Source organism: Equus quagga, chromosome 3, assembly GCF_021613505.1.
Source record: "Equus quagga isolate Etosha38 chromosome 3, UCLA_HA_Equagga_1.0, whole genome shotgun sequence".
In the NCBI taxonomy this organism is placed as follows: domain Eukaryota; kingdom Metazoa; phylum Chordata; class Mammalia; order Perissodactyla; family Equidae; genus Equus; species Equus quagga.
The window spans coordinates 33,389,524-33,461,612 of NC_060269.1; the positions used below are offsets into that span (position 1 = coordinate 33,389,524).

General features: G+C 39.1%; 1 protein-coding gene across 4 annotated transcripts; it reads right to left on the minus strand.

Moving 5' to 3' along the window:
* Positions 1-838: 838 nt before the first annotated feature.
* OTUD4 (OTU deubiquitinase 4) lies at positions 839-47,351 on the minus strand. 4 transcript variants are annotated; one of them, XM_046656943.1, is made up of 21 exons: positions 47,184-47,351; positions 42,944-43,027; positions 40,379-40,429; positions 33,911-33,957; positions 33,161-33,233; positions 31,231-31,312; positions 29,210-29,342; positions 26,377-26,434; positions 26,066-26,183; positions 25,913-25,977; positions 22,768-22,862; positions 21,620-21,723; positions 21,326-21,512; positions 17,025-17,187; positions 15,102-15,225; positions 14,750-14,805; positions 14,143-14,223; positions 13,084-13,219; positions 11,960-12,220; positions 10,870-10,910; positions 839-9,460 (listed from the first exon to the last, which is right to left on the minus strand). In XM_046656943.1, the coding sequence occupies exons 1-21, from the start codon at positions 47,340-47,342 to the stop codon at positions 8,249-8,251; spliced, it is 3,330 nt and encodes a 1,109-aa protein (XP_046512899.1). In that variant the 5' UTR covers positions 47,343-47,351; the 3' UTR covers positions 839-8,248. The 4 variants fall into 4 exon arrangements, with proteins under 4 accessions (XP_046512899.1, XP_046512897.1, XP_046512901.1 ...); XM_046656941.1 differs by having other exon boundaries at positions 13,084-13,222; XM_046656945.1 differs by lacking the exon at positions 47,184-47,351 and adding an exon at positions 46,969-47,128 and having other exon boundaries at positions 13,084-13,222.
* Positions 47,352-72,089: the final 24,738 nt, after the last annotated feature.

Sequence of the window (72,089 nt, forward strand, 5' to 3'; positions counted from 1 at the left end):
GTGTTTGCTGTTAATATATATCCTTTCATGCTTTGCACTTACTAAGTGTGAATATGTAAAGGGTTTATTTTGTACATAAATGGGATTATACTAAAATAAGTAGTGCCTACTTTAAGGATAGGTTAAATTTGTGAATGCTTATTTCATATATCGAATAAAATAAGACAAAAGCTATTTTTATTTAATGATCCATATTCTGTCCAAAGAAAATACTTGTGATATAAGAGCACAGTTCTTTCTACTTGTTGCTAATGACAGAATATGTTAGTTTTTCATGTAAATTAAATTTTAAAAATACGTATTTAGATTTTACTGAAATTTTATATAGCAATAGAAAAGAAAGGTCTTAGAGTTGCTAACAGAAGAAAAAAGTTTTTCTATAAAACCAGTTATACCAACTCAAATAGACCTTCAATGCAGATGTTAGCTATTAAAAAGAATGAGACTGCTCAATATGTCCTGATTGGGAAAAAATCTCTAAGCAAAAAAGGTGGTGCAACACAGTTTATATAATATACACCATTTACATGAAACTATACAAAATACTAAAATACACAAAAGGATAGTCTAGAAACTTACTATTGCTTTTTGGGAAGGCTAACTTGATGGTTAAAGAATAGGAGACATAATACACATATACCCATTATCTTTCGAATTTTGTACATATCAACTGTAGAAATCATGTAAGTTTTCAAATCTTCAATAAAGAGATAATCCACTTTTTTTTTTTTAAGATTGGCATGTGAGCTAACATCTGTTGCAGATTTTTTTCCTTTTTTCTTCTTCCCAAAGCCCCCAAGCACACAATTGTGTATTCCAGCTGCAGGTCCTTCTAGTTGTGCTGTGAAGGACGCTGCCCCAGCGTGGCCTGATGAGCGGTGCCATGTCCGTGCCTAGGATCTGGACTGGCAAAACCTTGGGCCGCTGCAGCAGAGCACGCAAACTTAACCACTCGGCCATGGCGCTGGCCCCAAGATAATCCACATTTATGATGCTCAACTAGTGTACAGCGGTCTTGACAAAAGCAGTTTAAGTTAACCTAAGTTTGGACCATGGCGTCTTCAAGTCCAGTCCAGTATCTCTTGCTTATAACTCAGTGTAGAGTTTGGTGTCTGGCGTGTACTTTGCCTACTGTGTTGAAGGAATGAATCTACTTGCCAGAGAGAAAGTAGGAAGACTGGACAACTACTCAGTAGGTTCTATAATTTCATATTCATTAACATTTAGATAGTGTATGTCAAGCTCTTAGTCCAGTGCCTGGTGTATTATGAGCGCTCAGAAGAGAAATAGTTCTGGGTTGGAGAGTCAGAAAGCGTGAAGGAAGTAGCTCCCAGGAAAAACAGCACCTCTAAGGATAAATAATAAGGTAATCCATGTAAAGTAGAATACATGTCAGGTCAGGTAGAATCAGCACAGGCATTGAAGAGGTTAGTGAAAGGATGCACACGGGCAGGTTGTAGAGGATTTCCTGTGCCTTCAAGATTTAAGTTCGAGGTTTCTACATGCTCAAAGTAGAGACTGAAGAGACAGCAAAATTAGAGAAGCAACAAGAATTTTCAAGATAGCAGTTCAGAAGCTTATAATTTTTTAATTTTTTTATTCCATTGTCTTAATCTTTTGAAATATTTAGAGCCTGTCCATTTAACTCATGTATTGCTTTGTAATGTGTCTGCTACCTCTTCCTCTTGGGAGGATCGTTTCCTTGTATTATTTTAATTTGTGAGCTGATGTTCAGTGAGGCTTTATCTGTGAAAATTCTAAGGCCAAACAGTCCCCTTTTCCTTCCAACCTCTTACTCACCAGCACCTCCTTCCTTGCCAATTTGATAGGGTAGGCAGTGTGCCCAGCCCCCAAGGGTGGGTCATAATTGGGCTAAGACAACCATGACAATCCTCTTCTATATTTTCCTACTCTCTTGCAGCTAGGCATGGCCATGTTGACCAGTTCTAGCCAGTAAGTTGAAAGTAAAAATCTTCTGGGGTGTTTCTGGAAGTCCTCTAGCTTTCCTAATAAAAGGAGATACATATCTGGTACTGCTTCTTGTGGATGTGTTGTGCATATAAGGTGACACAAAGGAAATGCCAAGAAAGCCACAAGGATGCTAGTCCTGACATCAAACACTGGACAATTGCTAGCAGCCACTTCTCTCCAGATTTCTTATGAAATGGAAATAAATCCCTATTTGTTTAAGTTACAATAAGTCAAACTGGTTTTCTGTTAAAGTAACCTTGGTTCCTTGGCTGAGGTCTGCCTTTCCAAAGGCTTTCTGTCTGCTTCTGCCAGGTGACCCAAGTGTATGATCAGTTTGGAACCACTTTTCATCTTAGCTTGCAGATTCCTGGACCTCAAACCTAAACAAATGTGATAACATCCTCAGGGTTTTGTTGTGGGTTTTTTTTTCCTGTAAAAATCTAGAACCCAGGCCAGGAGAGGTTTGTCTACAGAAAATGTCTACTATTACTGAGGTGCTCCTGGCTTTAATGCAAATGTTAGTTCCAGCCACCAACCTTGCACGTGCCCAAGTCTGTCTCTTACCTACACAGTTCTCAGCTGAGACTGGCAACCATGTCCATCCATCCTTTCTCATGGAGTGCAGCCTTGGTGTCACTTCATGTCTACTGCTACTGGTTTCTGGTCTCCGTTTCTGGAACTGATGTGTAAACATAGCTTATAAAATTATAAAGGACTTAAATGCTTTTACTAACTCCTAATGTACAAAGTAACTTACAGGAAGCATGCAACAAGTTACACACTAACAGGTATATCCCTAGGTAGGTACATAGCATTACATTGTTTTCTACTCCTGAAGGCAGTTAATCTAAAGCCAGTTTTAATTTAAAAGAAAAAAGTTACATTATACAGAATTTTTGTTGTTGAAATCTGTTAATAATTTGCCAGTTAGGTAGAATATCCAAAAGAATATGAGGCCATAAGAACCACACAGTTCACATCTTTAATCTTTATAAGATTTTTTCTAAATGTGAAAAATAAAATGTAATTACAGGAATGGTATGTATTTATAAAGGGTTGACTTTGAAGCTCCAGCTTCTCTAATAAACTCATAGGATTAATCTAAAAACTAACACGTTTGTACCAATGTCTGTAAGCTTCACTATTCTGGGGAGTGCATGATTCACACTTTTGGATGAGCTTATAAATTTAGTTATGAAGGGAAGCTGTGTTGACTTGTTTTGTAGTTTAGATTCTCATACTATTCCCTAGACATGAACCTAAAAGTCAAGTAAAAGTGTTAACAAATATTCAAAGTGAAAAGCAGGCCCTTCTAATATAGAAAACTTTCAAAGAAACCCTGTATAGGATATTTCTTGTGGAGCACTGGTCACCTGTCTCACCTTTTTATCCCATCCACTTCAAGCAACCAATTCTCCAAGGGCTCACCCAGCACCAACAGACATCCGCGTTGCTATCCTCCCCATCCTCTGGCTTCTGCATTGACTCAGTGGGGAGAGGCACTGGCACTCACCCAGCTGACAGATAAAGGCTTCCCCCTTTTCTCCTTCCTTTCTCCCTGCAATCCCCCCAAGGTTCTATACTGCCCCCCCTCACTCACCTCCCTCAGGCAGTCCCAAACCAGCCTATAGGACTAACCAACTTGTCCTTCCCTGCTTGCTGCCCCTTGTTCCTAGATCACCTTTCTATCAAACACTTGCACTGAATGAAGCTTTTTTTCAGGCTGTGCTTTCTGGGGAAGCTATTCTAAAACAGTCCAAATAGTAAGTAGGTTAAACAAGTATTGACTAGCAATATTCTTAGGTGACTTGATTTAATGTAGAAATACAGCCTTAAGAAACTTGGGTTTTCAAAGTACCTTATGTATACTTGCTACCTTTGTTTTCAAATAAAACTTCGAAAAGATTTGCTTTACTTTTCTTCAGAAGACAAATATTACTGAATACTAACTTTAAAAAAAAGGGCCATTTAAATCCATAAATTCTTAGATATTCCACACATCGCCATTAGCTCTAAAACCACTGAGCTAGGTTCAAATCCACATTCTACCACTTGTTAGATGCATGACCTTACTCAAATTACTTGGCCTGTCAGTTTTATTATACAGTTGTGTGTTGCTTAACGACAGAGACACTTTGAGAAATAACATCATTAGTTAATTTCATCATCGTGTGAACACCAGAGTGTACTTAAACAAACCTACATGACATAACCTACACACCTAGGCTACGTCGACCACTGTCATATATACCAGGCATCGTTGTTCTGCAGTGTGTGGCTATATATATAAAGTAGGGAAAAGAAGAGTTACCTACCCCATGGATTATAAAGCCTATGTGTTTAGTTGCACATACTAGAATTAACTTCTGCCTGGATAAAAACCATGGAAACCATCTCCTACTTTTAGAAGTTTGACTAAAATTCGTCTAAGATTTATATGCTATATTACTTGGTTAACCCTGGAACCAAAGAATCACAAGCAGAATCAAGAGACAAAATTTTATATATATGCACACAGTTTTATATATAATGCAGCATCACACCATGTAGGGCATTTACTCTTATTTTATACATTCAGATATGTTTGAAACACTTCTTAAGGCTACAAAACAGAACATAGAAAAATAAACAGGAATATATTCAACACTTACAAAATGTGATATGATAAAGAATATAAAGTACTATTTTCCTTTCAACACTTCAAAAGATATGTATATATACTTTTTTACAAGTAACATCACAAATGATCACATCTTCACATGCTTTTAAGTATTATTTGTACTCAGTGTAAGGCTATTATTTTTCATACATAAACTTTTTTCTAGCTCTGTAACAATGCAATTTTTAATCCATTCAAGTAAATTCAACCCCAAAATTGCTGTTTCCCAGCATTAAGACATGCACCCACCCTCTTCTAGGATTTTCTAAAACATTTCAGGGGGAAAAGATCCCAATTAGTGGGAGAGTAAATGGCTGACACTAGTAGCAAAACCTTAGTTCTTTGAAAGTGACATACTGGAACTGAGCCATTAAGATTTTAAACAAAAACACAATAGCATTTAGACATTAAATAGGAAGCAAAATACAGTAAACAGAAATAGTGTAGCCAAATATGCATTCTCCTCAGCTACACTAAAATGGACCTTGCTTAGTACCCAGAAGTGAAAGACTAAGGTTACCTCATCTAAAAGTGAAGGTAAAATAAATGAGGCATAAATAAATATTGCTAGTTTCTAGGATGGCTGAATGTTTTCTAAACCAGAAATGGTTAGAAAGGAACTGTATTGCACCAAGTCAATCATAAGCAAGTTTGCAGTTCACAGGCATTTTAATTCAACCTTGAGTCACAAAGGAAACACTGCAAGTATAGTTTGCATCAAATAAGCTGTATCAGCATTGTGGTTTGGGAAAACCCACTCCTACCAGGTCAAGGCAGGGTCTGAGCTTAGGTCAGCCGTGAAAATGAACGCATGGGTTACCAGGAAACGAATGAGGACTACACAGATGCTAACATCCTGCTGCCAACCAGTACATGGAGCAAGAGTTGAAGATTGATCTGAGAGGAAATGAAATTGAAGAGAAATACACACGATACTAAAAGGAAAGGGACAGCAGTCAAGTTTAGCAAAAGCAACTACCTAAAACGAAAAAGAAAGGTGAGCTTTGGTCATTCTAAACATTTGTTCTTCAAAATGTGTAAGATCATAATACAGTCAAGTTCCATAATTTCCAACTCAAAATACAAATGATTCTCACTTCTAAGCTTTTGTTTTTCTCTTATATAGAAACATTATAGTTCATGTCAACATACCTCTGATTCAGTTAAAATGGAGGACGACAAAAGCTTGCTTGGCCCTAGTTTGACCTCAGCATAAGGCAAAATCCCCTGGGCTAATACAAACAAACCTAAAGGAGAAAAACAAAACTGACCTTCATACAAAGACTGATAATTTTAAAACTAATTAACAAAAGTCAGAGTTCTTTTATTCCAGAGGTCACTGAGTAAAGTACCATCTCCTAAACTTCTCTTTCAGCACTGTTTCCATCATGTCCTGGAGGTAAGTTATGGAAAACAGGAAAGAAATCAGTATTTCCTTCAGGAACTATAGAGTATTCTGTTACTCAATTGAGGTAAGACAGAGTGACAGTGAAGAAATGAGCAGTATTCTTTCCTATCCAATTTTTAAACATTTCCAGAAGAAACTGAGACAATCAAATCCCAGTCAATAAAACAAAGGACACTAGAAATAGCAATTTCTTTTGGACTCCTGAGATCACACTATTGAACTCTTAAATCTAGTCATTGTATGTAAATGTGATTTTCATAAAAATTATCAGGTTAGGCTAATTCTACATAATAAAGCATTAGCTGAAAGTGGAGGACCCTCTAATCTTCATTTCATAACAACTGTTGATGTTAACTAAGAAAAAAATGGCTTAAGGAGTACCTTCCTCAATTGTTCTAGCTTTAGAAGGTGACAACAGAAGTTCCTTTCAACAGGTTCTCTCAAGAATTTTTTTCCACACAACCATCCCAGTCTTTACAAATTTTTACCTAGCACCATCATAATAAAATGTTATCTTTCAAAGTGCTGTCTAAAATCCTATGTTACAAAACATCTAAATGCTAATCACTACTCAAATCAGCAGTTACACAGACATTAGGTAATTAAAACCACAGAGGTAAATAACCATTATTACAGTACAGCGGAGATTCACTGAGCCTAGCTGGCATCCCAACATTCCTGCGGGTTATCAGAGAACCCAGAAAACTCATCTGCTTCAGTTTGTCAAATTCAAGTGAATTGTATTTGCTTTTAAAGTAATTTGCTTTAAAAAAAAAAAAAACCTATTTTTGGCTAGGTATATTACACGTGGCATGCAAAGAGAAATTACTACGTTATTTGCATAGCACTCAAACTTCCTGATCAAAAGAGAACATAAAAAAGGGTAGATTTTCACATTGGTATGTACAAATAAGAAATATAAGCTACAGTTATTTTTACACAGTAACACAGATAAATGAATACTGTGTTAATTCAGAGTCAAATCTCCAAATGAGAACAGAGTGCAACATGCAAAGGGAACTTCTAGTGAATACTGCAAAGACTGGAAGGAAGCAGGATCAGAGACATGTTACCAAAGGGTTGACAAGCTATAAAAATGCAAAGCAAAACCATTTTCTAGCAGCATCCTCTAGAAAAGAACTAGAAGTCACAATCATCCTTTTTTGTACAATAGTTCCAGCCGTGACAAATTGAACATGCAAATGTAAAGTGATATACATAACTAATGGTGCAAAGAGAAAAACAAAACACAGTAACTCTATAGAAACCTGTCAAGCTAAAAATTTAACTTTTCTTCTCACAAAATATTTAAATCTGTCAGTGCATTAGTGTTAAAGTGGCATTAAAAAATTTCTGCAGTTTTAACAGATGCAGATTATTTTCAAAATGCATAGCATCTACATTTCTTTCGAGTAGGCACCATGATATTTACACCAGTGCTAAGAATTCTTGGTGGAAACAGCCATTTCATTAGATTTCCTATTATTTCTTAAACATCTGTTCTTGTACGCGATCTCAAGTTCAACAAATACTCACCAAAATTCAAAAATATACCCTATGAATATTAAAAGAACTATATACAACATTTCTAAGACACAGGTTAATAGGCTGCCTTATGTGTAATATTAAAGAGAAGACATTATTCAAGTTTGACAGATACTGAGATGAAAGGCCTTTGGGTTGGAAGCATTTCAAAAGACAACAGTGTTTTAGGCTAAGAATTGTTTGAGCCCAGTTTATGACTAAGGCATTGCATAATAAAATATACATTTCTATTTGGTGCAATGTTATGTTTTGGAATCTATAGTGTGTCAAATGGTATATTTTCTTGTCACTTTAGTAAACACTATAAAGCACACATTTCCAACATTTGAAATTAAACTTATATGAGGAAAAAAACCAAACGCTAAATCTATAATGTTTTATATTAAGCTGTTTATAAAAAATACTTTAACAAACATTTTCTACTTTTTATGGGAGCAGTCACCCAATAAACAGATTTTGAACAAAGAAAAATGGCAATGCCAGGAATTCACCTGCCCCCTTGAATGCATATCCAAAATCTGTTGTCCAAGATGGGAGTGAGGGTAAAGGGGGAGGGGAGGAGAGAGTTCCAATTTGGGTTTTTATTTTAATGTATTTTTTTAAAGCCTTCAGAAACATTCCACCTAAGAAAGGGTTTCTGCTCTAAAATCCCGCAGCAACAACCATCAAGTGTGTTGTCCCCGATGGCCGTCTCCCATCCCTGATCTTCTCCTGTCCCCCCTATACGGCCGTCCTCTGACATTGCGATGGTACTGATAACCTTCGTCTCGGTTTCTGCTTGGCTGCCCTTTCCAGGACTCCTCACCTCTCGCGTGTTGATATCCTCCCCTACCAGAATAGCCCCAATCGCTTTTGTACTTCCTGCCTCCGTAAGTCTGATTATAGAACTGCTTGGATCTACCACTTCTCAGAATATTAGACACTTCACTTTCGTCTTCTGAACTCTCTTCTTTTGGTCTTTGCACTCTGCTATCCACAGAGTTGGCCCCACTGACCACGTCAGCAGCAGTCTTAGGATCTTTCACTTTTTCTGGTTTTTCTTTCAGACTTGGAATGGTCCTTTTAGGCTCAAGTTCGACAGGCACAGTTTCTCTCTCTCTGTTCAGAATCTGAGTGGGAAGAGGAGCCTTTCCCTCTGCTACAGGAGGGACGGAAGCCAATGCCAGATCTGCCTTAGGTGTCTGGGACGACTGCTCCACCCGGCCTTCATGCTTACTCACACTGGCTTCAGGGAGACAATGTGTGCCTTCACCTCTGGCCTCCTGAAACTCCTCTACTGCTGGACCTGAACCACATTCTTTAGACAGATCCAAATTTTCCAGGGGCAGATCCAATTCTCCTTTCTCATCAGAAGGCAAAACAATATTCTGCCTCATTACTGGATTTTCTACAAATCCCTGAAAAGGGTACCCATACCAAACATGAGGAAAGAAAGGAGGTGCAATGGGAACTGGGCCTAAGAATGGATTGGGTCCAAAGGACGGCTGTGGGAACATATTCTTGCCACTTAGTGACTCTTCATATTCAGCATGAAGAAGCTGTCCAGAGTTTTCAGATTCAAGATCAGCCTGGTAAGACAACTGTCCATGACTTTCAGACACCTGAGATGGAGGGATAACCAGAGGTGAAGAAAATGTTGGTGGTCCAATCTCTGCCTGTGGCATCTGACCATTAACACTGGCCTCAGTCTGCATAGGAAAGTGTGCGTCGGTACAGGTACAATCACTTTCATTCTGAGCAGAAGGAGCTTCTTGGAACCAAGGGTTTTGAGGATACACAGGGACAGGGACCTTTGGGTACATCCTGCAGGCTGCCAGATAGGCCTGGTGCAAAGGGTACAGGTAAGAGTGCGGGGCCCACATGGGACAACTATATGCCTAGAAGAGACAAAAAAACAGTTAAGATAAACAAAAAGAGGGGAAAAAGAATAAGTTTCTCATGCCTGCAAAGATCATATAATCTGCAGTCCAAATACTAGATCACTGTGATATGCAACATGAAAAGGAATTACAAAATTAAGTCACTGCTCTAAGACCCCATTCCTTGTTCCTATCCTGAAACCAACCCAAAGTCTTGGTATAGAGGCTGACAGGAGACAATATAATGAACCCATCCACAGATTATCATGATCATTAATTCCATCCTTTGGATATAAATGCATTGACATAATTCTGAGTGGTGCAGATCTCACAAACAACAAACATCAGCATTCGAGCCTCCAGCTTCAAGTATCTCTATCACTGGCTACTTAGCTTGACCTGCATTTGTGTTCTGGCTCTACCACTAACTCGCTGTGTGACCCCAAGCCAACTAGTTAACTGCTCTGGACCTGTTCTACCAGAAAAATGCTGGTACAGGAGCAGAGGATGCACAACATTAGCACTCCACAGGTCTAGGAGCCCCCAGAGCACTCCTCCTCCAAGATGAGAGTTAGACCTCTAGTCAGAGAAGGGTGAGACTGAAAACGAAATACTCCAAATCCTTCTCCTGCAGAGGTTCAGCTAGAGACCAAAACACAAAGAAAAATTTACCAGCTAATTGGCTAATTAACCAATTAGCTAAAGCCAATATTAACTAGATAAGCATAAAACTAGGCAATGAATGCAGTTGATGGTGAAATTAATCAAGTCTCCTTTTATTAGCTGGTCAGGAGGCTATAGTAGACACTTCATTTCATATTTTTAGTCTAGAACCCACAGAAACTAACCCAAGACAGGAGAGAACACAGCACTGACAAGGACGTGGAATTCTCCAGCCTCTTTCTAAGACAAGCTATTTCTAGGCTGACCACTTCCCAAAGGATGCCTCCACTCTGCTAATGAGCACACCACCTTCCATAGGAGTACTTTCACGTTACTTCCTTTGATCCTCTCAACAACCAAAGCAGGTGTAAGAATCCATAAATGAAAACAGCTAGGCTCAGATACACTAAATGACCTGCCCAGTGCTACACAGCTAAAAAGTGACGGAACAGAACTTCAAACCCAGATCTTTCAGTTAATTCCTCAGTAAGGACATTTCCACCAGGCTGCTCACGGACGGGGCTATTTCCTGAATATACTGACAACGTGAAACCGCTGCCAATTAAAAGGAAAAGCAAGCAAATACTGGAGTCTCAATCACCACCAAAACTAAACAATACAGTCCTGAAAATGGTAGTTCTCAATGAGATTTAATGAACCTTAGGTGATTGATTGACAGGCTAAGAGTTAATATTATTTAAATAGTAATAATAGTTAAGCTGTTAACTTAAAAAAATAACTTTAAATGATAAAAATGTGAATACCTTTACACCAAGATTGAAGAAGAATCGAAGAATGTTCTTATCTGAAAAATAACAAATCATCACTAAAATTATACATTCAAAAAGCTTTTTTCCATTGTCCTCAAACAATATATAGTTCTAAAGACAATTTTGCCTACTGGAATTGTTTTCTCTAGCCTGTGATATAAAACATAGATTAAAAACTATAAAATAACCAGACCAGACTCTGCCACTGTAGGGTAATTCTAGGTTCAATATGCTTTCTCTATGCTAAGTCCCAAAATGGCTAAAATTGAGATTTTTTATCTGATTAAAGTCAAATCTGTGTGAAGGAAACTCAGGAGTTCGCTGTATTTCTTTTTTCAACTTCTCTGTGGAGTTTAAAAAATTATGACAAAAATATTGGGGGATAAGGGTAAAATCAACATAAACCTAACTCATTAATAACCTGAGATTTAGTAGGATGGTATTAGCCCAGGTATTCATTTGACATCAGTCAGTTACCTACAGACTCAACCATCAAACCCCTAATAAAACCAAATGACCCATAAAAATCCAGGTGAAGAGCATACAGTCACTGCATTACTCTTCCGGTTTTTCTACAGATAGGAAATTCTGCAAACTAAAATTCCCTTAAAAGGGACGGGGAACAGACAAATTTTAAAAGAATTCTTTAAAAAAATATATTGTTGCTTGTAGTACATTATATGATGACAGCTGTTACCTATTATATTCATTCTTCTCTATAACTTTTTCATGGATGAAATAATATGAGTACTTCCAAAAACCAGACCAGTTATGAGAAAACTCAGAAATATTTAGTTATCTGGTTAGTAACATTATTAAGACTAAATTCAAAATAGTTTTAGTCTGTTTTTTTGAAAAAATGACACAGAGGGAGGGGCAGTTACTAAACACAAAGAAGATATTCCAATCAAACACAAGCTGAAACAGGAGCGTGGCTGACTACCAGCCAAACCTCTGCTGTCCTTCCCCAGGGAGTCCTCTGGCTTACTCGGCAAAAGGACTTCTGACCTCTGCTCACATTTCTCACTGAACCTGTATCAGTATGTGGTAAATAAAACAGACTGAACTCGGAGAAGGACCTCACCTTTAGGCAGGTCCTCCCCAGTGTGACACAGTGAATAAGGTGGTGCAATGGCTCGATCTCCCTTTTCATTATAAGGAAACCCAGGATAGAGTGGGTCTTGGTAAAGGCTCATTGTCTGAGGCAAAGGCATCATGGGCTGGTTAACTGCCTGTATTGACACAGGAACTGGAGAGGGTGTTAAATGAGCTTGGGACACAGCAGAATCGGGTCCAGTGGTCAGAGTCTGTGTCACAGACAAAACGGGAATTTGAGCAGGAACACCTACAAGAGAGGAAAAAAAATCAAAAACTATATAAAGGTGAAAATAATTTTCCTCTACAAATATAAGTTTACACTAAGTTAAAATGTTAAGAATGCTAGAAGACAGCCTGGTGGCATAGTGGTTAGGTTCACACGCTCTACTTCAGTGGCCTGGGGTTCAAAGGTTCAGATCCTGAGCACACATCTACACACCACTCATCAAGTCATGCTGTGGCACTGTCCCACATACAAAATAGGGAATGACTGGAATAGATGTTAGCTCAGTGATAACATTCCTCAAACAAAAAGAGGAAGGTTGGCAACAGATGTTAGCTCAGGGCCAATCTCCCTCACCAAAAGAAAAAAAATAAAGTAAAGAATGATGTACAATTGATATAGCTGGTAAAAAGGTGTGTACTTAAGCAGTCTAAAGTACCTTTTCTATCAACCAAGGACCCTCCTGGACACAAAGGAGGAAACGAGCTCAGGAAACAAGCTGTGGGTCAATGTCTTCTCATAGTAGCTCTTATAAACATATGTAAGACATAGAGCCTGGCAAAGGGTTCAATGGGGGGCCATAAAGAGCTGGTCCATGAGGGATGCCAACAGTGGTGCCAGGGCTGAGAAACCAAAGCAACCAGTGGAGATAACCAGCTCAAACTTCCTACTCCTGGGATTCTGAAGGCTTATCTCAAATAAGTATCATATGAACTTGGCCCTCCCACAGTGGACACACAACAAAGCAGAGGAGCACAAAAAGCTCTGTGAGGCTCCACACACCTAACCCTGCTCTGAGGTCAAGCTCTCACTCAAGAATTTGAAGTTTCTGACTTGGAAAGGCTTTTGTTGGCTGGTTTATTGGATTTTTAAAAATCTTATCTAACCTGTTGGTCCAAAAGTTGTAGGTTCACTTGGCCAGGCTGGCACAGTGGCTGGTAAAGAAGGCACCGCAGGAGTTAGATGTACCTCTGGAGAAACTAGAAGGGGAGCTGGATTTGACAAAGACACGTGTTCTGCTGGCTTCTTCAACAAGAGGGGTGGAAAAAGACAAGAGTTCATTTTGCTTAACACTAATTTTAACGACCAAATATATACCTTGAGTTGCCTACCTTTTACACAACTGCAATTTCTATATAAATGGTCTTTCTGGTCTTAGAAATGAAAGAGAAAAACACAGTAGCTAAAAATTCCACACAAACAAATTTGATCCTAACCAGAGACTGCCTACCAAAAGTCAAAAGTCACTGGCAGAGTTAGAAACAAACTGTAAAGCAACTTGAATGCACTGCTTTTAAGGCAAAATGACCTTGAAATTCATGAGTCTAGAACAGCGCCTCACTCAAAGATATACCATGAAATTATGTGCTTTCTGACACGAAGGATGTAAACAGAAAGGCAAGGACTCAGACCATTCTCTACTCCTGTGTTAGACCAAGAGCCAAAATGTGTGCTAGAACTCGGTGCGTCATCATTAAACTGGTAAATTGGTGCACTGCTTTTTAAATGTCTATTTTTCTAATCACTCCAATCATTACATACCCTCCCTTCTATGAAATAACTTAAGGGTACAGACAACTCTTTTGTAAAGTTTTGAAATAAAATAGAAATTCATAATTTCCCTTCAAAAATCTAATTTTCAAACCAACTCACCGGAAAGGCAACACAAGGTAGCAAGTACAAACTTATTCAAAATCAACTCAGAAGAATGGCTTCAATGTCCAGGAAACGGTGATTAAAAAAATAACACTCCATAAAAACCGAGAACATTCTAGACTAACCAACAACAGAATTAAAGAAAATTCATAACTACACCCAAATTATGATGCTAAAATAAACGTTCCTATTTTCTATACAGATGTTTCCTGTTTTTAAATGATCATATACACACAGCTAAGAAACCCAGAAAATGGAGCGCTCAACGTCAAATGCAACAATATACTTACTTGTTCTGCAGGAGGTGGGCACTCCAATTTCTTTGACTTTGACGGTGATGAAACTCTTGCACATTTATCATCACTAATATTCTTTGGAAGCAAAAAAAAAGGAAAAAGCGTAATTTTGTATTTCAAAGGCCCTCATTCTAGGAGAATCATGGTTGCCTTATAGTTCACCCCACCTGCACCTGACTGAACCCTCTCACGACTGTTTTTTCAATTATATCTGGTTCCCAACAGGTGGCGACTTTGCCTGTGTGTCTTCATGATATCAAAGTACTGGGCCACCATTGTTACTATGGGCATAATTTCAAAACAGCACGTTCTTCCTTTAAAAATCTCAATCTACTACAGAGTAATGGGAAGTACGAGCTACTTTCCACCAGTTTGGACAGGTTGTCATACTGTACCCTTGAAGAAATGGTTATATCTGTGAGTGAATTCTCCTCAAGCACTGTCATCTCTCCCCAATTTTTTTTCTCTGCTTTTCTACTTCCCTAACACTTAAGATATAAAATGATGACATCATCTCCATTTCCTCCTTCTACTTCTTCCTGCTATACTATCACAGTGTTAAGGAAAAAGAAAAGATGCAATGAGCATTTAAAACGTGTACCTCCAATGTGCTTGGCTCGGGTTTTTTATCCAAGTGAACATGCCCATGGATAGAGTCTGCAACAGATCAAGAAAAAAGACAGCATCAGCCACTAGTCAAGTTCGACAACAGAACAACAAAATATGAAGACAGAGAAAGCCAAGGGCTATCTGAAACATGTTTAGTCAGCAAATAATAGTTCTCAGAATGACATTTAACATGCTTTAGCTTGAGCTAACGTTTCTCTGCCACCATGAGATATGTGACAATAAACTGCTCCCTGATTTCAAAAGTAAGGGTTCTCTTCCCAATGTGTAACTTTAAATCAGACACAGATCTCTAGCATCTGCATTCAAATAATGAAGTAACACACCTTTATCTTTTCGTTCTTCGGGATCCCCTCTCCGCCTGCTTCCTTTTCTGTCACCCACATGTGATGATTTTCTCTGGACGCATGGGTTGCTGCTCTGAGAAGCTGACTGACTAACTGATGAGCTCTTAAAATGAACAAAACCCAACACTTTGTGTTAAAGATTGACCCACAAATATATGAACAAAAATCTTATAATCTTACTCTTAAAACATCTGACTAAAAATCTTAAAATTCATAGCCCTATATCATTACACTTCTGAAACTACAAAAAAAAGAATCTAGGCTTCCTATTTAATTATATACACTACAGTAATAGGCTTATTAATAAGTTGAAGTACTAGGCCATCAGACCCTGGGCCTAAATTAGTAGTAAGACTTCAAATCCCCATCTCAGGGAGCCACCCTGACCAAATGTTCACCTTGCAACTTACACTTACATTCTTTGCACAAAGAATAGCACCCTTCACACCAACCTTCAAAAGTAGCTGTTATACAGCATTTGTGGGAAAAAACAGCCAAGTGCAAAGAGAGACAGTGCACTGGATTCTTATCACTGAAGTGCTACTGACGGTCAATAAATCACTTAAGCTCTGCATGAGATCCAACCATCTCATTGTTGAAACAAAGGGACTGGACTAAGTCAGGTTTTTAAGCTGAAGTATCACTGAAGGCCCTTTCTGCTTCCAGCACTCTGAGAGAATGCTGCACAGCTGAGACAGGATCTCAGCCCTCTGTGGCAGGAGTTTTCTAGAAGACAAACCCGAGTCACAATCAAGTCCAAGAAAGAATCAAACTGCCTAGTCTAAGTACGAAGACCCCATTTCAACAATCAAAAAATTTTACAATCTATTCCCACGTGACAGAAGTTGTATTTTTATCATTTCCAAATTGAAAAAAAGGACAAAAAGCTATGAGTACAACCGTAAATGATCTGTAGTTTTTTACTAACTAAATGTTATGGGAAAATAACATATGGCATAAAGATAAATATACTTAGCATACAGACCATGCCCAATTCATATATGGATGTGGGCACTTCTTCCAACCCCTGTGCAAGACTGAACTACTATTCCAGATCCGCTGCTTCCAACTAAGCATCTCACACCTCTAAAGGATTCCACAAAGGCCAGAGAACAGAGAATTGTGGTGTGGGGCCCTAACATTTTATATACATTTGTTTCATCCACTGTTAAGAAAAAGTGTCCAACCACCATTCTGGATCACAAATTATTTGGTACCACTTACCAATATTTAAAAGAACATAGGCTCAGGACTCCCAGTGCCCCCAAACTGAACCAGTTACCCCTCCCCTGTGCTGCCAATGAACCCTCCCCACAGAACCCTCCCCTCAGTAAAGAGCATTTACTTCACTCTACATGAGAACTGTCTTCCCTTCTGACTCCTCCAAAAGAATTAAGAAACCTAAAGGTAGAGAACATTTCTTTCATCAACCCAGTGTCCGACACACAGAGCAAAGGTGAAGCCACAGGTTACATATACTATCACCTCCAAGAGGAGACACTCAGAGTGACAGCTCTCATTAGACAGTCTAGGTTATTAGGTCCTTGTGTGTTTAATAAGGAACAGTGATTTTCTAGACGTATCTTGTTAACTGAATCATGAACTTCTACTGCACATTACTCTAGCTAGCAAAATAAATGTGTTTTGGTTCAAAAGAAAATACTAAACTAGAAGTGAGGTAACCAATTTACTTGCCTCAACTCTGCCACCAACTAGTAATGTCTTTAGACCTAATCTTCCTCATAAAAAATGTGAAAAGGAGGGACAACTACATGATCTTTAAGATACCTTTCAGTTTAAAAAGATTTAGTCTTACCATCATTAGAAACTATGGCTTAATATAAAAACTGTATTAAGGAGAGACTTTTAAGCGATAACTTTTAAAATCTCTATTATACATACGGAAAGGGCTGGGAAAGCCTGTTCATCTCTGTTCTGAATCTCATAGAGTAAACGAGATTCTTCTATAGCTTGCTTCTCTCTGCGCTCTTCTGGGGAGAGGCCAAAATAGTTCGATTCTCGACTCGCGTGATCAGAATCCTCAGCTCTCTCACGATCAGGTTTTCTGTCAAATAAAACATTCTTGTCATGAGAAAAAAAACAAAATGTACTGCGTACCTAAAATAAAATAGCCGTTTTTGGAATACAAATATTTGACTAATTTAGCTATACTGTGATTATTATTCAACTTTTGGCGTCCTGATAATAAATGTTTAGCAAATGAAGTCCCTATAGCATTAGGATATGTTAGCGTTAAGAAGACAAACTTACAATAGGTGGAAAAATTTAAAAAGAAAAAGAAATATATAACTCACTTCCAAGTGATACAGAAATAATTCAGATTTTTTTTTTTTTCCTTTTCATCAGGACAGAAATGTAAAGCACTGTCTATATTCTTTATGCCATATTCCAATACTTTCATAAGAATTCACTTTCAAAAGAAAGGGAAAGTTATTAGTTTAGGTATCAAAAGCACTGCAATTTTTTAAGTAAGGGGAATGCTCAGAGGAGACACTTGGTCCATCCTCCTGCTTTCTGATGACACCACTAAGGGAGATGGAAAGGTGGGATGAAGGAAAATTAGCATGTACCAGGCTAGATACTAACTGCACAGATAAGACTACTGTCATCTCAATATAGTTTTGGTCAATGAAGGATGACAAATTAATGAATAGAGTCCAGTAGCCTATAACATAGTTATCTTAGTGTTAAGGCAATATAAAGACCATTTCTACTACGTTTAACAGTTCCACAACAGTGGGAAATGAAAATCTAAAACCCACAGGAAAAATACGTCATCACAATACAAAGAGATATAATCTTCCTAAAAAGAGTGGGAAGAACACAATGATACCATCTGGCTTTTTTTACCTCCGAAATAAAGAAGAGTCACTTCACGTGCTCAAATAGTCCCACTTAAAATCATACCCTAATTCCAACAGGGAAAATGTCAACCCAAATGATACTAGGGAAAAAAAAAAGTAGGAGAGCAAGTCGGGCCCCTCATAATCTTATACTAGTCCTTCTCAAAACCCAGTGGGAGAAGACTCCAAAGAAGACTGAGCAAGCAACAGGAGTCTTGGGAAAGTTAACAGCACCTTACCACCATGTCGCCTCACCCTAAACTGTCCATCTCATCCCCACCCACCACACAGAGACGCTAACTGGAGGAGAGGCATTGAGCAATGACACTACTATCATTTTCAGCACTTGCATAATGAAAGCATACATGGCAGTCCTGCCTGGTTTTTGTTATATTTCTTTTTGTTTTCTCCAAAGGAAGAGACAGTATCAATGAGAAAGAAATGAAAAAGTCACAGTTCATGAAGGTCTCATGCCCAACATTACAATTCTTTTATTCTGTAACTAGAATTCAAAACTCATGTGTTACACAGTAGAAAGAAAGTCAAGATAAACTCTAATGAGCTTAAATCAATTGGACTATTAGCTATAAAATTCTAAACTTTGCCTAGATTCAAAAAAAATCAAATATTTAATCAGCAGTCACTAAATTTGTCTGAATATACTAGTAAACTTTACTCTGGCAGCCACTGTGAATGCAGACAAACTGCAGATACAACTAGGTTGCTATATAATCTGTCACAATGTCAAAAATAATTCTCTAAAGTTTCATATCTATGTTATTACCCATTGTGTTCTGCCAACTTGTGTTTTTCTATACCAAGTAATACATAGCTAACACATAAAAAAGAAAAGGATCCTAAGAAGACAGACATTTCACATCTGTCTGACCATTCTACCAACTCCCAGCAGATGGGATATGACACCAGAAACACACTGGATACAAATTCAGTTTGTGGTAAACAAAAGCATATTTAAATTAGCTATTTAGTAGTCTGTGTGTACCTTCTTTTTTAATCTTTAAGACACTACAGGGTATCCCTGTGTTCAAGGGGACAAAAATGCTTCTTTTAAGAAATGAGAATTTTATTAAAGAAAAGTCTCATTTCTGCCTATGACCTTCCTACATTTACTTCATATTTTTAGGTTTCCAAAGTCAATATTCAAAATAGGTTAGTCCTCCTAGGTACTTTGCTTGCATTGGGCAGGACGTCACCAGATGCTAATGAGTGGAATCTGGTCAATGTCCAAACAACTGACTTCAGCCTCCAATAGTCGATTAACAGCACAAATTCTGTTTCTTGGGAGAGGTAACCCACCATGGGCCCCGGAGGTCCCTTCACATTGTTGCGGGGTGTGTCAAGAATGCAAAGCCTCGACCATTCTACTCAGGCCAATGTTCAGGGTCGTGTTTGCAGTGACCAACTTCAAGTGATCAGGTAACATCTTTCTTCTGATTTTTCAATCACTTGTTCTCATTAGAACTTTTGGAAAACTGGATTATGAATATGCAAGTACTTTTTACACATGTATAAAGTATCCCTGGGAGGATATGCAGGAGTCTGTTAACACTAGATGCCTCTGCAGAAGGAAACCAGATCACTGGGAAAACAGGGATAGGAAGAAGAATTATCACAATAAAGAAACTTTTGAATATTTTGGATTTTGAACAATATCAATTAATTTCCTATTCTAAATAGTTTGTTAAACTAAAAAGAAAAATGTAATATATTTGAAGTATTGGTATTCATTACAGATGGAACTGTGTCTCCCAAAAAGATATGTTCAAGTCCTAACCCCTGGTACCCGTGCCTGTGACTTTATTTATAAAAAGGGTTGAGTCATCAACTCAAGGTCATACTGGAGAAAGGTGGCCCTAAACCCAATGACTGGTGTCCTTATTAGGAGAGAGACAGACCCACAGGGAGAACACCATGTGATGATGGGAGCAGAAATGGGAGCGATGTATCTACAAGCCAAGGAACACCAAGGGCTGCGGGCAACACCACAGTAGGAGGGGCACAGGGAACAGATTCTCCCCTAGAGCCTTCAGAGAGAGTATGGCCCTAGTGACAACAAGAGCTCACACTTCAAGCCTCCAGAACTGTGAGAGAATACCTTTCTGTTGTTTTAAGCCATGCAGTTTGTGGTACACCTTGCTACCACAACCCCAGGAAACTAACACAGGACTAGTAACATGTCAGCCTAAGAACCTAAAATTCTGTCTTGAAGATGTTACATAAACTATATTTAATGTCAAAATGTTAAGTACATTCCCAAGAAAGGGGAATGCCTAAACGCCAGAAATTAAGGAACTAACGACCAGAGCTTGGCAAGCACACATACTGAAGCTACAGCTGTTCAGACAATTGGGGAGAGGGAGCTTGGGTGGAGAAGGCATTAGTCACAGTAACCAGGAGGGCCCCAGCACGCGCAGGCCAAGTGTGCATGAAGATGACAGCCTCAACTTAAGGCACGCTTTCTTGGGCTGGCCCAGTGGCGCAGCAGTTAAGTTCCCACGTTCTGCTTCTCAGCGGCCCGGGGTTCGCCGGTTCAGATCCTGGGTGTGGGCATGGCACTGCTTGGTAAAAGCCATGCTGTGGTAGGTGTCCCACATATAAAGCAGAGGAAGATGGGCATGGATGTTAGCTCAGGGCCAGTCTTCCTCAGCAAAAAGAGGATTGGCAGTAGTTAGCTCAGGGGTAATCTTCAAAAAAAAAACAAAAAAGCCACGCTTTCTCACATAAAGCTCCTCCAAAGGGCATAAACCCCTCTGCAGAAGAGCAGATTAGAGAAAAAATAAAATTCACAGCACAGGAAACTATGACCCTGAAGTTCATCTGTCTCTGGATACTCAGTGAGAATGCTAATATTCGTGATCACATTAACCTAAAACTGTAGCCCGGTTCAGTATTAGACCCATAACCACCAACAATCCAAACTTATCAGAACAAAGTAAACCAACTATTTTGGTCGATTCAAGTTCATATATAAAGAACACCCTCATCCTCCAATGAATTAGAAATGCAACTTGGAATTCAGTACTTAACACAGTGCAAGCTACCAGAAAACTATTAAGTGCCAGAATAAGATTTGGCTTGGATAAGATCTCCTAAATCATTTGAAAAAAAATATACATGCTTTACCCTACAAAATTACCTTGATTTGTTTAAAGAGAATTATAAAGGACTGAAATCCTCACATGGTATTTTATCAACAATATTTTTAATATTATGCTACAGACAAGTACATGAACACAAAATTGTAACTATTTAAATGTAATGTGGCAAATAAAAGAAATGCCCCTCAATTCTTACTTCTCTTGCATTCAGGAAGGTTACCTTATGATCTGTGAGGGTGTCCTGCTAAGATTTTTGTGCTCACTGGAGGGTTTCTGAGACGGAGATCCTGCAGGATGAGTGGAGAAGCCATGCTGTCTCACTCCTGAGGGCTGCTGCAGCCGAGGAGGTAGTGCTGAGGGGGCTTTTACTGGCTTGCCTGGATTCTTTGGCCCTCTGTAATCCATGTCTGTGACAAGAAGTCAAAAATACCTCATAAACTTTCCTATTATAAACAGCTCCAAGTACCATCCCCACCACTCTCACCCCCACAACTGTAACTCAATGTGCTCCTACCAGGATGGAAGTTTTGTCCGGAAGTAGAAGGTTTTTTCATCTTCTTCCCTGACACTGTGTTCCAGCTTTCTGAGGGAGGTGGTTTGAGATTCTTCGGTGAGTGTCTTCATGAGAAAGAAAAACATTTGTAATAACTTAAAGTATTCCTAGTAAGACTATCTACGTAAGTATTGTGCATAAATATTTTATTTTCAACTTCTGTAGGAATTTCCAGTTTTAGTTGTTATATTAAAAATTAAAATACAAAACATTTAGCAACCCAGATGCAATTCTAATCAAATAAGATGACATACATCAAAAGCATATTCTCTAACCTAACAAAACAGAAGGCTAAAAGGCCTTAATGATAATCTAAGCAAAAGATGAGACAAAGAAGGAATGGCTGTTACTCTGTTAGCTGTGACGATGGTACTGTAGTTGAGGTGGGGAAAGGGAGTCCTCACCGTGCTAGAGACACATATAAAGATCTGTTTCTGTAAGAACTGGTGTGATGTCTGGGATTTGCGTCAAAATATTCCAAGTCCATCCCCATTTAAAAAGGAAAAAAGAGGTTAGGGAGAATAGATAAGATTGCCAAATGCTGTTAGCTGCTGAAACAGGGTGATGGTTATATTGAGGGTCCCTGTACTATCCTCCTTATATCTGAGTGTGAAATTGTCCATTGTGAAGTTTGGGTGTGATTTACCACCTTTTTCTCTAATAAACGCAGCAGCAACTGAAACAAAAGGTGCTCTAAAGTAACAACGTGTAACAGAAAGTCAACCATGATATTTTACTCTCCATCTGACAAACATTGACTGAAAACTAACTACATATGCAACACAGAGCTGAATGAAAGCAGAAGTGAATGTGGGCCCTATCCCCCAAACCTCCCACTTGATAGTGACAATATACTCAATCTCCCAAATTGCCTTTGTGAAGAATGGCACATTTTAAACAAGCAACAAAACAAGTATTTTTATTTAAATATTTCAACGTGCAAAACACTAAATTTGAACTCAAACTTCTTTCTCAAAAGATCTAAATAAATATATTTTCTACACGTAGACAATACCTTTTAATTGACTTCGCAAAAACACAGTGCCATTTAAAAATGCTCATGATTACATTTGGCTAAATGGAAGAGACAGGAGAAGAGTGGTACATACTTCTTTCCAAGTTCTTCGACCAAAACTGGTCCGTTCTCAGAGTGAACGCCTTGAAAGTCTACATTAGAAAATTTTCCATTGTGATCCAACCTAACCTGTTGAACAATTCCAGAAACAAAAATCAGTCACCTGCTCCCTTTGCATTAATGATCAGGTTTTAAATTTTTATTTTGTTTTCAATTAAGGAGAAAATGAATGTATATCGTTAAAAACAAAACAAAGTTCAAAAGGGTGCACAGTAATATGTGCCTCTGACCTCCCAGACCTATGCATCTCTACCCAAAAAACTTTTCTTTGTTTACCCTTCCAAAATTTTTCTAAATTGTTTTTCTAAATAGTTCAGAGGGGCTGGCCCAGTGGCGCAGCAGTTAAGTGCGCACGTTCTGCTTCTGCTGCCCAGGGTTCACTGGTTCGGATCCCAGATGCGGACCTACGTACTGCTTGTCAAGCCATGCTGTGGTAGGCATCCCGTCCCACATATAAAGCAGAGGAAGATGAGCACGGATGTTTAACTCAGGGCCAGTCTTCCTCAGCAAAAAGAGGAGGATTGGCAGCAGACGTTAGCTCAGGGCTGATCTTTCTCAATAAATAAATAAATAAATAGTTCAAAAAGAAGAGCACAATCAAATAAGGCTCCAAATGTTAGCTCAGGGCTGATCTCCCTCAATAAATAAATAAATAAATAGTTCAAAGAGAAGTACGAGCACAATCAATTCAGGCTCCAAACAAGAGAGGTGGCACGTCCTGGTTCTGAACCAGGGCTATGGCACCATACACACTAGGATTCAAGGCCCACTCTTCTACTTACCAGCAATATGACCTTAGGCAAGTTACTTATCTCAATTTCAGTGTCCTCATATGCAAAATCGGGCTAATAATAGTGCCTACATCATAGGACTCGTGGAGATGGAATGAGGTACATATGATATATGTAAAGGACACCAACTTGCACACAGCAACCACTCTAGACGAGAGCAACTATTATTATAACTACTATTATCTTCTCACTTTTCCAATATTTAAAATGTGTTAACTGTGACCTTTTTTCTCCCTAAAAATAGATCCACCATCTGTTCTCTAATAAACAATCGGTTTTAGCCAATAGCAAATCATGACAGAACAGTAAGCCTTTCGATTTCTTTCTGTGGTCAGATGGCCCCCATCGATCAGGGCATCTGCCAATCCTGCACTAGGATCACCACGCTGGGAGCCCAGGGTATGCAGCATGACTTTAAGCAACCTCCTACTTTTATTAGTAGATGAGAGTCCTCAAGCTGAGGTTTCATTCTTCATCAACCACAACAGGACACTTTGCCTTCCTCTCTTCAAAAGTTTAACAATAAAAAAGATTTTTCTAAAGTTAATTTTGATAAAGTTTAAAATACATCTAACATGCTTACTTGAGTAAACAAAAGTCACCTTTGAATCACAGCAGTTTCCATAATAAAATTTCAAAGAAATTTTAGCCAAGTGAAATAGTTAAGTAGTAGAAATCGAAACAAAATACTCTAAAAAGGAAAAAATTAAAACAAGTCTCTGCTTTACCATCTACTTTATCAACAGCATCTACTTTACCAAAACCAACTGAAACCTCAAAGGAAATACGCTTGATTTAAAATAACGACTAAAATGATTTTAGTGATGCAACATAAGATAAGCAACCTTCTCTTCTCTGTTGGGGCTGGGTGGTGAGGGACGGGGAGCCCTAAGCCCTGGGTTCCTTCTTCTAAGTTTTCCAAATCTCTTGTAAAAGATACCACAATTCTGTTCGGCCATCAGAGCACACTTCTGACAAGCCTGTAGGGAAGAACCTAAATGAATCATATTCTCTTCTTCCTCTCCTTTCAAATACCCTCGAATCAGAACAATAGTAAAAGTTCTTAAGGTAAAGTCTGTCACTTTATGCCCAGATATAATCCTGGTCAATCAGATACTTTTCACAAACCACTTCATCATAAAGGAAATGAGTGTTTCCATCATAAGTTAAGAAAAAATGTTTGTCAATAGCTATTTTAAAGTAGTTGGGTTTTTTTTAAGTTACTTTATTTTATTTTATTTTTCTTGCTGGGAAAGATTCGCCCTGGGATAACATCTGTTGCCAATCTTCCTCTTTTTACATAACCTGCCTGTATAGCATGGCTACTGGGCTACTGACAGACAAGTGGTGCAGTTTTCGCCTGGGAACTGAACCCAGGGCTGCTGAAGCGAAGCGTCCTGAACTTTAACCACTACGCCACCAGGGCTGGCCCCAATGTAGTTTTAAAATGGCAAACCATTTAAAATAGAAACCATTTTTGATGAAAATTACCTTTCAAATAGCAATATTTTTGTGCATGTGCGTTGTTTCTGTTTTGGAAACAGTAGTACCTTTTCAAAAACAATGAACAAAAAAGGGACCTTGGAAATTATCTTATTGAGTTTCTCTAGCCTTGGTTTGACTGGACCAGATAATTGGCATTATTGGGAGCAGATAATTCTTTGGGGGCAGGGAAGCGTCCTGTGCACTGTAGGATGGTCGGCAGCATCCCTGGCCTCTACCCACTAGATGTCAGTAGCACCTTCCCAGCTGTGACAACAAAAAATGTCTGCAGACGTTGTTGGGGGGGTGCAAAATCATTCCAAATTAAGAAACACTGACCTAACCCAACCTTCCACTTTAACAATCAACTACTTAAATGCACAGCAGCAGCTCACTCACAGTAAATGGCACTCTCCTTACTATTCACTAGCCTTTCTCAATCCAAGAGAAAAATATTATCTATCCATCAAAATCTTCCAGGATTACTTTCATAAAGAAAACAAATTATAACGTCAAGTTTGAATCACCTTCAGTAAATTATCTGCCAAGTGTAATGAAACTATCCAAAAAGCTCAAATGTTACTGTTCCTTCTCTGAAGCAAGTAATATCAGAGACTGACTCGTTAAAGATCATGTGATGGGATGCGATAGTTTTAGATACATAGAATTTTGGTTATGTATTCAAACGGGGCAAAAAGCTAAACATTTAAAACTATTAAAATGTATACAAGATAAAACATTCCGAAATCTTAAATTAACAACACAAACGTGAGCTGTTTTCTTGGTTCCTATTAGAATAAGTAAGATTTCAAGTAAAATCTTTTCTTCCTCTATATAATCACTTACTTGGCATTTATCTCCAACTTCATACTGTAAGCCAGCAGCAATGGAATAGTCACGTTTCTGTTGAGCTGTAAAACACCAGTATATATCAAGTTGACAATTATTTTCAAGCACCCACAAATAAAATTTATGGAAAATGCAGATTTTTTAACTCACCTTGTTTAGACTTCAGCCAAATTTCATACTCCACATTTCTATAGACTGCTGGATTGAGTGACTTAAGAACCTTTCTAGACAAATGCAGGTTAGGAGAGTTCCCATTGTTTTTCGGGTGCTAAACAAACAAAGTCAGGAAGTCTGATCAACACAGAAACGCTTTTACAACATTTTCGTTTGAGCTATATATGAGTACAATCAAATGAAGCAGAAAACTTCAAAAATTAAGAAGTCAGCCAAAAAATTTCTTACTAGATGATCCTGCCTCTATTGAAAAGGTACCAGAAAAAAAGAAAACTACAAAGAAATACCTGATCACTCGACAAAGCTTTCAACCCATTCACATCATTAGCAGCGGCAGCTTCACTCCTACAAAGGAAGAAACATAACCATAATTAGGAGCACAAAATGCGTCTGCATGCATTTAACTTCTTCCAACATCATAGAAAAATCTCAGAAGTCAGCTATATTACAAAAAGCCAAAGCTGTATTCCAAGAAGCTCCTAAGAGTTTTAGCATAAGTGTGCACGGATGCGTGGGGGTGTTATGTGTATGTGTACATGTATATGTAAGATGTAAGTGAAAGATTTATATCCGTAACTCTTACTGGCTGAATCACCAGAAAAAAATAAAGAGAAATAAACTGTGAAATCCGGGTGGATAGAATAATTGAGTTTATAAAACATTCAATGTAAAAATTTCCTTTCAATGTATAAATGAGGCTCCATTAGACAAAATATTCCACTACAACAAGATGTACAATCTAATGAGATGAGATACAACTATGAAATCAGTAAGTTAAATGCTAATAAGTGCTATGGGGTAGAGGGAGGGAGGAAGAAATGATAGTGTTGAGAAGGAGGCTCAAATAATAAAAAGTGGGATGAGGAAAGAACCTGCTGAGACATCTTTTTGAATACAGAATTAAAGATGATGAGACAGCAAACCATATGGATACTTAGTATTCCAGGCAGAGGGTACAGCAAGTGCAAAGACCCTGGGGTGGCCAAGAGGCTGGAGATGCTGGAACAGAGTGATGGCAGGTCAGATGAGAGATGAAGTGAGAGGCTACCTGTACTCTTCTCTCCTACAATTCCTCCTTAATAAATCAATCTCTAGTCTTCAGAACAATCTCTAAGTCTATACCCTTAAATGCAGCAATGTTTAAGAGACCCCAAGTATCTAGAGTCTAGACTAAAAAAGCACCCATAATTTTCAGTACTTCAGGATTGACCAATATGAATGTGACAAGAATCCAGGCACAAGACTATAGTGACATCATTGTACCTTCCTCCTTATTACCACACTATGCCTATTTATCCTGCCACAATTATGTGACATTCTTCCCTAGCTGAAGCCTTGCCCTCCCTACACCAGACATTACACAAGTAAAAAGAAATCTTAATAATGCAACAAAAAGTTAATTAAAAAGGCTCCCATGTCCAAGGGGCACAACAGTACAGTATAAAAAGAAAAACTGAGCATTACAACGTGCACATCCTCCCTGGTAAACTTCTCCAGGCTGCTAGCCTTTACTCCATATTTCACTGCGACTGCCGTCCCAGACCCAGCAATTGCTAAAACTATTAGCAGCAGCAACCACGAAGCATGTGCTGGAAGGCTGCCTACACCAATCACAGGTGTAAGACAACAAGCTAATCATTCTGTCCCAACTCCCTGTCTGCTCAATTACACATCTGAATCAGACAGGTGCCTGGAGAAAACCATGGAGCAGAATTTCTATCTGTGCAAAATTAATTAGTCTATTCTAGGATTATATTTACAATGGCAGACCCAGATTCTAACCTAAGTGACTCATTTCTTTCTTACAAAGAAATGGTAGTCAATCAAATCTTCAATCAGGATCAGAAAAATTTAATTCAACAAACGCCTGGAATTACAGATAAAAGCAGATATATTTAAGTATTTAATGAAGAATTAGATATCCTAAGGCTTAATTTCATTCCTTTCTCTAGTTTCACAGTATGTGACACTAAGTAGGATACTTTCATATTCTTAGACAAGAGAAATAACGCACTTTTAGCTTCAGTGGGAATGGAATAGGCTTGGTTCTTATATAAACTTATTAATATTACTGATAAAAACTAACATGTTGGACACTATATCTATCAACTAGGCTATGCACTTTACAGGTTATCTCATTTAATTCTTACAAATTCTCCCTTTCGAGGAAATACTAATATATCCTCAGTTTATAGCTACAGAAGTGAGGCTTGTTAGTGAATTTAAGTAACTTCCCCCAAGTCTAGTTAGTAGGCAGGAAGCCAGGTCTAAAACCAGGTTTGGAAGTCCGCAGCCCAAGCTCTTAACCTATGCATCCAGGTTAAGATTATACTTAACCTCTAATCTAAACTACCCCACACAGCCTGTGTGGAAAAGAAAAATAAGACTCAAGAGACTACAAGTTAAAAGGTGCTTATTCACAACCTAAAGAGTGGCATTATCCAAAGCTGTTCACATACCTATATCCCAACTTGGGATTTTTATTATCTAAAAAGAAAAAGAAGGGGGCCGGCCCCATGGCTGAGTGGTTAAGTTCGCACGCTCTGCTTCAGCGGCCCAGGGTATCACCAGTTCAAATCCTGGGCGCAGACTCGGCACCACTCATCAAGCCACGCTGACAAGGCATCCTACATGCCACAACTAGAAGGACCCACAATTAAAAATGCACAACTATCTACCAGGGGGCTTTGGGGAGAAAAAGGAAAAATAAAATCTTTAAAAAAAAAAAAAAGAAAAAGAAGTAGCATTATCTAAGACAAAATTTTAAAAAGTCAAGGAAATCAAAATGGCCATTTTTTCATCACAGGATATGTAAATAATTGACAGGTTAACCTTAAAATTTTACAATACATGCACATATAGGTAAGACCAAATCTATTCTACAGATACTCATCTAGATTACACAGAAATAGATTCTTATCAACCAAAACATCAACTTTCAAAAGAAAAAGTCCTGCAATAGAAATCAGGTAAAATTAGTGACAGGGAAAAAGAATCTTCCACCACAGGCTGCTGTATTTTAGGAATACCATAATATCTCAACAAGGCAACTCTAGGCAGGAACATTTATTGAACATTTACAGCACTATAAAGGTATTTCAGGACCTAATTCATTCTTACTTGCAACTATCATCCTCTGAATCTGATATTTCACTGTTGTTTTCATCAGCTACTTCGGAGGTGTCTAGTCCCATCAAGATTTTACTAACATCAGTTTTAAATACCTTCTCATAGAGCAATTCATAAAGGAGAGCTGCAAGTAACAAGAGAGAGATGTTATGCAATATTAACTAATTTTATATTCTAACATAAAATTGAGATTGTCTATCACTGAGACTTCTAAAATCTTAACTGACACTTGCAACATCTTATGGTCAAAACACAATTTAATCAGAAAGTTACGCAGATAGAGAACAACTAGAATCTCGGTGTGTGCAGTTAATGAGTTCAAAATCATCATAGGAGATACTGCCATTTTTAAAACTAACAAAAACACAAAAAGGGTCACCACTGTGAAACAAGCATGACAGTAAAAGTTAAACATAAAAATTGAGCAATTACTCCATTCTACGCACTGTGCTAAGCCTTTACATATCTTCGTATTTAATCCCAGCACAGTGAAGTATTATTCTTCTAACTGTACAGATGAGAAAACTGAGAATTAGAGATGTCATACAACCAGCCCAACCCTAAGAGCCTTGGATGGAAAACATTAAGATTGCTAGAAAGAGGATAACTTTTCATTAGGGACTAAAAAGAAACTGTTATAAAATGTATTCTCAGCAGCCACTGAAGGAAAGAAGGCTATTTGGACAACTTTTCTGCTTTAAAAAAAAACAACTCCAGAACATGGAAATAAAGATTAGTAAACGGAGTTTAGGAGTCTACACATGGAGTTTAGGACTCTCATTTGGTTTTATTACAGTAATCTTTATGAAAACAAGTACACTAAGAATTCACCCACGATGGGTCCCCAGAGACCTCCTTCTCACAGACCATCTTTCTTCCAACCCTATTATCATCCAAACCACAGGCACTGAGAAAGCACAACAAAGGGAGGCTCCAGGAGCTGAAGCATCCAGATTTTGCCTAGCTGGGAAAGGAGGACGACACAGCCCAGGACACACACAGGTAGACTTTCCTATCTCAAAATACAATCAATCAATTTTAAAAAAATCTGCATTACACATATCTTTCCCGGTCACCACTAGCTTAAGAGGAAAGAGCTGTTACGTGTCCAGCACTGCTGCTTTGTATGCGTGGTGTGCACTCTGTCAGACCAGATGACAAAGGATGTGAAGGGTGGCAGGAAGGAAGGAACTACTAGAGTAGTGATTCTCAGTCTGGGAAGGAGAGGGGATTTCATCCTCCCAGGAAATATTTGACAAGATCTGGAGACATTTTTGATTGCCACGTGGGAGAGAGAAAGCTGCTGGCAACTACTGTGCAGAGGTCAGGGATACTAGCAAACATCCTACGATGCACAGAACAGTCCCCACCACAAAGAAGTTTCTGGCCCAAAATGTCAAACAGTCCCAACGCTAAGAAACGCTGCTCTAGAGCCAAATACAACCAAATGCTTGATTTGCTCATTTACATTTTCAAGTTACACACTAACAACTTTAAAAATACATACAAATCCTTATTACTAAAATTATTTGGCCAGCCTAGCAGTGTAGTGGTTAAGTTTTCATGCTCTGCTTTGGTGGCCCAGGTTTCACAGGTTTGGATCCCAGGTGCAGACCTACACACTGCTCGTCAAGCCATGCTGTGGCAGCATCCCGCACAGAAAATAGAGGAAGATTGGCACAGATGTTAGCTCAGTAACAATCTTCCTCAAGCAAAAAGAGGAAGATTGGCACAGATGTTAGCTCAGGGCACATTTCCTCACAGTCACACACACACACAAATTATTTACGGCAGGAAAGAAATAACTTCGTATTTACAAGTCAAACTCTAGCACCTAACTCCTTTTTTTCTGTTGAAACAAGTTTTTATTATAGTATTAATATTTTGGGTAACCTACGGTTCTTAGAAATATCTTTTTATACAACAGAGTATATTTGCCCTGATTTGTTTCGTATTAAGACTGTATAGCTTGGGAATATAATTTCCTATACAAACAAATGGGTGATACTTACACTGACACATGGCAGAGCTCTCTTTATACTTTATGGGATAGACAATATCATAATGATTTCCATTTGAAAAACACAGTAATACCTGAAAAGGAAAAATAAAAGACACCTTTCAGCCCCTCATATAAAGTGGAGGAAGACTGGCACAGATGTGAGCTCAGTGCCAATCTTCTTCAGCAAAAAAAAAAAAAAAGGAAGGAAAAAAGAGACAAAAGACCAAGAAAATATTCCACAACCTTACTAATGCTTACCTCTAAGAGGCAGAATCAAAAGAAAATTTTTTCTGCTTCTTTACAGTTTTAAGTACTTTCTAAATAGTCAATTACTTACTTACTTAGTTAAGTAGTCAATTACAAAGAGAAATGCATACTGATTTCGTTTAGATTATATCATATTCCAAAAACTGTATTGAAAAGGCTAGAGCTAACCACCTTGGAAACCCCCAAGTCTTTACAAAGAGAGTATTTCACTCAATTCCCCTCCCCCTTACCACCATTAGCATGGTGACAAGATACTTCAACTTGGCCTGGATGATTCTAAAACAGCTAATTAAAACAAAGTTCTCTTAGAATGTACCAGTTGATTTTTCTTTTTCTTTCTAGGCATCACATAATTTTTCAGCTGGTTCTGCTTCATGACAATAACACCTTCACCAGCAAATTATTTTTATAATGAGAAATTACCAAAGTATTTCTGGATGCAGTGGAAGAACCTGTTTTCACAAGTTATTTTACTATTTAATGTTTATATTGACACCAAACAGTAAGAGTCAAGTTAATCACATACACTATTTCCAAAATATATAAAGAACTCATAGAACTGAACACCAAAAAAACGAACAACCCAATCAAAAAACGGGCAGAGGATATGAACAGACATTTTTCCAAAGAAGATATACAGATAGCCAATAGGCACGTGAAAAGATGTTCAACATCACTAATTATTAGGAAAATGTAAGGCAAAACTACAATGAAATATCACCTTATGGCTGTCAGAATGGCTATAATTAACAAGAAATAACAAGCGTTGGAGAGAAGGTAGAGAAAAGGGAACTCTCACAAACTGCTGGTGGGAGTGCAAACTGGTGCAGCCACTATGGAAAACAGTATGGAGATTTCTCAAAAAATTAAAAATAGAAATACCATATGACCCAGCTATCCCACTACTGGATATTTATCCAAAGAACTTGAAAACACTAATTCAAAAAGATATATGCAGCCCTATGTTCACTACAGCCTTATTCACAATATGCAAAACTTGGAAGCAACCCAAGTGCCCATGAAGGGACAAATGGATAAAGATGATGTGGTGTATATATATACAATGGACTACTACTCCATAAAAACTGACGAAATTGTGTCATTTTCGACATCATGGATGGACCTCGAGGGTACTGTATTATGCTAAGCGAAGTAAGTCAGAGAAAGACAAATACTGCATGATTTCACTCATATGGAGAAGATAAACACATACACAGGTACAGAGAACAGACTGGTGGTTACCACAGTGGAAGGGGGTGGAGGAGGGTGAAAGGGCTAAAGGGGCACATATGTATGGTGACAGACGGAAACAAGACTTTTCATGGTGAACATGATGCAGTTTATACAGAAGCTGAAATCATGTACACTTGAAATTTACACTTATAAACCAATGTGACCCCAATGAAAAAAAAATTTTTTGATCATATACAATAACATCTCAATTTTTTTCCTCTGGTGAAATGTTATGATAGGTTCAACACAATGCTCTGTGGGGAAAATCAAATACAAAATAATATGAATCGATGATTAACAGGAACTTAAACTCAGTATCATAACCTTCATACGGAAATTTATTCAAAAAGTCACTTAAAAATTATAGCTCAGAAGGTCAAGGTGGCAAATGAGTAGTTCTTTTACTTAAATCCTTTAGAAACACTCAGAAAAATTCTTACCTTTTCAGGAAAATTATTTTCAGTTACTTGTGAAGGAGAAACATTTGGTTCTCGATAAATTATAAAATCTTTCCTGAAAATAACATTTAGAAATTACTCCTGACAGAATACATTTCATGAATTGAGATTTAATAGTTCATTAATTCATTCATCACAAGTCTGGCATGTGCCAAGCAATGTTCTAGGCAGTGGAGGTAGAGCAACAAACAAAAGATAGTAATGGAACACCTAAGTTGCAAATTACTACATAAAAGTATCTTTTAAAAAAATAAACTTTCAAATGTAACTTCAGATACAATTCTAAAAGGAGACCTCAAGGCACAGAAATTGTAAAGATGAAATTTATTTACATTTCCAAAAGAAAAAATAAAGCATTAGCCTCCTCCTCTCTTGGGCAACAGCAGTAAAATTGATAATACGGTACTTTGCCTCTCTTCCAGTGGCCATTCAATGCTACTGGCCCTGAGAAAGTAGGAAATCATTTCTCTACAAGGTTGATAAGTGATATAGTTTACAAGCCTGGAAAAATTTCTGTACTCCTTTCCAAAAATATTTTGAGACCTACAGCTTCTAAATGTTGACATATCTAAATGTCAAAATCTAAACGATGCAATTAAAAACGCAAAACCTTAGAAAAGATGCTTCACAACCAAGGCATATAATTGCTTTCTACTTTAACAGTTTTAGTACAACAGAATATACTAATTTCCCACTGATTTTATTTTTGTTTCTTATGTTATCACTGTTTACCTGTACATAAGAGAAAGGGCACTTATTTCCACTTGTCCAACCCATTCCTGTATTGAAGAAAAAATAGTTGGCACGTAAGTGTCTCATACTTTTTACAATATACCTCTATACAGTACATTAATACGTACCTTTACACATTATACCCAGTGAACTAGAAAAGCTCAATAATACTATTAGTATTGTGAATACTATAAAAACATTTTATAAAACAGGCTATAATATACACTAAAAAGCTGCCCAGGGGCCGGACCCCATGACCAAGTGGTTAAGTTGCGTGCTCCGCTGCAGCAGCCCAGGGTTTCGCCAGTTCGGATCCAGGGCACAGACATGGCACCGCTCATCAAGCCATGCTGAGGCGGCACCCCACATGCCACAACTAGAAGGACCCACAACTAAAAATATGCAACTATGTACTGAGGGACTTTGGGGAGAAAAAGGAAAAATAAAATCTTTCAAAAAAGAAACACAAAAAGCAAAGCTGCCCAACTCTCTGTTGCAAAAGTCCTCAGTAACAGTGTGGAATGACAGTGCCTACTGGTGGCAAGACCATGGAGTGGTATCTCTAAGTTGACAAAGTGTTGAAGGCAAGGGCTCTGTACTCCAACCTAGCACCCAGGACAGAGCCTGGACATGGTATGTACCCAGAAAATGAGACGTTCAACAGAAGCAGAACTCAGTAATCAGAAAGGATAAAAAAGGGCAGAAGGTCTCTTATCTTCAGGGAGACTGAAGGTATAAAGAGAGCAGAGTCTCAGCAAATGTTTTGAAATGAGGCAGAAATTCTAACAGTCCTAAAGGAGTCACTTTAAGTTTTTTAGAAGGAAATGGCCAGTATATATCAAAATTTAAAATATCCATATAGGGGACAGCCCGGTGGCACAGTGGTTAAGTGTGTACATTCTGCTTCAGTGGCCCAGGGTTCCCTGGTTCGGATCCCGGGTGCGGACATGGCACTGCTTGGCAAGCTGTGATATGGAAGGCATCCCACGTATAAAGTAGAGAAAGATGGGCATGGATGTTAGCTCAGGGCCAGCCTTCCTCACCAAAAAGACGAGGTTTGGCAGCAGATGTTAGCTCAGGACTCATCTTTCTCAAAAAAAATCCATATACCTTTGACCCAGCAATTCAATTTCTATAAATCTATCCTAAAGAAGTATTTCATCTGTCCACAAAAAGGTATATAAACAAGGATGCTCGCTCACTGTAGCTATTTGTAATAGTTAAAAAAAAATTTTTTTTAAAGAAAGCCCCAAGATGGCTGGCCCACTGGCATAGTGATTAAGTTCAAGTGTTCTGCTTCAGCAGCAGTGGGTTTGCAGGTTCGGATCCCCAGCATGGACCTACACACTGCTCATCAAGCCATGCTGAGGTGGTGTCCCATATACAAAGTAGAGGAAGACTGGCACAGATGTTAGCTCAGGGACCATCTTCCTCACCAGAAAAAAAAGAAAGCCCCAAGATCCCACTAATAGGTAAGAAATAGTTAAATAATTTATGGTTCGTCTACACTATGTATGGAATACCATGCAATCATTAAAAAGAACGAGGTATACCCACACAAACTGATCAGATTATTAAGTGTAAAAGGTAAGTCATAGTAAAATAATCGTATTGTATAAAACAAACAGAAAGGTATGTTCAATACGTATGCATATGTACATAGAAAGAGGACTATAAGGACACATCCTAAATTGACAGTGGCGACAGGGAATTCAAGATGAGGGAAAATGAAGGATATTCACTCTTCATTCTGTATTAAATCTTTTTACCATGAGAATATATTCCTATACTACCTGTGAAATTAGTAAAGACAATACCAACAGTCACTAAAAATAATGAGCTATGGTAAATGAATACTGCTGCTTTTTCCTTGAAATTTGAGAATAAAAGATTTTAGACAATGTTTTGATCTCAGACAAGGAAAATCTTTCCCTCAGAGACTTTCCATTTTAATAGTTCTTAAAAGTTGGCTCTGGTTTTCAAAATGAAATGAGTGCCATATATTAAAATAGATTTCTTAAAATAGGCATCTGCCGAACAATCCTAGCTTCCCATGAACTGTTACAAGCGACACCCTCTGCTCTAGAGGAAATCCTTCACTGAACCCGGTCTGCTGAGATCACAAACACAAGCTACATCTACTTTTCTGCAAAATGTGTTACATCACTTTGAAAAATGGAAAATTATTCTACTAGTGTCAACAAAATACTGCCTCTCAAATAATGTACCTTTTTTTTTAACAATTGGCACCTGAGCTAAGATCTGCTGCCAATCTTTTTTATTTTCTTCTCCTTCTCCCCACAGCGCCCCAGTACATAGTTGCATATTCTAGTTGTAGGTCCTTCTGGTTGTGCTATGTGAGACGCTGCCTCAGCATGGCCTGATGAGTGGTGCCATGTCCGTGCCCAGGATCCAAACTGGTGACACCCTGGGCCGCTGAAGCAGGGTGTGCAAACTTAACTACCTGGCCACAGGGCTGGCCCCTAATGTACCATTTAATAAGTATTTAATCTTCAGGATAAATTCTGTAGTAGTCTGGTTAAGAAAACAATGGCTATCATAATTATCTTCTTGCCTTCTCTAACCCCCGTTTTAAATTATAAAAAAAAAAAATCTAAGTTCTACCATTGTTCTACCTTAAGGCTACATTTTTATTCACTCAGCACTTTTTACAGTGTTTGATGTACTTTCTTATTGTGTGTGAGAGTAAAGCATTTTTGCAAAACCTGTTTTAACTGATGAACTACACTATATCAAGAACAATTTAAATGTTCTTAAATAGTCATCAAAAGCAAACTTTTGTTCCTCAAAAGACACTATTAAGAAAATGAAAAGTCAAGACACTAATTGGAAGAAAATATTTGCAAAATATATATCCAATACAGAACTTATATCCAGTATAAAGAACTCTTATAATTCAATAAAACCAACATCATAAAAAATGGGCAAAATCTATCAACAGACGTTTCACCAACAAAGGTATATGGATGGCAAATAAGCACATGAAAAGATGCTCAACAGTATTAGAGAAATGCAAGTTAAAATCACAATGGGATACCACTGCACAACTGCTAAAATAGCTACCATTTAATAAGCTAACAGTATCGAGTGTCAACAAAGATGCAGAGCAATTAGAATTCTCACATATTGCTGAGAAAGCAAAATGGCAGAGCCACTTTGGAAAACAGTTTGGCAGTTTCTCATTAAGTTAAACATACATTTACCATATGACCCAACAATTCCACTCCTAGGTGTTAATCCAAGGGAAAAGAAGACATATGTCCACACAAAGACTGAGAAGCAAATGTTCTTAGCAGCTTGAATCATAGCAGCCCCAAACTGGAAAGAACCCAGATAGCCATCAAATGGTAACTGGATAAACATTGTAGTACATGCATACAATGAGCGACAACTCAGTAATAAAAATGAACTAACTACTGCTACCCACAACAACATGGAAGAATCTCCAAGTGTTTCCGTTACGCTAAGTGAAAGAAGCCAGACACAAAAGACTACAAACTATGTCATTCCGTGAATATGAGTCTAGAAAAGTCAAAACTTAGGAAGCAGATCAGTGGTTGCCAAGAGCTAGGGGGTGGGGGAAGGAGATTAAGTGCAAAAGGGCATGAGGAACTTTTTGGAGAGATGGAAATATCCTATATGGTGTTTGCGGTGGTGGTTACACAACTGTACACACTTGTCAAATCTTATCAAATTACACACTTAAAATTGGTGAATTTTACTGTATGACAATTTTACCTCAGGAAAGCTGACAAAAACATATTCTTGCAAAAGTCTGAGGCACTTTTCAAAATGCTCCACTGATATTTTAAGTAAAAGGATAAAGATGCTTTTTCTTGAGAACTGGATGAAGCAATGGAATTTATCCATCAACCGTATTTCTCTTTCCATTTCATACATCCCATATATCAGAGAGAAGAAACGAATGAAGACAAAAATATTGATGCTAACAATGAAGAATGAAACTGTTCAGAAGGTTTGATCAGACTGGGGAAGGGATTGTCAAAAGAATAAAAAATCTGGCCAGCCAGCATCCTAGGAAGAAGGGACCTGTCCCACGTGCTCAAAATCACAGCACCTCTCCCTCCTTCCTCTCGGCACCTCCCCAGTCAGTCTCAGTTCAGTTCACACCACCTCACTTCCTCCCTGTCCCCTTCTCTCCACTCCCATTATGTCTGCCCTTTCTCAGCCTGAACTGCTGCACAAGATCACCACAAAATAACATCCTGGGGTTTTTTTCTGACTAAAAAATTAATAAATGGTTTTTGTCACTGCCTTTATTTTCCACAAAGGAAGTAAAAATCAGCAGTAACATTACTGTCTAGAGATAACAACTCTGAACATTCCGGTTAACATTCTCTTAACATATAATGCAATGTGGATTTAACATTTACTCAGCACACACAAAGTGATCATCAATTAGGCACCCCAAATTGAAACGTAACGATGGAATTCCAAAAGCAATAAAATATCCAATTCCTGCTTTCAAAGAGGGTTATAAACTGAGAGGAAAAAAACATAAACTTCAGGAAAATGAATTTGTGACCATCATACATGGGCAAAACTCAGTATCAAAATCACTGAAATAAAAATGTAGTCAGGAGCAGATTTAGAGAAAAGGCCTTCAGAGGGTATCTGTCTCTAAAACTGGAGTAATAATATACTATCCCATTTTTTACACTTAATAGTGTGCAAATTTTTCCACGTATAAAACAAATTTTTTTCTTCTTTTTCTTTTTTTTTTGCTGAGGAAGATTTGCCCTGAGCTAACCACCACCATCAATCTTCCTCTTCTTGTATGTGAGCTGCTGCCACAGCATGGTCACTGATAGGCAAGTGGTGTAGGTCTGCACCTGAGAAGTGAACCTGGGCCACCAAAGTGGAACGCACCAAACTTAACCACTAAGTAAATAGGGCTGGCCCTAAACAATTTTTTTTTTACACCATTGCAATTGGTCCTCCTGCCTCTAGTCTCATCTACCTCCAAACCATTTTTACACAATGTTCTTCCACCTACTTATTCGGACTGAACAAAAATGCCAGGCATTATTCTCAGTTCACAGCAGTGAACAAAACACACTCACTTCCTGCCTCAGAAAAATTGAAAGGCATCCCAATGCCAGATTCCCAGGCCCCAGGCACAGAGACTTTGAATTAGGCCTGGAATAGAGGCCAGGGAATCTGCATTTCTACAACCACCTCAGGTGATTCTGATGCAGGTGATGTGTAGCTCAAACTGCGAGAAACGCAGGCCTAAAGTATAAACTCAAAACTACTGAGCCCAGCATGGAGGGCTCTCCCATGATCTGGCCCAGCCTGCCCTGACTTACTTCTCACAACGTCCTACCTTCACATGCTCTATATGAACTGAACTGCTTTCTGAATCTGCCTAGTTCAATTTTCACTACCTGGAAATGCCCTTCACCCCATGCATTTCTTATTCAGAATCTATTCAGACTTCAAATGCCAACTCACCGTCCAACTCCACTTTGCCTCCAGCTAGAAATAAAACTTGGAATGCCTACAGCATCATATCTATAATTCTTATGACATATGCACTTTCTCACTTATGTTAGATATTCTTCCCTACTACAGGGAAGCTCCTGAGAACTGCATCCAAATCCCGGTTCCCTCTGCATGCCCAGGGTGCCTGGCAACTCCTGGCCCACAATACCCACTCAAATTAGCATTAGGGAATCAAACGGAGGCACCGACTGCTGACCAAGAACCCTGTCCCTACGTTGTTATCCCCCTTCCTCTCTACCCGACTCCTCTTCTTACCTTCTCCCTTTGGTAATGTTATTTTAAACTTAACAGTGATTATCTCTGGGGATGATGGGATATTCTACAGAGCATTCTACATGGCATTCCATATTTGAATTTTTACAGGGACAACATAAGTTTTGTAAACAGGAAAAAAAAAGACAGAAAAATTCCTTTAAACTTCTACACGACTGAGAAAGTGTGGCAGTGGGAGTTGGTGGGGAAATGCTGTTCTTTTACTCTCAAGTCTCTTCTTGCTTCTCAAGCTGATTACAGGAAATGGAACCTCCTTAAAGGAACCTGTCTTTCTCAGCTGCCTGAGGAGGCAATCAAATCTTGCCCTGTCTGCTAAGCCCCATATACATACCAACACAGCATCCTGAAAACCACCACCAGTGTTATTTTAGGTCTTTTATGCTACATTCACATGCTATCATGACAAAGATAAAGATAGCACACTCTGTCCTTAGTGAGGCAACATCCCCAGTGCACAGTACACAGCTCCAACTGTCTTCCAACTAAATGTTGCATAAAGTGTGCACCTAAGAAAGGTTTATAAGAAAACAGGGTTCTCATAGTGTATGTAACCCCTCCATACACTGTAATATTAATATTACTTTCTAATGAATTGTGAGTACATTATGTGAATATCTAAAAAATAGAAATGAGAAGATTACTACATACCTGTGGATTTTCCAAACGTTTTAAATACTCTTCAAATGACCCTTCTATAAACTGGGGGAAAAAAGAGTTTATTAGGAATACATCAAAACACCAGTTAACCTCTTCACTGTGAATTACTGAGCTCTCATACAAACCCTGGATACATTAATAATAGTAAAAAATATGTGTATAATCTAATAATGACAATATATACAAATCATTAAGTAAAGATCAGAAAAACACAAGAGTTTAGAGAAGGAAACACTGTCCGGAAAGGCTTCCTGGACAGCATCTGGATGGGTACAGGGACAATGTGGCATGAGGAGGCAGCGAGAGCACTGTGTTGGGAAGACAGGCTCGACAGGACCAGCAGGAACGTGGCAACTTGGTGGGGAGAGCAAAGTGACAGCAATTCGAACTCAGCTGGACAGCTGTTTACGGAGGACCTTGAGTCCAGGTAGGACTTTCAACTGAGGGAAAAGGCAATCCAAGGTCACTGTAAGTGACATTAAGAACAGAACATGATAAAAACAGCACTTTAAGATTAACTTGGTAACAACCAATGCATAGAGGAGAATTAAACAAAGACAGATACACCAGCTGAGAAATATTAGTTTACTAATACAGATATGAATATTCATTGTCTCTTAGATCAGTTATACTAAAGAGATGAGAACCAATAATGCTAAAGATATTTTGAAGAAGAATCAACAGATTTTTCTAATATAGCTTGCTTCTTTGTTACTTTAACATAAAAATAAAATTGAGTTTACTGAATCTACGTGATAACGTTTTTTGCTGTTCTCATAGTGATTGCACTAATTTACTTGACAAAGTTCTAAAAGACATTCATCTGAAATACCAAATTCAATTTTATTTAAATTACAGTCCCAGTTAATTTAGCAAAGTGATAACTTAAAAACATTAAAGTACACTCCCCAATCTATAAAAATATTTTAATTGCCCAAGGTTTTTAAGATTGAGATTAATTCCTTTATCGATTGTATACTGTCAAATTTCCAAAAAGTACCTTACATTTCAACATATATAACACTTACTTCTAGTAAAATAACCATACAGTTTAAATATCCCACCAATCAGAGGCTACTGTTCTGTATTAGGTGATTATTTATAGACTTAAGAAAAAACAAAACCACCCAGAGAACCATTTAAAGTTGGAAGAGAACCATTTAAAGTTGGAAGAGACCCATGTAGTGTTCTGACACAGCAGGCATCCAAACTGAGATCTCCTTTCTAATCAGAAAGTACCATCCAGGCCCTGACTAACATGGTCCTAACAAGGCACAGCCCATCTTCCCAGGACAGCCTCTTCCAATTCTAGCCAATAGAAACTGTTAGAGGTACTTATTATAAGGAAAGTGAAACTTCCCCACTGAACTGTCCACCTTTGATCATCCCTTCTAAGATGGTCAGGGCTCAACATACGCAAAGCACTTCAAACAGCACCCGGCACACAGCTGGCACTCAAGCAATGTGAGCAACTTCCATTACTGTCAACAGGATTTTACCCTCTGGGGCCAATAATAATGATTAATTCACTTGAAATTTCTTCAAATACCTAAAGACCTCTCCACTTCCTCCTCTCTTCACCACCACACCCTAATACTCTCTTATCTAGCCTCCACATTACCACTTTCTTTTTAATTAGACAAGTTTTCGAATCTCCTGCAGGTCACTCTCCTTCCTGGAATATATTACTGTCCATCTTATAACACGGCACCAAGAAAAATGTCACCATAATAGTATTTCGCTTGGACATAGGAACATTAACCCAAGAGCACATCCAAACTAAGAACTATTTACCTATTAAGGCTTAAAATTGAGTCATTTGCAAAGTATCAATGTTCTTTTGGCAGTCAACAGGGAAAACACTACTGAAAGTTGTCAGATGACATAATTCTAATTCATACAACCAATAACTGGTAAATCCTATAAGGCTTTCAAAGTAAAATGAAAATAGGTCACTGTGGCATCTTATTTCACAGCCTACTGCATACTACTAAGAAAATTACAGTGAGCTGTTATACAACATTCTGTTAACTATTAATCATTATTTACATAATTAGCATTCTGATAATGTGATTCATATCATCACAATGATGAACCCTGAAAATTAAAAATCTACAAATTCCTTCTGATAAAATTAAAGGCTGAGTATTAACTATGCTCAGCATATTTCTTATACCCCAAGTCTGAAATTTTTTAAATTCATAGCAGGTTACCAACCACAGAAAACTCTATTAACCACAACACTTAATTCCATGTCAGACAAGGCTCACTCTTAATACGCAAGGATCCTGCACAAGTCATCTTCTCATTCCCCACAGCTCAGCGTCTTTTCCATCATAGAAGCTTTCTAAATGTCAGAATAAATGAATTCAACAAAATGGCCTAAAAATATCACAATTGGATTTAAATTCAATAAAGCAATTCCTTCTTATAAAAAAGGTTATTTTTCATAACCTGCACGAAGATCCAGCCTGTGAAATCCCACCAGACCACTTCTAAAGGCTGAAATGTAAATGCAAGTCAGGACACCATTTCATGTTTAAAATTACAAATTACCGCTTCAAATTTCTCTCTGTTCTCTCGGAGATAGTGAATACAGGCCATTCTGACTTCAACATGGCGAGACTGAGAGTGCAAGACCTGAAAAGGAAAAGCAACACACTCTTAATAAGCATTGTGTTAAGAGGATTTAAGTTACGACTGAGTGCCTTCTTTCACGCCCAAAATAACCTCACAACCAATAGACATCAGGTTCCCTCCGGTTCCCGTTCTATACTTTCTAGATCTTTCTTCATTCCCACCTCTTCCTCTAAGCACACAGATGATATCACATATATAAACAGTAGTACTTATTAAGCCCAATGTCATTCTATAAAGAGCTTGCTACCATTTCTCCTTTAGGTCAATGGACTCACTCCTTTGTAAACTTAAGACACTCCTCTCCTGGCCAGCCCTCCACTATAACTTTGCTCTTCACAAACCTGGGCTAACAGAATCTCTGCTACGCAGTGCTCAGCTTCAGCCTATGCTTGTTGGAAAAGCGAACAAATAGGCAACTTCAGCTGGAATCCTTGTTGAGGCTTTAAGCCTGAAAAAGATAGATTTATCTTTCCCAAAAATTTCTACGTGAGGCAAGTAATTGAAAATTAAAGTCCACCAAGGTTTCACAAAAATTAAGCCGCACATTCTTAAAATCCTTAGCTGTCAGGCCTACAGGACTCTTGAAAGAACATCCCAGTGTGCAGGACACAGGATGCAAACGTGCTGCTGTGGGCTGTCATCCCAATAGCCTTGAAACTTGCTCTTATGCCCAAAATCTAAAAGTCCACGTGAAATAAGCCACACTACAAAGATGATGCAAATCTCACTTCGTAGCCTCTGTGTTCTTCTGTTAAACAACTAGTTCAACAGAAGGAATAACTAATTGGCATTTTGTCTCTTACTAAAATTCTAAAGCTTTGATTTGAAACAAACTAATATTATCAAATGCTTAGGAACCCTTTGGCCAGCACACAATATTTTAACCACCATGCTTAAAGGAGGAGACATATTATTTCCTATTACTAGCTGTTTCAAACGAAGGTGTTCCTGGTACCCTAAAGGGTTATGGTGGGGAAAAAATATCTGACACATTTAAAATAACTACATGTCAAACTACTATCAGGGCCTCCTGAGAATTTATATTAATATAAATAGCTTTAAGAGTTACAGCTCCAATTGAATGATTCTCCCTTATGCTCAGGGTGAGCAGAGAATCCAGCTGCACACTTTACAGGTCTCTCTGAACAGCCAAGGCTCATTTATACCCACAGAACCAGAAGTACAACTGTCTAGACAGCTAGTATGTCCCTTTACATTGAGATGCACTGAAGATGCACCAGCTGAGGTCAGCAACTGGGACACTGCCCTCTTGGGAACTCTTAAACAGCATCCTTACATATTCTAAGCTTCCAGCACTGGACTGTCCATAGGTAAAAATTACCACCACATAATTTTTTTTTGCCAATTCAGCAAAGGACATTTAGCTACACTTCTTTCACAGAAGCTGTTAGACACTACTATGAATCAAGGTATTATTAGTTTGAGTAAACCACAGTGTCATCTGATACAGCAGCAGTTAGCAAAGTGAAGCTAGTCTTAAAGCCATTTACCTAGCAACAGCTGGGAGACATAACTGAATAAAGCTTATTTTCCATCAAAAACAATGGCAGGGATATCTCTTGTTTTTTCCTCTTTTAACAAAGATTTTATAGCACATGAAATCTGAACCTGTTCGAAGCAGCAATTTCCATAAACTGTAGGGTGCTGGTATTTACAAAGCCAAGCACTGCAAGAGAAGTAGGTTAAATGACAACTGTTTAAAAAGTATAATACAGTGCAAGCTCAAGGATATTCGGGGAAGAATTCAAATGGTATGACAAATATCTCTGCAAATTATTATGGACACGAAAATAAGCTAGAAACAGGAGGCTTTCCAATCCTGACTTGGGACAAGACAGTGACAAACACTGGGAAAGGTTGAGCCACTGCTGTAGCAAGTCTGCTAAGAGCGCCCTATTTTTAGCTCCATGGCCCCAGAGCTGATTGAGGTCAGGCCTCCTGCAGGCCCAAGTCGAGAAGTGTAAAAAGGGAAGGACCTACCTAAATCAGGTAATTTGGAGGGAAAAGCTGGTCCTAATTCAAGTCTCTCCCTCCCCGCTCCGCCCCCAACACTGCCCTTTAGATTACTTACTCTGACTCCTTCTTAGAAATGATCAATTATTTTGATATTTTTGGAGAAATCTGGCAAAAAAGTAAATCCTCTGCAGATTTTTAAAGGGCAGCCTGAAGTTGGTGTTACTTCCCTTCCCCATGCACACACTTTCCCTTTGGCCATGAAGCCACACCTTTAGTCCATGCCTAGTAAAGAACTGAGCTTCCCCCAAAATTCATGGTATGAAGCTTTCTAAGCTCAGTAGGCTAAAAACCAGTGTCACATAATTGGAGAGGATATTCCCTCAGGCCTAAATTAAATCCCGTTACAAGACACAACCAACTGCAGGATCTGAATGTTAGCAATGAGTTAACGCAACTAGCTCTTGCCCCTTTCCCCTTAAAAATAGAGATCCCACCACAGTAATAGAGAGGCTTCTGTAATAATCAAGCTTACCAATTAACCATGGCACCTAAGACTGAAATCAGATACCCGTTCCGCTTCAACATAAACTAGGCTCTGGATAATCCAACTCCAAATAAGCATCATACTTCCCTTATTTCTATTTGTTTCTACCTCCTTCCTCACCGAACTCTTGCTAGAGTTAACAGTACGCATAAATAGGAACTGAATTCACTTCCACCTCTTCCCTCTGCTTCTGGAGCTGCTCTGGAGTCCAGGGAGCCTGAGGCAGAGGAAGCAGGACAGATGGAGATCCGGAAAATTCAGAAACGGGACAGAATGTTTACCTACTACTAATAGTAAAGACTGGGGTGGGTGGGTGTGAATATATCCCACAGCAACACAATAACATCCAAAATTTCTGCTATAAAAGAAACCTAATAAACTGAAAAAAGACAGAGCTTAACATGGGGAGCTTTACGAAAGCTGTTTGAATGACAATGCCTGCAACATAATACAAAGGTTTGTATCAGCTGAATCAATTTCTTGTTTAAAAAAAAGATTTTATGCTACTGATGTGAAAACGAGGGCCTTTGGGAAATGGGTAACCTTCCAACGTTGAAAAAAATGAGAATAGACTGGTCTGAAGATGTTAAGTAAAACATTTACTCACAAATAGAAATTTTGAAAGCTATTTAGCATTCAAAAAAGTCGAGAAAAACAGAAACATAAAAACTCCACGGGAGGGGAGGGGAGGGAAGGGGTGGAGAGGGAAGGAGTGGATCTTAAGCCAAAGGAAAGCAAACTGTGAAAGGTATGAAAATACACACCAAGGCAGTAATGTGAAACTTTTAACCAACTATTTCACCAGCTATTTTTCAATATAGGATGGGTTTTGGTGACTGCATACCTACCAACCAGATTGTTAAAACATGGAATAAGCTCTTTTACCAACAAAACCAGAAACACCTTCCTAAACAACTGTGTTAGAAAGCGATTTTGACCATTCACAGGGAAAAATTCAGTCAAGAAGGGCCCAGAGAACCCCCAGTTATATCCTTCCCACTATCGACACCAAAATAGAGTTTCTTAAAAAATAAATTATTTTTAGCATAACCTACACTGTCTTGCAAAGCATAATTAAGTATGGAATGTACTCAAATACAATTCTTTAAAACATTCTGTATTTTTAAAAGGCTGGCTTTCCCAAACGGCACATTTTTCCCCACTTGACTCAACTGGACATCGGCGGGCTTAACCCCACATTCCCAAGTCCAGGAACAGGAAAAATAATGCTCCACGAGGACAGGCTGGCGCACCACCTCCTCCAGTAAACACTGGTGGACTGGTATGAACGCTGGGCTGACAAAACGAAGAGAAGGTGAATGCGGAACAGAATGGAAAAAGATCATTTCGCCAAGTCCCCGGCCACCCATCAACTGCACCCGCTCTCAGCAGGCCTCCCGGGTTACCCTCGACTCACTACCTCTCCCCGAGGAGGGGCGACACCCGGTTAATGGACGGGCTCGTAAGTTTCGATTTACTGCTCCCAGACCCAGGGCAGCGTCCCGTTCCGGCGTTACAATGGGCCGCTGTGACGCCAGCGGGGCCACGCGCGGCCCGGACGTGGGCGGCCGGACGGCGGCCCGCCAGCCGCTCTCCCACCCAGCCCCGCCCGCCCCTCGCCCCTCGCCCCGTTACCTGCTCCGCCACGGCCCGGAACAGACACGACCCGTCCTTGGCGACCAGTTTCCGATACAAGCCCAGCTTCCGCAGATAGGCATCCATGGGCGTCGCGTCCTCGCGGGGCCCCGCGCCGCCCTGCTCCCCGCCGTCGGAGGCGCCGACGGCCGCCTCCATGTTGCCGCTCCTGCTGCAGGCCAGGCGCGGCGCGGGCTAGCCCCACATGGCCGCGCCGCCGGCTCCTCGACGCCCCGGCCTAGGGCGGGCGGCGGCTCGGGTTCGGGCTCGGGGTCGGCGGGCGGCGGCAGGCGGCGGCGGCAGCGGCCCGAGGCGGCGGTCGGCGCTCTCCGCGCGCATAGGGGAGCCCTGCCTAATGCATGGCCGTGCGCACGCGGCCGCCTCCCGGGGGACCACGCGCCCAGGGCAACGGGGGCGAAATCAAAGAAACCCGGCGCGTGAGCAGTCACTTCCCCGTGGCCTCGCCGCCCGGCTCAGGAACTGGGCCGGGGGTCGCCGCCCCCACAAGTTTCCTCGTCCCGACGAGGGGGGAGGCGAGGAAACCTCCGCCGCGCGCGCGGGGCCGACTCAGGTGAGCGCGGCCTGCGTCCCCCGCGCGCTCCCCAGCTCGGGAGCCGAGGAAGCCCAAAGAGAAAGCCGCGGCCTTTCGTTTCCCCACCTCGCAGGAGGGCGCCGGAGGGGCGGGGTGCGGGGGGCGCCGGCGGAGGGCAGCACCCTCGCAGCCCAGAATTTGTTTTCGCTTTCGGCCCGACAGCAGAGAGGACGGCGGGAGGTGTAGTTTGGGCAGCGGCAGGAAGTCGGCCTGCGGCGGGCGGGGACACGCGGGCCAGCCTACCGGGGGAGGTGCCCGGGAGGCACGCGGACTACAAGTCCCTACAGCGCGGGCGGCGTGTCGCCGCCGCCGCCCGGAGCCGGCTTCGCGCTTCCCGGGCACCGCGTCCGCCAGCAGGCCGAGGGTCTCCGCCAGCCGCGAGCCGCCACGCGCAGACCTTCGCGCGCCGCCGCGCCCGCCTGCCGGCCCGGCCACCCACTGCGCCGCGGGGCCGCGGGGCGTGCGCGCGCGCTGCGTGGGTGGAGTTGCCAGGGACACAGCGGCGGCGAGGTCGGCCCTTTGTGTATTCCCAAACAGAGGGCGCACCTGTCTGCTCCCCTCCCCCCGGCCTCCTCTCCGGGCGTTTCCATGGAGGTGGCTTTAACGGCTTAAGCAGAAAATAGAGCTAATTGGCGAAGGCTCCTGGAACTGGCCCCGTGCAGGACGACGCAGGCTGTCCATAAATCAACCGTGGACTGCTGATTCCTATTAGAAATTAGAAGTACAGATCACGCGCTATGGCAAGATGATGCCTTTACCACAGACATTTTTGTTCACCCTGCCCCTGTAGTTGCGCACCCCAGCACAAAGAGATGTCGCTGGTCGGAAAAAGTTAGGTTTTTTTTTTTTCCTTGAAAAAATTCATCTTGTGATTGCTTGATAACGTGCTGGACTTGCCGTGGGTTCCCAGCAATGCTCGAAGCTTGCAGCTCCACTTCCCACCTTTCGAAGCTGAATGACAATTACGCCTTCGAACCCAGAATTTATCCAGCATGTTTCTGTGACACCAGAATTTTATTTTGCTAAAATGCAACAGCATCTGGTGTCTTTACTTATATACATGGTTAATCATAAAATCCACTCCACTCTTGAGGGTCTGGGTGATGGGGGGTGGGGAGAAGAAGGGAAAAGTGGAGGATTATTAGATTTAGAAACGTAGTCAAATAAACTCTTTGGAATGGGGCAAGGCAGGCCAGATGGTGAGAGTCCAATGCGAATTGCTGAAAATTCTTTTAGAAATTTGTTTTTAGTACTTTGGGTGCAAGCACTTAATGGCTCGTGTATTCACTTGGTGCTTCTAAACTTAATTTCTTAATGTTTAAAGATTCTGTCTCCAATTGTGCTGTTTTCAGTGAATGCAGAAGTTACTGTGACCTAAATGAATTCTCTTGTCCCTGTATGAAATTTTATACATGTTGTAGAGAAACACTTTGGAATCATTGTTAGAAAAATCTAGTTTCAAGTCAAACCTGTTGCTTTTCTTTCTCTAAAAATATTTACATTGTATATACTTCTCATTCCACTCAAAAAGAATTACCCAGTATTGCCACTGCTTACAATATGGATTGCCCTTTTTTTATTTTCTTAACATGGTTTGCCTTTTAAACCCACAGAGGAATTAAAAGTAAAGTAATATCCAAACTGTAGAGCTTAAATATTGAATTCCTAAAATAAGTAGATCCTATAGTATTAATCTTATAAGCAACAGACTTTCTGATATGCCAAGAGAAAACCATGCCTTTCCTAACATTTATTTTAATATTCCTTCAATAAGAATTTCTGAAGCTAATCTCATATTCAATATGTATTTATGGGAAAGCTATTGAATATATCATGCTAAGATTGCGTTGCTGAATATCTTAAGGATATGTTAGAAACATATTTCCAGAGACTTCACGTTTGAAAATTTATCAACCCTTGTTTTGTAATTGAACTGTTCATGATTATATTGCTTTAATTTTTTTAAAAGTCATTCAAATAAAAAGTTTTGCTCACTTTTATATGCACAGTAATTACATTTTGGGTGGCTAATAATGTTTTGGGTGTATTTTCTATTTTAAGGCTATTCATATTTTAATCTCATTTAAATGTGCTTATATATATTTTTTAATAAAGTAATATCACCATCTTGTAAAGCCCAAAAATTCCTTTGAAATACTTTGAAAAGAAAAGGAAACCAAATATATCATTAATTCTACAATGTCTTTATTTTCCATTGCAAAAATTTAATTCACGGGCAGTAGTATGATCAAAATAAGAATGGACATGATCATTTAAAGAAGTGTTCTAGTCCAGAACCAGATACTAGAGTCCACTTTCAGTATTTTTTAAATGAATGATTAAATGCTAAGAAATCAGAGGCCTTTATCAGAATTCATCCAAATTCTATGTTTTCTTGTAAAAATGTGGTTTGTTATCAGAAGTATTAGAAGAAAAACACATTTTCCAGTCTTTTCCATGCTTGATGCCTTGGCAGAATTACTTAGTGTCCTCACTCCTGCTGAATGAGTGCAGGACAGCCTCACGCTAAACTGACTGCTTCTGGTTCCAAAATTAGAAGTGAAACACCTGTTGTATCTGACCCTGGGCCTGTTTAAGGAAATCCTTTAGGTATTTTGAGACCTAATCCAAGGCAGACCCTCTGTATGCCAAATCCCCAAAGATAGCTCACTGTTCAGGCATTGTTAAAGGATGCTACAACTTTAAACTGTACCAAAACTTACAGAAGTTCCCTAACTTTCAAAAGATCTTTACTTATTAACTTGTGAAACTTTTCAAGAAACCATATCTGATTGAAAATGTTTGCTCTGAGGAAGCCATTTCTGAACAGCAATAGTGAAAAACTCTTTAAACAGACATTTTAATCAAATTAAACCTGAAACAGTCAATGTTTCTGAAAACCTAATGAAATTAATCGAGTTCATCTTATGCAAATATGTCAACTAACGATTTTTTCTTGTACACAGTTAACACCTCAAGTTTGTTTATTCTGACAAACTTTGGAGCTAATAATTGTACTGGATAGAATTTTTTTGTTTCAGAAAGTGACAGATTTTCTGGAGTGTTTTTCCAATAAAAGGCGAGATATTGTGGTAGGCAGCCTCTAAGATGGCCGCCACCAATCCCTGCTTTCTGGTATTCACACTCTTGTATAATCACTCCCACATTGTACCAAGTTTGGTCTGTGTGATCAATAGGATAGAGCAGTATGACAGTATGTCACTTCTGAAATTAGGTTATAAGAGACACTTCTGGCGTTTTGGTTGCTCTCTTACACTCCCTCTCTCAGGGTAACTCACTCTAGCGAAAGCTGGTTGCTGTGGGTCCTGAGCAGACTTATAAAGAGGGTTCTCGTGGTGGGGAGCTGGAGCCTTCTGCCAGCAGCCATGTAAATCAGCTTTGAAGCGAATCCTCTAGCCCACTCAAGCTTTCAGATGACTGCAGCCCTTGCTGAAATCTTGACTGTGACCTCATGGGAAACAATGAGCCAGAACCAACCAGCTAAGCTCTGAGATTCTTAATTCTGAGCTTCTGCAATTCTTGACCTCAGAAACTGTGTGAGATAATATGTTTGTTGTTTTAAGCTCCTAAATTTTGGAATAATTTGTTACACAGCAATCCGTAAGTAATACAAATATAATACTCCATTGTTTTTCTTTACTAGGTAGACATAGAATGCATTTCAATAATTCATGAAAATTTTTTTCTTAATTATAAACTCCTTTACGAAAATAGAGTAACCTAAGAATGTCTGGGCTTTATTGCCACATAGCATTTTGGTTTGTTTTCTATAAAAATTCCAGTAACGGGTCAGTCCGGTGGTGTGGTGGTTGGGTTCACACACTGCACTTTGGCAGCCAAGGGTTCACGGGTTCAGATCCAGGGTGCAGACCTACACACCGCTCATTGGGCCATGCTGTGGCAGCATCCCACATACAAAACAGAGGAAGATTGACACAGATGTTAGCTCAGGGCCAATCTTCCTCACCAAAAAAAAAAAAGAAAGAAAAATTCAAGTAATTGAATCCTACAAAAAACCTCTTTTATGAAGAAAGACCTATTTCTTTCAGATCCTATGTGGTAGGGACTACTACCTATCCTCCACTTCGCGTTTTATTTGTTCTGAATATTAGCTGAGTACATGGCCATCCAGCTTTGGAGCACATTTCCCAACCTACCTTGGCCATGTGACTATTTAGGGCAGTGGGATGTGTGCAGAATTGATGCGTTTAACTTCCAGGGGTCATCTCCTTAAAGAGGAAGCCTCCTGCCCTCTACTCTCTTTCCTACATCCTAGGAGCTGGTTTGAAAACATGGTTGAAACTAGGCCAGCGTTGATCATACAAAAATAAACCCTAAGAGATAACAGAGCAAAGAAATGAAGGAACCAGGGTCCCTGAATGCTTCATGGCCTGTAAGCCTTGCTCCACTCGCCCCTAGACTATTTTGTGAGAGAAAAATAAACTTATTTAACTAGCCATTTTTTGTTTTTATTCTTGTTACAACTACTTAGTCTATGTATTCCAGCATATTTTTCTTCCAATATTAAATAGGTAGTAACATTTGGGGCCAAATAAAATTTATTTACAAAAGTTACTTCCTGAATTGAACAGAACATAATTTTTTTTCTGAAAAGTTCAGAAATTTTTTTTTCTGAAAATGTGGGAATCGCAAATGTTAAAGGACTTCCAAAAAGGTTTTCTGATGTTTTCAAACAATAACTTTCTTCATCACTGATCATCCACATTCTCCTTTAGGTTCTAATTTGACACTGTTGATCACCTCCTCATTTTGAAACTCTCCTTGGCTTTATGAGTATATCCATCTCAATATTTTGGCTACTTGTCCTTTGCTGGTTCCTTTTCTTTGCCCACCTCCGCTACCCCCATCTTCTAAACGTAGAGGTTCCTCAAAGCTCAAGCCTCAACCTTATTTAGTCCTATTCTCTTTTCCAAGCTTTAATCCACAACTCCAATCCATGCTGGGCATTTTGACCTAAACACATTTCTAAAAGTAAACTCATCTTCCTGTTAAAACCAATCCCCTCAAGTACGCTAACACCAAGCATTTGTGTTTATGTAATAAGTACTAAAAAAATGATAAACACATATTAAATGATAAATCAAATGACAATGATAAATAATTTACTGTAGTAGTTATCTCTTATTTTTGCTTGATCGTCATCCATTCTCTGTGGAGTAGATGAGAAAAATTAAGGAAGTACATTATAACCAAAATAAATTGATAAAAACTAATTTTGTAAGAATGAGATAGTTTAAATGCTCAGGCAAAGTGAAAAAAGATTTGTCTTGGGGCCAGCCTCGTAGCGCAGTGGTTAAGTTCACACTTTCTGCTTTGGTGGCCCGGGGTTCGCCAGTTCACATCCTGGGTGCGGACATGGCACTGCTTGGCAAGCCATGCTGTGGTAGGTGTCCCACATATAAAGTAGAGGAAGACAGGCACAGATGTTAGCTCAGGGCCAGTCTTCCTCAGCAAAAAGAGGATTGGCAGCAGATGTTAGCTCAGGGCTAATGTTCCTCAAAAAAAAAAAAGAATGAAAAGATTTGTATCATGGGAGTACACTCCAATTTATATTTTAGGGAGTTATCAGAAGAACCTTATCTATACTTTAATGACAGAATGAAATGAGAAAAAAGATATATGTTATTGCTAACATGTTTCATTCTCAAACTCTTCACGGGAAGACATGGTTCTAGAAGGCTTTAGCTAGTAAGCCTCTGATTCTGTGCCTATTTCTCACTTTCTGTGGTAGCTTGAAATATCAGCCTTAGCAAGATCCTTCATGAATCTTTTAAGTCTTCAATACTACAGATTTCTAAGTAGCATAAAATTATTTAACATAGCACAAATTATTTAATCATTTTGCCTTTTCCTTGCTCCATCAAAAGAATCAAATGAATGGTGGAGATGAGACACCTTCTGACACCAAAGATTTCTTCTTACCTCAGGAGAGTATTTCAAGATCACACTCTGCTAGCCTTGAAGGAAAAAGGAAACCACTTTCTTCTTTTAATTAAAAAAAAATTGGGGGGCCGGTCCGGTGGTGCACAGGTTAAGTCCGCACGTTCTGCTTCCGCTGCCTGGGGTTCTCCGGTTTGGATCCTGGGTGCAGACACTGCTTGTGAAGCCATGCTGTGGCAGGCATCCCACATATAAAGTAGAGGAAAATGGGCATGGATTTTGGCTCAGGGCCAGTCTTCCTCAGCAAAAAAAGAGGAGGATTGGTGGCAGATGTTAGCTCAGAGCTAATCTTCCTCAAAAAAAAAATTTGCTCTAGCTTAATATGACTCAAGACCAATTCAAGAAGTTTACAAAAAAAGAAGAAGGAAGGAGGGAAGAAAGGAGGACAAACGGGCATGACCCTGGTGCCAACTGCCAGCCAAGTGTCAGGTGAATGGACCTAGAGAAGGATCTTGCAAGAAGTTTGGCTAGAAATCTCAAGAGCTGGGGTAGCTGAGTCGTTTGGCCCACCACCTAGCCTCCGCATGAGGGAGCATCTCCCACTGGCCATTTTAGTTAACTGCGCTGGTGCTTTACCCCTTGACTGCTTTGTAGGACCACAGTGGGTCTATGCCATGATACCCTTGTCCAGTGCCAATGTGAATACCTAGAGGAGAGGAGAGGGAGCACGCCCTTGTGCTTCATGGGGTGAACTAAGTTCCAACCTCCAGCACTCAGAGTGTAGTCCTGACACCCTATTACCAGTATGATTGGAGGAGTCAAACTAAGCTATGGTTTAGTTTCTTCTCGTAGCTGTTACTTCCTTGTGAGGTCAACGCACTGCCATGCCCAAGCTGCAAAGACTAATAAACCTCACAGTAGACTGAAGCTCTTGCGCAAACAGCCAGTCAGAGTCCATCATCTCCACAAATAAATCCCCACATATTTCCAGCCTTTTACCCCTCCTCCACCACCACCTCTCAATTCCTGCCCTGACAAAAGCAAACTCACAAAGTCACATTATAAGGAATTTCCTTTGGATCCCCAGTGGGATTGTAAACTCTTTGTAAGCTTGCAGAATTTAAGATTACTTTGTATTCCCAAGTGTCTAAGAGTGTGTTTGTTTTTGCATATCAGTTTAACAACTCAATAAATACTCATTAGATATTTTTATGTATTCCCAATACATCTCTCAATGTGGAAAATATTTACAACTAAACTTTATAATTACGGAACCTGTAGTTGACGCCTAAATATTTGACCAAGATTATGTGTTAGGTTATACATCATATCCTTCTTTATAAACAAAGAATTGAAGAAAATCTAAATGTTCAGTAGAAAATTCATTAAATATGTTTTAATAAGCAACATAAATTAGAATACTATTAAGCTTCTTAATGATGGGTGTATCTGTGTGTTTGTTATCACAATCACCCAGAGAACTTCTTAAAACCACAGATCACTGAAATTGAAGGGAGAGGATGGAGATAAATGAATCAAAGATTGGGCCATGAGAAAATTATTGTTGCAATTAGGTGATGAGTACATGGGTGTTCATAATGCTATTCCTTCTACTTTGTATATGTTTGACATTTTCTATAATAAAGAAGATTAAAAACAAGGTTTTTGAATCCTGCTCTAGATTTCTTGCATCAGATTAACAAGGGATGGGGCACAGGAATCTGTGTTTTATTGGTCTCCCCAGGTGATTCTGAACATCAGCCAACTTATCTAGGAACGTCTGAAAACTGGGATGGTGGCAGGGGGTTAATGCACACCACCCAAGAAAATGAAATTATGAATTTTTAAATTAATGTGAGAGGAGGAAATAGACAGCTGACCTATATCCAAAGTCTATAATCCCTTTCTAGATGATCATGAGAAATTCTTGAAGACTCCAATCTTAATATTGCACTCATAGTTTTATATATTGTACCATCAGATAAGACATCTAAAGATAAAATTGTATTTCTTAAGATGGCCGCAATATGTAATACCAATATTTTAAAATTAAAGTAAGAATATACAATAAGGCATTGTTATAAAAAAATGCAAAAATGTACCATAATAATTGAAACCACATAGATGTGGAACATACTACCCTTAAGAACAATGTGAAAGTTAAGTGCAATAATTTTTAATAGCTTTATTGAGGATGCAATTGACACACAATAAAATGTATATATTTAAAGTGTACAGTTTAAGGCTTGACATAAATATATGCTCATGAAACCATCACCACAATCAAGATAATGAACATATCCATTACCCCTATAGATTTCCTATTCCCCTTTATAATCCCTTTACCTCAACTCTCCCCAACCCTCAACTCTCCAGGTAGCTACTCATCTGCTTTCTGTCACTGCATTAGTTTGCTTGGGCTGCCATGATAAAATATCGCAGCCTGGGGGGCTTAAACAACAGAAATTTATTTTATGGCAGTTCTGGAGGCTAGAGTTGATTTCTTTTGAGGCCTTTCTCCTTGGTTTGTAGACAGCTGTCTTCTCTCTGTGACTCCACAGTCTTCCCTCTTTACACATTTGAGTAGAGATTTCCTCTTATATAATGACACCTAGTCAGATTGTTTATCCATTCACCTGTCGATGGACATTTGGATTATTTCCAGTTTTTGGCTATTAAAAATCAAGCTCTATGAACTTTTCATTTCTCTTGGGCAAATTACTCAGGAGTGTGGTGGCTGGGTCATATGGTAGGTATATGTATAACTTTCTAAAAAACTGCCTGTGATATTGTAATTTATAATATGAGATATATATTTGGCCTTTGTCCCTCTCAGTTCCTGGCACAGAGCTCCTACAACCTTTGGAATTTCCTAAGTGAAGAGAGTGATAGAAGTGTCTTTGTTATGTTAATGAGGTGATTTTTGGAAAGCCCCTAAGTAACCAAAGGACGGGTTGGTTGCTATGGGAGCCAACCCTGAATAAAGGGTTGGAACTTTCAGTACCACCTCAACCTCTGGGGAGGGGAGAGGGGCTGAAGATTGAGTTCAATCACCAGTTGCCAATGATTTAATCAATCATGCCTGTGTAATGAAGCCTCCATAAAACCCCAAAAGAACAGGGTCCAGAGAGCTTTGGGGTTGGTGAACACACTGCTGGGATAGTGGAGCACTCAGAGAGCATGGAAGCTCCGCACCCTTTCCCCATACCTTGCCCTGTGCATCTCTTCCATCTGGTTGTTCCTGAATTAACCACTTATAACAAACTGGTAATCTAGTAATTAAAATGTTTCTCTGAGTTCTGTGAGCTGCTCTAGCCAGTTAACTGAACCCAGGGAGCGAGTTCTTGTATCACCCAGGGAAGTCCCTAAAATATTTTCCACGTCTAATCCTTTGTTCTTAAGTTGTACTTGCTTATAGAAATCAAGGCAGAACAATGCCCAATGGCGAAATGGCAGAACCAGTCCAAACCAGAAAGGTCCAAGATAAGGATGGGGTGCCACATGCAAAAGGTGCCATGCCCAAGAAGGGAAGATCTCCACATGCCCCAAATGCCCCTACCCCGAGACAGAGGACGTGGAGACCCCTCACCCTTCACATCCCATAAGAACTCTGCTCACCTTCCCTTGGGGAGAAGGTGTTTTAGAGCATGAGTTCTGCCTCCTCCATTCATTGATCAATGAATAAAGTTTCTGCTCTGCTGTTCCAAATGCAGTCTCATTCTTTTGGCGTGAGTGGCTCTGGGCAAAAGGACCGATTTTCGGGTCACTGGTCCCTTAGGGGTCAGTAACACTTAGAACCTCCAATCTATAGCTTGTTGGTCAGAAGCACAGGTGACAAATGGTCTTGCGATTGTGTTTGAAGTGGGTGTGGGAGGAGTAGGGAGACAGTCTTGTAGGACTGAGCCCTTAACCTGTGAGATCTGACTCTGTCTCCATGTAGATATGGTCACAATTGAGTTGAATTGTAGGACACCCAACTGATGTTGGAAAATTGCTTGGTGGTGTGGAAAAAAGTACGCATTGGAATTGGTGGCAGAATCAGACTACCAAACTGTTTTCTAAGTGCGTTGTTTCATTTCACATTCCCATCAGCAGTATATGAGAGTTCTAGTTTCTCCACACCCTCACCAATGTTTGGTATGATCAGACATTTTAATTTTAGCCATTCTAATAGGTATGCAGTAGCATCTCATTGTGATTTTAATTTGCATCTCCCTAATGACTAATAATGTTGAGCATCCTTAAGTATGCTTTTATGCCATCTGTATATCTTCTTTGGTTGAATGTTTGTTCAAATTGTTGGAGTCTTTTAAGGTTTCTTAGGTGGGAGCAGCATTTAGCCTAGGGATAATTTATCTCCACTACAAAGCAAGACCTTTCTGGGGACATTCTACCCAATGTCCCATGAATTATGAGGTTTTCCAGTCTGGCTGTTGGGACACAACATTATTCCTGGATCTGTATGTACATGGGGCATTGTTCTCTCTACTCTTCTCAGATGTTTCTTTCCTTGACCATGGGTAGCTTCCCCCCATGCACACATTGGTGAGAGGACACTTCACAAATCTACCAGAGTTCTCTCTCTGTGCAGCCTTCTCATCTCTTACAAACTGTCCAGTGAATTGTAGCAGCCTTGATCTCCCCCAGATTCTGCTGTATCTCCTCAACTCACAGATTGCTCGGACTTTGCCTGGATTCCCTCTCCCTGTACCTTGGCCTGCAACCTCTCTCAAGACATTAAGCTGGGGAAATCGTAGAACTCATATCATCTGTTTTCCATCTCTCAGTGATCACTGTCCTTTGCTGCCTAATGTTCAGAGTCTCAAAAACCATTGCTTTAAGCACTTTGTCTGGAATTTTGGTCATTTCAGGAGGAATGATAAAGCAAGGTCCCTGTTATTCCGTCTTGGCTGGAAGCAGAAGTCTGAAGTAATAATTTGAAAACAAATACAGAACAACATAATGAGTATCATTATTTTTGTAGATTTTTCACTTGGGCCACAAAATAAATCTCGATTTCCCTAATTTTGACTCCAAGACTGCTGCACTATCTTGATTCCCTCTGGGGATTCTCTGATCCCAATCATTTCCGCATCTTCATCTGTCATGTCTTATTGATGTATCCAATCTCTCTATTAGAAAATACCCTCAATCTTCTTCCCACCATGTGGCAATGGACAATCACAAATTGGTGTATACAAAGACAATTTTTCATAAACATTCTAATTTTGAGCAACCATTTGCCTCATTACTTTTATATATTGATGTATGTTTGTTAATCTGCTTGTGTGAATATACTTTTATTTGAAGATTTGTTCAGTAAATCTTTGAAGTGACCTAATTCACAAGTTATACAAATATAGTGGAACTGTAAGAGGAGCAAGAGTTTAAACAAAAGTTGATGATGAGTTGTAAATGGAGAGAGAAAGTTTTCTAAAAGTGAAGGAAGTACATATATGAGATACATACCAAAGATACATTTTCATTCTGAAAAAACAAAATGAAATCCATCAGAAAACTTTGAGTATTAATAAACGAGTTCAGCAAGGTTGCAGGATATAAGATGAATACAAAAAACAATCATGTTTTACTCATATGTAGAATATAAGCAAATTTATGGACAAAGAGAATAAATTAGTGGTTACCGGGGAAAGGGGGATAGAGGGTGGGCACAAGGGGTCAAGGGGCTATACTTATATGGTGTATGACAAACAGTAATGCACAACTGAATTATAACTACGTTATAAGCTATTATGACCACAATAAAAAAAAACAATCATATTTCTACACACTAGCAATGAACAATCTAAAAATGACATCAAGAAAACATTTCCATTTCAATAGCAGCAAAAAGAATAAAATCTTAGTATTAACTAACAAAAGGAGTTCAAGACTTGTGCAAAACTACAAACATTATTGAAAGAAATTAAAGAAGACATAAACACATGGAACGACATCACATGTTCATGGATTAGAAGACTTGACATTGTTAAAATGGCAATACTCCACAAATTGATCTATAGATTCAACACAATCCCTATTTGTTTCTCCAAAAAGATATATAAATGGCCAATAAGTGCATGAAAAGATGCTCATTATTCATTATTGATATGTAAATCAAAACCACAATGAGATACCACTTCACACCCACTAGAATGGTTACAATAAACAAGACAGACAATAATGAGTTTTGGCGAGAGTGTGGAGAAATTGAAATGCTCATACATTGCTGAAGGGATAGTAAAATAGTGCAGCCACTTTGGAAAAAAAGTTTGCCAGTTTCTCAAAATGTTAAACATAGGGTTACCATAAGATCTAACAATTTCTACTCTAAGGTATATATTCAAGAAAATTAAACCATATGTCCACACCGAAACTTAGACACTATTGTTCATAGTAACACTATTCACAATAGAATACAACCCAAATGTCCACCAAATGATGGATAGGTAAACAAAATATGGTATATCCCTTTAATGGAATATCATTCAGCTATAGAAATGAAAGAGGTGTTCATACGTGCTACAAAATGAATGAACTTTGAAAACATTGAGCTAAATGAAGGAAGCCTGTGACAAAAGTCCACGTTTGATTCCCTTTATATGGAATGTTCAGAATGGGCAAATCCACAAAGACAGAAAGTAGTCTTATGGTTGCCATGGGCCGCCAGGCGGAAGGAATAGGGAGTGACTGCTTACAGGTACAATTTTTGAGGGGAGATGAAGATGTTCTAAAATTAGATCATGGTAATAGTTGCACAACTCTATGATTATATTAAAAACCATGAAATCATGCACTTTAAAAGGGTGAATTTTATGGCATGTGAATTACACTTGCATACAGCTGTTATAAAAAAATAAATAAAATGAAGAGTAAGCATTTAAATTAAACTTAAAAAGCCAAGAATGGATCCATTTTATTATTTGCCTTCAGCTCTACTACAAGGTTCAGTTTTACAAAGTGCATAACATTTTCTTGTGCCAAAATCTATTACGTTTTCAATCAATTCAATTAGTGTTGGTTTCACTTTCCTCAATTAGTAAAAACAGTTAAAATGTTTAGACCGATTAGTTTGGTAATATAATAAGCTTATCTGGTATTAGTCTTCCAGGATAGATATCTGTAACATTACTGATAACACATTCAGTCCTTTAATTATCCGTTTTTATAAAAACTTTATCCACAGATAGTGTAAGATGTAAAAGTGGAAAATAAAGTGCCAAGAAAAAATAAAACTTAATGTCAGCAGAATGAGAGAAATATAGCAGAGTATGAACTTTCTACTCGTTTTAATATGTTTTCTTTCCACATTTTCTTTCCTTGCAATAAACACGTGATAGGGAAGAAGGCACTTCCACTGCCACTCTTGAGTACAGAAGGGACCAGGCATTTCCTTTAGTTGTATAAAGAATGATCACTAGGCTATTGATCTAAACAGGGGTTTTAACAGCCATCAAGATCTGTTGTGAAAGATAAGAAGAGGACATTTGATTTGTGCGACTATATAAACGAAATAGAGGACAGAAAGCATGTGGGGGGAAGTGAGATAGGGGCTGGTGCTTGGGATATAAACATAGGAAAATATGTCATAGAAAGAAGGAATCTGGTGCCCAAGAAGTGCCAGATAAATAGATCAAGGATTACTGTGAGACCTTACCCGCCAACCAGCCCCCAGACTTCACAAAGGTAAACTCCAGGCCTTTGTACACAGTGACTCCCTTGGCCGGCATGCTGGCAGACACCCAGCTTAACAGCTGATTACCAGCTGAGTGCAGAGGTTTCATTCAATGACTTAAGCCTGGTCAAGGTCCAAGGAGGGCCTTGGACACCTAGCAGAGCGATGAGGGTGCTGAACTAAGAAAAAGCCATATTCCCTCCTCCACTGTGGACCTGTGGTGTTGCCTACTTTTTTTGCTTACTGAAATATGGAAAGACAAACAAAAAAGGAGAAAAAAATTCTTCAATGATGCCCCTTAGCTAGCTTACTGGAATGATTATTAACTTATCGTCTCTTAACCCCAAGTAGACCCTTTTGTAGCTTCTCTATTGACGCTAGGACTGGGACTTTGCAAATTAACTTCCCAGACACCTTTGCCAGCTGGGTGTTCAATTCTGCCAAGAGGAGGCACTAGAGCAAGATTAGAAGATGGGAGGAAGAGGAAGAAACCTCTTTCCTGATTTTTTGTTGTTCCTGACTGTATTGGCTCAGCTTCCTTCAGCAACACCCCCACCCTCTTCACCGCCCCCTCAGAGGTAGCCAGGCAGCATGCACTTCTCAGAGGCCTGATCCCAGCTCCAAAAGGGCCCTTCCTCCCAGAAGGTGAATGGTAATCCCAGTACCTTCCCTTTTGTTTCCCCAGCCCCAGATGTAGCTGATGCTTCTGCCATTGTCTCTTGGTCACCTCAGTGCTCCATTCTTGTTCTTTCAGCCCTACAACCCTGGAGTAACCAATTCTCTAGGTAAAATCTCCCCTGTTAAAAGATCTAGTGTTTCCCTTTTCCTTTTGTCTCTTTTTCCCTGACTGGACTTTGACTAACACAATACTATGTTCTGCATGCTGTAACCTGAAGGGACATCTACCTCTTCCTTTATAAAGATATAGAAAAATTGAACGAAAAAAGAAAAAAAAAATGGGGTTTTGCTCCTTAGCTAGCTCAACTCGTATTATATTTCTAATTAATTTTTAAATTCATCTTAGTTTGAACATGTCATACTTGTTTTTCAACATGCCTAATCACCACCTATAAAGCCTCTTATACCAGTGAATGAATTCCCATATAAAATAAACAATTGAGATTCTTTTTTTAGAGTATGCAGTGTATTTTTATAAAACAAAATTTTACTTTAGCTGTAGTTTCCATTGCAATGCCACCTAATATATTTCTATGCCACTCCTTAGATCAAAGAGACTAACAAATTTCCATTTACAGCTATCTATTCTGAACCGAAAAATCTCCTGTAGTGGCAAGATTTCAACCCCTCCTTTGACATTTTTAAGTAGTCTCCTTTCACCTGCAGAATTCGCAGAGCCTCTTGAGACATTATAAGCCTTCCTCCTTCTCTGGCTAGGTTGTATTTAAGTACAGTGGAATAAGGCTGATGGTGGTATTTCTTCAAGATGAGTATTTAGGAAAATCCCATAAATACTCTGTGTCAGTTACTAGTTTATTGCCTCTCAGCTCCAAATCCACACTTCATTGCCTGCTCTACAATAATGAACCTGGACTTTCTCCTTGGCCCGTTGGCATGATGTTAACCTTTCTCCGTACTGGGTGCTGGCAGCACACTGGAGGAGAACGAAGTTTCTCTTCCTGAGAGCAGTGTCCTCTTCTCTAGCTCCAGCAGTGGCCAGCAGTGCCCAGGACCATTAGTATATGGCGTCTTCCTATAAGCAGCTTTTCATGGCACCTCTTGGGTGACTTTACAGCAGAGTGCTGGTGGTAAGGTATTTCCCCCTGGAGAGCTTTTCCCAGCACTTTAGGGAGTGGCTTTCCAGCAAGTTTCACACTGTGAAGAAAAACTTTGCAATCCAGTGTGCTGAGGACATGCTGTTTCCAATGAGGTCTGGACATCGGCACTAAGGGGCCTGTTCCTTGGTGATTCATCTCAGCCCTGTCGGGATAGTGGCTGCTCCCTAAATCTGCTATTCACGTATCCCTTGGAATTCTCTCTACCTCTTACTAGTCAGTCCCTTATTACTCCAATCCCCTTTTAAAGTTACTAATTCTTTATATTAAACTTCTGTGTTCAAATTACTATGTGATTTATCTCTCCTGACTGCACCCTGCTGATACATACTTATTTGCTGTATTTTGCCTTGTTCCATCTGTTGCCAATCTGTAACTCAGCAAGTATCAAGCATCTTCTATGACTAGTGATACTCACGAATCACAGCATGAATGTATATTAGAGGTGGAAGCAAAGTTTTTATTTTTTTATTTTTATTTTTTTTAAAGATTTTATTTTTTTCCTTTTTCTCCCCAAAGCCCCCCGTACATAGTTGTATATTCTCCGTTGTGGGTCCTTCTAGTTGTGGCATGTGGGATGCTGCCTCAGCGTGGTTTGATGAGCAGTGCCATGTCCGCGCCCAGGATTCGAACCAACGAAACACTGGGCCGCCTGCAGCGGAGCGCGCCAACTTAACCACTCCGCCACGGGGCCAACCCCGGAAGAGAAGTTTTTAAAAGGCTTGATTCATGTTAGTGTAGGTTTTCAGCCTTTGTCCTATTCTATTCCTGCTTTGACTAGACCATTATACACTCACCTAGCTTTTAAACTTTGGCTTTCGTGTTGCACATCAATTGTTTTGTCTGCCCTGCACGGCTGCCCTCTTATTTTGGGAAATGCGGCTATTCCTTTGAGGGGTCTGCTCCTCTCCCACTCACATCCACTCTTCTGAATGTGTGAGTCTAATGGAGGCTGACAGTAACACACCCTGTTAGAGGATTGGGCCAGAACTTGAGTCTGGCTAGTCCGAGACTTTGCTGAGGATTTTTCTGAATTAGAAGTTAAAGGAACAAGTAATTTCCTCTCTGGCCCAACTGGGCAGACATAAACTTGGAGCTAGTGCTAACTATGGTTCCAGCCTTACGGAAAAAATCAGGCTAAGAAACTGAAGTTGATATATGGAAAAAAAGCAACAATAAGAAGAAAGAGAAAAAAATTTCGTTGGACGTAAAGTACTTGGTTTTTGTATTATCAGAGGGACAAATGCATGCCTGCCCTTCCCACAATTTAGTTTAGTTGGTTAGTTAAACCAACCAATTCCTTTTTTCCCTAAGCTACTTTGAGTTAGCTTTCTATCACTTATATATAAATAGAGTCCTAAGGTGTTATCTTGCCTGCAGACCCCTGACTGCATTCTTACTTCCGTTCTTTAATTCCTTCAGCACATTTTATCTGTACTTACCATTTGCTACTTTATACTGTTTCCTTCACTGCCCATACGGCACAATTTAACATTTAGTTCATGGTATATAAAGCCATATTTGTGTATACACATCTTGGCCTTACGGGTTAGATGGTACTCTTCACATCTACTACGGTGCCATGCACCTAGTTTGCTGATTAATTGATGAGTGGGAATTCCATGGGGTTACACATGTGGTTATCTATTTCCCTTTTGGGATCTTGTTTATCTATTATAGTAAATGGTACCTAAGAAATCTTCAAGTAGCATACTGTAATAACAACAGCCTCTATTTATTAGAGCTCTGTTATGTTTAAGGAAATATGTTTTGTATACATTATCTTATTTAATTGTAACACAATGAAGCATTATTATTTCCCTTTTAAATATGAGAATACTAAAGTTAAATTAACTTGACAGAATTTGAACCAAGGCTTAACTGACTCCAAGCTGCATCCACTACCCTACGCTGCTTCACCTGTAATGTATATACATTATATTTTAAAAGGAAGACTTCTATCTTTTAAAGGAAGTATATTGTGTATACTTCTACTTTTAGCTATAGGAAATGGTTTAGGAAGAATAAGTAGGTGGAGCCTCAGGGTAGTAAACACCGGACATTGTGAAGACATCTCTTTTTTTTTTTATCTTTAAAAGTATGGAACCTACTCAAGATGGGGACCCTCTTCACCTGCCTGCTTAATGGAGTACACACAATGGGGTGGGGGTGGTGTTAGGAATGTGGTCCCATCAGCCTCATTTGCCTTTGATTCTGCTCTCTTTTGCAGCCTTGGACACAGTCTTGAAATAAAACCAGTGACTATCTAAAGCTAGTTTTATTTTTCTGAGAAAAATAGAAAATAGATACATACAAGTAGACCTGTCGTTGGTCTTGTCTCAATATCCCCTTATCAAATTGCCTTTCTTATTTTTGTTTAAATTTTGCTTGACATATAAAAGGAGACCATTTTGACTTTTATATCAAATTAAGTTTATACATTGATTAAAAAAAGATACACAGAGCAGCATTTTCTCAATAATTGCCACATCTTTGGGTGTGGGGTCAAAAGTCAAAATTACTTTTAATTTTAAAGCGTTTTTTTTTTTTTGGTTAGTTGACCCAAATAATTCCTTTTTTTCTTAAGCTACTTTGAGCAATTATCCATAAAAATGTACTTAACTGGAGTTTTTATTGCTAGTTTCTTAAAAAGGACTATAATTGAAGTAAATAAAGTAATTGCAATTCACTTGCTGTAGTTCACATTTCAGCTCTACATCTGTTCCTGGAGAGAAGCTTGAAAAGATTGGTGGAGCTGTAGTGACTACTTGTAGTCAGAACATGTTTTTGTAGCTATATTTATGTCAAAACAGAAGAAAAGCAAAACATTTGTTATATCCATCAAGTTTTTGTTCTCGAGTATGGCAGATAACTGATTTGTGTTATTATTACACAATAGACTAAGTTTTGCTTTTATTTTTCTCTCTCTTTTAACTGAAATTACAAGTCATCCAGAATTCAAAGACTGGTTTTGTGCCAATAAAGAAACAGCAAGGATAAAAGTCTTCACTCTGAAAAGCATCATAAAGCTGGACCAACTAAATCAGGCTTCACTTAATGTTAAATCTGAGTTTAGAATCCTCTCTGTGAAAGGAGATTCTAGTGAAAGCTTAAACCCTTAGAAGCTTTTTGTTTTAAATACTTTTCTACGGTTTGGTCCACAGACAGAATACAATTAATCTGCAGATGGACACACATTCACCAGTACACTGCTCAGTGTTGCAGACAAATACGTTCACAGCCCATCAAATCCTTTCTGCAAATGGACAGATTTTCACATATGGACCCCAAGTGACAGGAACACACACATATATACCTCTCCGATGTTTTTGAAGGACATCTTAGAGGGACTTTTTTTTTCCGTAACTAATAACACTAAGGATTGTACACGTGTTACTTCTGCCCTGTGAGAGTTTCAACAGCTCACTTGAATTCTTTTTTTCTGAGTACTACTGAAATGAAAAAGAAAAGTAGACAAGCAGACACATTTTTGTCCTTGGAAAAGTCTGTTTATAACAATCTTAACTCTTAGTAGCAAAAAAAATTCAAATGCATTTGAATCATCAGGGGCCACGCCAGAAAATAGCAAAATTCTCTGCTTAGACGAGCTGAAAATTAAGGGCAAACCTATAACCACCCCACTCCCACCCTACTCTCTCTCCATGTTCGGCAGTAAAGAAAGCAAATTAGAGTCTCTTTCTCAAAAGCCGGAGGAGGGCAACACTGAAGAGAGCCTGAGAGAGCAGAAAAATATACCCTAAATACATGTTAAGAAAATGCCTAAGTTGAACAATCCCCAGCCATATGAAGTAATGTGTGTACCACTGTTTTCCTATGTGGATTTTTCTTACCTCTTTCCTATTTAAAACATGGAGTGGGCAGAATGTTTTAATCCAGAGTTTTTACTGTTGTAACCTAGGAACAATAATTTGAGACTTCTAAATAGGTAAATGTCACCATGGAGACAAAAAGATATGCTTCTGCCTGGAGCTGACACTGAAAAAGGACACGAAGCTCAAAGTACATGTAGATTGACTCATGGACTGTTGAGCTAGCTGAACCTTTGGTCTGTGATTAGCCCTGAAAATGGATTTTTAAATGTCCAGATACATTGTCAGTTGGTATATAAAATGATGTAACCTCTATGGGGAACAATTTATAAATAATCATATAAATTATAATTACACATACTCTTTGACCCAGCAGGTCTTCTGGGAATTTATTCTACAGGTATGTATAGCATATACATATATGCTCAGTAATGCATACATGAGGTTATTTGTTGTAACATTCTTTGTAATAGCCAAAGTCTGGAAACAACCTAAATTTATATTAGTAGAGCACTGGTTAAAATAAAGTATGGAAATCTATGCAGCCTGATTGGTATGGAACGATAGACAAGGTATACCCTGAAGCAAAAACAGCAAGTGCTGTAAGAAGCAATGTGTATGGTATGCCACTATTTGTGTAAGAGGGAAGGATCATATTCATATTTATTTGTTTGTATATGCATAACGTGTCTTTGTATAGATTCACCGGAAAGTGCTAACATTGGTTGCCTCACAAGGAGGAGAACTGGGTAACTGGGGTACAGAGATGGGAGGGAATCCTTTCACTATATACTTCTTAGTACCTTTTGAAATTTGAACCATGTAGATGTACTATCTATTTGAGAAATAAATAAATGTAAGCAAAACAAAACGAAAATATATACAGGTGAACAAAACTGTTCACTGACCCACAAAAATTTCATCGGCTCTACCCACATTTGAGAATGTCTTATCATCTGTCTTTCACCCTGTATAAAAAGATTTTCTAACATGGAAAAAGTATATGTCCTGGAAAATGTATTGAAATAGTAATAGCTGGCTGAACATATGCTCTGTGCCAGGCAATATACACAGCTCTTCACATATATTTTCTCATTTAATTTTCACAACTCCATGAGACAGCTACTATTCTTATCTTCATGTTACAGAGGAGGACGTGGATGTAACACAGCTAGGATCCAACCTCAAGTCTTACTGACTCAAAAGCTTGTATTTAATCACTCTGTCATACTGTTGGTCTTTTCTTCTTTCAACATACTTAAATGCTTCAAAGACTTTTGGCTGTACATCAGCTCATTAAAATTGTCTAAGTGGAAAAAATGCATAGGCCTTATTTGGCAACTGGTTATCTCATTTGATCAGTAAAAAAACCTTGTTTCAGAATAGAGGCCAAACATATTGGCTGCATTCTTGCATATCAACGCAGGGTAATCTTGAAGTCATCTGCTCAAAATCATGTCATTAAATATCATTTGTGATTGAACAGGAAACTTCAACAAGAATAGAATTAACCAAATCAAAAAAAACCTCCCCAAACTCACTCTTCCTTGGTGGCTTGGTCTCAAGAGCCAGATGTGAAAACATCAGTTAGCTTTGAGCTTTGTGCAAATTTAAAATTTCTTAGGTTCACTGGACTTGAGTCTTGTGTAGTTCAACTTTCAGTTAGCACTGGCAGTACTGAACCTTGGTCTTCAAAGGATAAAGATATTTGAAAAGCATCATAGGACTTCAGAAGTTTTATAACAAACAATGCTGATTACTTAAATATAAACAAATCAGTAACATCTGGATTATTTGCAACTTCACATGTAATTTTAAAGAGAAAAAATAAAATGCCTAATGGAAGACATTTAAGGTTTGGTCAAATATAAAATCTGAGGAATAGACTTCTTTGGGGTAGGTTTGGGGAATTTCACCCATCAAAAGATGATCTACGTTCGTTGTATAAATAAAGAGACTAAAATTTAAAAGGTCATTTCTTTGCCATGTTAAAAGAAAAATACTCAATGATATTCATGTAAATAATAACACTCTATTACATTCAAGTACTTCATAGTTTACAAAAGGACAAAGCTTTTTTTTAATACTTTATAAAATCAATAACTGTGACTTAAAAGAGATGATTGTGATAAAATTTCAAGCATTTAGATGATTTTAATATCTTTTATTTTTTAAAACTCCTATTTACTTCCGAAAGAGTTTGAGGTAGTTTATGATGAAATATACATATTATTTCCATCATAGTCCGAGCAAGAAAACAGAAAACTTCACTCAAGATCTTTACAAGAGGAAATCTTAATTCAGAGACTTAGATGGTCACAAACAAGTGACAGAAAAGCTGAGATGGCAAGCATAGGCATTGAGGCAACCCAGGGATTAGCAACACAGGACACTACCACCATCCAGGGCAAGAAGACCACCGGAAGAGGTGGACTTACCACAGTCCAGAAAATGGGCTCGAGTGGGGACCTGTTCCCACTGAGCTGGGACAGGATAGGCTGCCTGGAAGAAACCGAAACCAGAAAAGTGACACGACCACTTCTGCAGGTGCTGCCTGAGGCAGAGTAATGAATAATTTACCTCCCCTCCTCCTGTTCTTCAATCTTCTGCCACTGCCTCTCAATGGCTGAACCTGCCTGGAAACCAGGCGAAGAAGAACTGGGAGATGTAGTTCCCTCTGATCTAGAGTTGAGCACAGACAGGGCACAGAATGGATTCTAGAATCTAGCCTTTTTGTTATTCATTATCCATTCTTACCCTTACACCAACACAACAGCAACTTCATGATTCTGCCTAACATGAAGCAACTATCCATCATGCGAAGATACTGACATCTTCCACCAAGGAGAGACACAAAGACTCCCAAAGTTCATCTCAAGGTTCTCTGGGTAATATGCAATCCTCCCTGGATGTGGCTTCTCTTAGTCCCAGTGACCTACGAACTCAATTGTGAAATTAAGCACTACTGATTCTCAGTCAACATCGTATGGAAGAGAAAGGAAAAATATCTGAAAGACAAACAAAAACCTGGTGTATATACAGATATATATATATATATATCCCACACTTTGATTGCTTGGGATTCTCTATCTGATTGAGTGACTACAACCTTTTTTTTGTAAGGATGAGCCCAAAATAGCCCAACCTTTATTGGGTTGCTTTATATTAGGATAGAGCTATCTCCTCCTGGATTGGACCTTGCAATTCTCCCTCTGGGGCATAATGGCATCTGACTCTAGTTATGGACCAAGAAGCATGATAGATGAAAGCTAGGCAAGTTGGTAATTAAACCGTTGCAGGATGGCTGTTCCTCTCTCCAGCAAACGTGGGATACTCTGTCACTGGAAGAGGCTTGAGAGCAAGGTCCTAGGTCCTATTTAGCCATCTCCACCCATGAACTGCAGCCACAGGTGCTGGCCCTGTTTTATATTCCAGACTGGATAATGTGTGCTTCTTAGGCCGTTCTCACAAGTGGCCTCCCCTGTCTACTTTGAGTACACATTATCTGCACACTAGGTCATTCCTAATCACCTCTAGTGTTACCTACAAAACCAATGACCAGCCTCACTGCCCCAATGGTTGAAACAGTGTTGAAAGAGTGAAGTATGAAGTATAGAGGCCAAACTTAGGGATCTGATTTGCTGGGGAGGTACTAAGAGGTGAGGGTGAATTTGTACAAGACAGATACCCTTTGCAGAAGGGTCTTCCAGGAAAAGAGTTGGCTTTCTGCAAAGTTCCATGGAAACTGATTACAGCTTAGTGCATAAAGGCACTGGGCAATGACAAGTGTTGGACCCAGCCTCCCCCATCCTCATCACACTAAGGAATGGATTGGTGTTCTTCTACTTTCTTCTTCTTGAACAAATGTTAAGGTGCTAAGTCATGCAGCCAGTTCACCACATCATAGAGCTTCAAGGCTTGGACTCTACTCCCCATTTCATGTCAGGAGATAAGGGCACAGTGCTGAACTGGCAGGAGAGGGCTAGAACCAAGTTTCTGCCCTGTCATTTTGCTATTGTGTCCCAGGCTCTGATCATACCTGGTGGTTAGGGAAGGGGCTAATGCTTTCCTAATAATGCAGCTTAAAAGTCTCATAGCCTGAGGGTTGGAGTTCCTCTCCCGCAGGCTGATTCAGCCAGAAGTCTCTGCACTGCCCCAGAATGTAAGGGCAATGGAAGGATCTCCTGAGACTTCTGTTTCCATGAGTCTTCCCCTATGAATGCAACTATATGTGTGTGCTGCATGGTCATTTTCGTTATTTGCTCAATACTCATCTGGAGGCTCTGCTGCATATTGTTTGGTTAGAGTTATTTCTCAAGTATTTTTCTCGGATTGAATACAGGGATGACATAGTCTCTGAATCTCTGATTATAACTTTCTTTTCTAGTCAGTGAATTGTTTTTTAATCTAAGTAAATTATCCTAGCATCTCATTTCTTTTTATAGTAATGTATAGATGTCATTCTATTAATTTCTAGCTTCTGATATTACAGATTTGAAGTCAGATGGCAATTTGTCTTTCTTCCTTTGTAGGTAAAATTCTTTTCTGACTGGAAGCTTTGATGATTATCCTAAATTCCTTTGAGTTTCAAGTTTACCAGAATATGCCCAGGAATGTATCTTTTCTTATTAAAACCATCTGCAATTCAGTGAGAACTTTCAGTCTGCACGTCTTTCTTCAGCTCAAGGAAATTTTCTTCTGCTGTGTTTAACTATTCACTTTTTTCCATTATTTCTTTTTATTCCACTGTGGATTTCCTATTATCCATATGTTGGGTCTTCTCGACCTATCCTTCAAATCTCTTACCATTTCCCTAATGATTTCCATCTTTGTATTTTTGTTCTATGCTTTAAGATCTCTTTCATTTGATCTTCAGGCCAGGAATTTGAGTCTCAACTTTAAATATCTTCTCTTTGTATTAATATGCTGAATTCCTAGTCCATTTGTGCTATTCATGAAACTCCTTTAGAGTTCTCATTATACTTTTAATTCTCTTCTAGCAGTTCCCTTTTAATAAGGAATTGTTGTGAGTATTCTGTTTATTCATCCTCTCCCTGGCTGCTGGACCTAGTCATTTTGACCTTCCACCCCAGG

Coding starts and splice junctions, on each gene's coding strand:
- OTUD4 (XM_046656941.1), bottom strand. CDS start 47,342: ATGGAGGCGGCCGTCGGCGCCTCCGACGGCGGGGAGCAGGGCGGCGCG. Junction 15,226..17,024: donor AGGCTTTCCCAGCCCTTTCC/GTATGTATAATA, acceptor GTTCATTTTAAG/AGCTCATCAGTTAGTCAGTC. Junction 13,223..14,142: donor GCCCACCTCCTGCAGAACAA/GTAAGTATATTG, acceptor CTCTTGTTGAAG/AAGCCAGCAGAACACGTGTC.